The 66785-nt window shown below is 48.7% G+C and overlaps 1 protein-coding gene across 1 annotated transcript; it reads right to left on the reverse strand.

The window, feature by feature from the left end:
* Window positions 1–3046: 3046 nt before the first annotated feature.
* CNPY1 (canopy FGF signaling regulator 1) lies at window positions 3047–59620 on the reverse strand. The gene is made up of 6 exons (XM_084784418.1): window positions 59451–59620; window positions 58460–58578; window positions 43594–43706; window positions 11273–11476; window positions 9407–9503; window positions 3047–5657 (listed from the first exon to the last, which is right to left on the reverse strand). The coding sequence occupies exons 2-6, from the start codon at window positions 58560–58562 to the stop codon at window positions 5620–5622; spliced, it is 555 nt and encodes a 184-aa protein (XP_084640544.1). The 5' UTR covers window positions 58563–58578; window positions 59451–59620; the 3' UTR covers window positions 3047–5619.
* Between the last annotated feature and the right edge of the window lie 7165 nt (window positions 59621–66785).

Raw genomic sequence — 66785 nt, forward strand, 5'->3', positions numbered from 1 at the left:
AGCTGGGTCTACAGAGCGAGTCTAGGACAGCCAAGGCTGTTACACAGAGAAACCCTGTCTTGAAAAAATTTTTTTAAAAAAGGAGGTGTTAGGACAAACAGTACATTTCATATTCTTGGATGATGGACATCTGAGGTCCATGTGGGGATAGTGAAATGAAGAGAGGGAGAGGCAGCTTTTCTGAATCAATCACCCACCACCCAGGTCCCAAGGTTAGCTGTCCTCCACCATAGGATGCTGAACTCCTTCACCTCTGGCGTCTTCAGGGCAGGTTACACCCACAATTTTGGGAAGAAGTCTTTCTCCAGATGTGGCATAGTAAAGCTTGAATTTACAGTTCAGCCTAGGAGAGGCGCCAGAGTTGTGTGCTGGGCATTTGAGGTGTAAATCGATGAAAGTAATGGAAGAGGCCTGGCGCTCCCCCACCCCCACCCCTACCCCTGCTCATCACTCACCCCCTCAGATAAGGCTTTGTCTGAGCCACACTGTTCCCTTGGGACCCTTATTGACTGAGCAGGATAGCCCCTGCTCAAGGACACAGGCTGCTCAAAGGGGCCAAGGGTTGCTGTGGGAATCCAGATGGCCCAGACAGTAAAAAAGCTGACCTCACTCCCTGTCCACTGTCCCTGGCTCTGTCTCTGTGCAGTGGGCAGGGCTGTGACAGATCTCTGGGTTTCCCAGCTTGCTGCCCTGACTAGAGCTGCTCACTATAGGAGAAAATGTCCTTGTCTGGGAGTCGATCAACAGGAACTATAAGGAGAGACAGGGAACGGAGATGTGCCTGATGTGAGACTCACTCATTGGAAGAAGAGCAATACGCAGAAACAGTGTGATCCTGTGTTCAGCCACTCAGTCCATGCTCCCCCGTCCCACCCATCACTCCCTCTCTGCGCCCCCTGGGGGGGGGAACCTCTCACACCTCTCTGCTGTGTCCATGTTGGACAGCTAGGTATCAGGATCACTCGTCCCTTTCATCCAGCCCAATGCTGCCCATCTGAGGAAGGACGTTTTGATCTCACTAGTGGGTACCCACAAGAAGCTTGAGGCTCCCAGTTGGCTAAGAGAGATGTGCCACTGCCCTGTGATCAGGTGTGGCTTTAACCCTAGGACAGGCCAGGTATGGGTTCCCAGGCTAGGACTCATCACCCACCAGGGGAATGGTGGCACTAACTGGCCATCTCTTTTGCCCATCATTTTCGAGTGTCGCTTTAAAAGTACATGGTCACATTAATCTTAGGATATCCCTAGGTAACTGGGGCAGTCGAAGCTTCTGCTTTTATTCTGATTATCTGATATTCTGTGTGGGACTGCATTTGTATCAGAGTTCCCCATCTTAATAGGCCTTTTGTTAAAGAGGACCAGATAGTCTGTTTCTTACTGTTGTGCTTTCTCTCACAACCCACGGGTACAGGAGCTCTTCCCCAATGTCCCATGGTGAAGAACAACAGAGCTATAAAGATGACTCCCACCAGATTGGTGATTGAAATCTGTTACTGCGGGTGTCACTTTGGGATTACAGTCTCCCTTTATCAGGTGATTTCAGACAATGCGCTGTGGAGAAATTCCCACTCTGAAGGCTGCTGAGGCAAACCCCTCGCAGAAAATGCCAGGAGTACATTGTGCTGCTTGAAGTGCCAGCCCTGCTATCATGACGTTTAAAGTTAGCACCAAGAGTTTTACTTTTGCCTCATAGATCTGAGTCCCAGCCATGCTCAATTGGCTGACACTGGACTTGGGGGTGGGGGTGGGGGGCAGGTGTGGAACACTCATCCCTCAGATGTGGGGAGGATACACCCCAGAGCTCTTTCACTCCCCCCAGAGTCAGTGGTTGGAGGGAGCAAGCCCATCTCCTCAGTCACTCCCTCTTCTGGCCAGCCTTCCACTTTGTGCTGTTTGGAGTGTGCAACAGGCCTGACTGGATGGGTGTTCTAGTCCTGTGTTCCATGATCCTGGCACAGCACTTTTGTTTTTCAGCAAGGTAATATTTGAAAATGTTTTGTAGTTTCCTTACTGTCGTGAGATGGGATCATTTCTGTTATAATCTGAAGTATTTTTCTCCTTCGGAAATGGTCCTGAAGACAATTCTTCAAGATGAGAAGTGTAGGAAGGCTGTGTTTTCTGACAGGAGTTACATTTCCAGATGCCAACTGCCAGGATCCTTCCAGAGTCATCAAAGCTCCAACTGTATTTCCCATGTCCCAGTTTTATTTACTTCTCTGTGTGTTTTAATCTTTGTATCTAAGTTTCTGTCTATATATGTATTTATCTCCCCATCTGCTTACCAAGCCATCTATCCACTTACCCACCTACCTACCAATCCATCCATCCATCTATCTGCTTACTTATCCACTAACCCATCTATCCATCCACCTACCCACCCACCTACCATCCATTTACCTACCCATCCACCCATCCATCCATCCGTCCGTCCATCCATCCATCCATCCATCCGTCCGTCCGTCCATCCATCCACTTACCCACCCTCCTATCCACCCATCCATTTATCTACTTACCCACCCACTGACCCAACATCCATCCACCCACCCACCTACCCATCTATCTACCTACCCACCCACTGACCCACCATACACCTACCCACCCACCCACCCATCCATTCATCCATCCATCCATCCATCTACCAAGTATCTATCCACCACCCATCCTTCCACGCACTTCTGAACTTTCTCAGATAATCAGAAGGGGAGTGACTTCCCTTCCTTCTGAGGCAAACCTCCTGCTAGAGATGAAGAAGCAACAGGAGTAGGTCAGCCAACATTACACAAACACCACCACCTTTCCCCCAGGGCAGATGGTGACAAAGCACACTGGTAACCCCTGCTCCACAAATGACCAGCATAGGGCAGCAAGTACGTCAGTGGGACAATACCATTTCCTGCATCTTTTCCTAGGTGATTCTCAGGCCATATTTCAGTTTCATTTATTACAATTGATCTTTTCTAGTTACCTTGCTCTAAAAGCAAATAAATGTATAACGAGAATCACATTGCAGGCAGGAAGTCTTAACAAAAACTCACAGGTCTCCTACGAGTATATTTTTATTGCAATAATTTAATGTTCTTCACTGTATCTAGGTACCAAACAGTGCCCCAGGTTACTGATTGGCCTTTAACATTTCTAGTTATGATTAGCTCACAAGTTTGTACCAAGTTTAAGAGCAGATCACAAAAGCATGCCCAAAACTGACTTTTCCACAATATTCTACCATAATCTGAATTTTAAGAGTGATACACAGTTTAAACTTTTTTTTTTGTTACATTTAGCTATGCACATAAGAATAAACACAGTGTAAGCCGAGAAACTCCTTTGGCTTTGGCTATGCCGTAGGGCTTGTCTAAGTAAGCGTTGATGTTTCCTGTTGGGACTTTGGCTCAGTTCTACTCTGTGCTCCTAGTGAAATGGGTTCAGCAGTCTTGGCTTGCTCTTAGCAAACAGAAACCTGCAGAAAAATGATAAGCATCTTGTCTTGGCCAGTTTGGTTTGTGGGTTGTGAGGATACAGGCTCTGGCGAGGATTCCATGGAAACCCTAACACACCTCACGGGGCCTTGTCTCCTCTTCCTGCCTTTTATCACCAACCCTGTCTTCCCAGGAATTTTAATAGTATCATTATTATTTGTTTTTGGCCTCCATCTAGGTTGATTTTTATTAACTCTAAAAAATTTTCGTCCTGCAGCCTGAGTGTTTTCTTTTGCTTTTAGCAGTGAGTGGTCCTCCCTGGCTTCTCATCTTGCCTTGTACTTGGTGTCATCTTAAAGGCAGAAAGAATGGCCAGCCAGCACAGCTTCTCTCTCCGACTACTACATCCCAGCAAAGCAGGCACTTCACAGGAAGCAGGCAGAGAGACCTGGGGCTCTGGGTAATTCTCAATCAAACCAAGGTTTAGTCAGCAACTCAGTGAGCTACAGGCATTCATACGACCTCAACAAGGTTGATATGGAAAAGAATTACAAAAATATGTAAGTCATGAGATATCAAAACCATTGTAAGATCTAAGGCCCTATTTGGCGAAAAATCCAAGAAAACCTGGAAACACGAGTGTCTGACTATGCATCTGCATGAAGGCCCTAGCAGGTGAAAAGCGGCCTGGCAAAGGGAGGCTCTCTTAGCATCACAGCCTTATTCCCATAAAGGCAACTTTTAAGAAATGCACCATAGTGTGCATTTACTGAGAAAGACCAAGTAAGAACACACTAAGAAGACTTCCTGTCTCAAAAGCCAAGTTAATCTTACAGGTCACTGAAATGAGATGAGGGACAAGGGTCCCGCTTCCGTTTTTGTGACATCTTCCACTGTAGCTCAGACTATGCTTTTTCTTCCATGCTGGGAAGCAACATCTCCTGTCCTGGCATCTCTTCTTCCTAAGGGTTACAGAGGACCTATAGCACAGCCAGCCACAGACACACTGCGCAAGCACATGCTTTCTCAGATTCCTACATAAACAATGACATTAGGACTTAAGACTAAGGGGAAGGAAAAAAAATAGAAATCTCTTCTCTTTATTTTGGTAAATGTTTGCAAATATAAGGATTATTCTGCCTGAGGAGCCCAGTGAATGACTTAAATAGTGTCATTTCTGGATGGTTTTATAAACAACCGTTTTAGCTCTTCTGATGCAGGTTTCACTGACAATGATGAAAATTTCTTTAATTAAACAGGTGTAACCTGTACCCGCACACGCTGAATAATTAAAGTTCAATTCCACTAAATGCAAATTTAGCAGAGACAATGAGAGCACCCAGGAGTGGCTGTTATCACGTTTTGTTACAGTAAGTGTGGAAAAAGGTAAATTTCCCTCCACATCCAAAAATAAATACATAAATAAAAGTCCTGTGGAAGAGTGACAAATCAGCCTATAAGGAAATCTACATACTATGATCAGTGAGGGGAAAACAAACCAAGAGAGATTCAAGCAAGACAGAAAACGTGTTCAGCGCTGTATCATTTGAGGCCCGTGGTGCGATAACCTTTGGAGCCATCTGAACTCAGAGCGTGGTCAGCAGCCCGATGAGGTGGCCATTCACCGGGAGAAGCACCCAGGTCCCTTCTATCTATCCTACTGAATCCTAGGGATAAAGTTCTGAAATCTGTTTCCAGATCTGTAAGTCCCATTCCTGATTTAGAGGGGTGGCTTTGCAAGCACCACACAGAACCTTCCAGAATAACCAACCCATGGCATTAGCTGCAACTGAATGCCTTGAATTGGAGCCAATAGAATAGCTGAGAAGTCAAACTGAGTTCTTCCCAAACTACAAGCCATGTACAGATGTGTCAGACACATTTGCTATGAAACCCTCTACCCACTCTTAAATCCCTACTGACTTAGAGAAATGGTTTCACCCTTTTCCCGCCACCAAAGTTAATGCTCTATTGTCAAGCCAGCTTCCACCCAAACATGCCAAGGGGTGTTCAGTCATATAAACTGCTCTTCACCTAAAAGAAGACGTGGGGTTTGTCACGATGCCAAACAAGAGATTTTCAAACCAATATCACGCATGAGACATGTACAGCAGACCGGAGATGAACTTCCTTATCATGGGGGGGTCACGCAATGTGGAGGCACACAGTGACCTTTGGGGCTGTGACTCCACCCTTCTCACTCCTAGGGCTCAGGATGGTTGATAGGAGTGCCGCAGAGATCTGGAGAAAGAGCAAGAACAACGTCACTAACAAGTAAATCCCAGGGCACTGAGATGTTCTCTCTCCACAGAAGGCCCAGGCTGGCGGCAGCTACGTTAAAGATTTTGTTGCAGAAAAAAAAAAAAAATTTAAATACACAGAAAAGTAGGAAGGGATATCCTGCCCTGGGTCCCGAGCCAAGCTTCTAGAACAAAGCTGGCCAACCCTACTGTTCTCATCTCATCTTCCAGTCTTTTTGGACCAAGCATCATTTGTGGCACCTCCACAGGATTGGGAGCATCCAAGCAAGGTGTCTCAGGGCGGGAAGGGATGAGGATGCTGGCCTGCAACTCGGGAGGCAGTAGCCATTTTTATTTTCATTGCCTTGCCTTTTGAAAGCAAAAATAGCAGTCCTATTTAGGAAGACCATGGACTATTCTAACTACATAATGTATTTGGAGTGGGCTGGCCTATGAGAGTAAGGAACTTTAATGTGTTAGAATGTAAGTCTCTGCTCTTGGGTTGAGAAGTCAGACAAAACTGAAGGTTCTTATTTACTCAAATGCCGGGTAGCCATCTCTAGACACTTGTTATCTTACACCATGAGTTCTGTTAAGATGTTTCTAAGTGTTGTGATTGATTGGATATTAGCACAGAGTGGTCAACATAAAATATCTTTATTTATGTTTCCACTTAGACCCTTACCACTCCAGGGCACCAGTGTAGCCACTCACTCACAGCCCACAGCGTGTGCCCTCTGCCCTGCATGGACACACGTGTACTTTGAGTCACATTCTATATTATATCATGGTTTTACTCCTCTCGATTTCAAGATATCAAAGTGACCCTGTGGAGATGCAGGAGATCCCACAGAAGATACGATTGGGAAAACCTGGTGTACTGACGCTCCCCACCCACCCATTTTTCTTTTGTCTATGAAAATAAAAGACATGTGAGAAATAAGCCCAGCTCCCCTGCCTTCCGCCATGAGCTCAGCGGTAGCCCTTCTATCCAGAGCAGGACACCACAGTGGCACCCAAAGATCCAGGCAACACCCCCATCCATCAGATGACACCCCAAAACATAGCATATTCTCTGCCCCACTTTTGCCTGTGTGTGAGGATGCACGGCTGAGCCTTGACGTGTTGGAGAGTCAGGCTGTGTCCTCATCAGCTCTGCTACAAAGAAAGGAGACAATCTAGACAAAGCAGGAAAAAAAGAGCAAAACTCATATACACAGTGTGGATGTTAGATAAGGAAAGTATGCTTCCAGAGATTTCCAGAAAATCTCTAGTTCTAGAAACATCTATTTTCTAAGTAATTATTTATCTCTCTGTGAGCAAGGACAATCACTTCCCCAGATCTCAGGATGGCAGCTTACATGTGATGTACTCCCCGCTCCCCCTTCTCCCCCCAGACACATACAGGACACAGTCCTACAACATGGTTTACATTGCTGAGATAAGGCTTCAGCAAAGCTGTCATCTACCCTAAGACACACTGAATCTCTGAAATACAGCTGGCACCCTGCTTTGGTAGAAAGACCACTGTACTGTGTTGTAGATGGCACTCAAGGCATCAGGATTTTTTTCTGTGACGTGGAAGAGTCCCCGTTCATGTCATGGGTGTCTGAAGCCATGCCATGTGTTAAATCACAGCACTAAGTCGCTACTCTTCCATTCACTAGAATTTATTTGTTTTTCTTGAGACATGCAGCCCAGGTTAGCTGTGTACACATGTTTGTGTGTGTGTGTTTGTGTGCGCGCGCGCACGCACAAGCACATACACACACGTATACCTGCATGCACCAGATGTCAGGTAATTGTACATTAACCAATAACTACTTCATAAATACACATTACATATAAGATGCTATCTTGAGAATGGGAAAACACCTATTGCTTTTAGGGAGACAAATTCTTATTTAGAGAATAGACACTTCTAGAACTAGAGATTTGGCTGGCAGCCTGGCATTTTTATCATCGGGTGTTATTTTAACTTTTTCTGGCAATAATTTATATTAGTCTGAAAAAGCGTTCTACCTTGCTCTCGCGGTGCTAGCCTGCTTCAATGGCAGGGCTAAGGGAGCTCAGTCCCTGTTAAACACTGATTTGCCCCAGTGTTTTGATTAGATATAAACTGCGGTATCCCTCGCAAGCTTCGTGAAGGAGCACAGCCTGAGAGCGCGCTATGCACCATGCGGCCATGGCAGAGTCTTTGACTCTGCATAACCCAGATGCTGGTAGGAAGAGATGAAAAGCAATCGAACGCAGGGTCGTCCAGTGTGTCCTTGTGCACATTAGCAGCTCTGCACACTTCTTAGGCTTATTCTCCAGGCTCATATTTTCATTTTTATTTCCAGCTATGCCTACATAGAAAATGAGGAGAGGGTACTACCACTAATGCAGCTGAGTCATCACTGAGCCTGGGAGCAGTCCTGCCCCAGAACCTAATCCAGAGGCGGTGACTCCCACAGACAGTGGCTAATGTCCCCTCAGGTCTCTTCTGGAATGCCTTTCTGGTGTTCATCACTGGTGATGATGGCTGGTTCAGATGTTTACAAGGAAAACTAGCGGGCAGATTTCAGACCCTGCCTATCATACGTGTCTGAATATCTAATGCAGGCCTATCCTAGCCAAGCTGAAATGCCTTAAAAAGCCTGTCTTTGGGAAGTATGGCTGTAATTATATATCTATATAAAACCATCTCAGGCTACCAGACAATTCTCTATCATTTTACTGATTTTTTTTTACAAGCTCCCACTGGGATGGAATTTTAAATATAAAGCAAGCTCATTGTCTACTCAGAGTGAGAAACTCTGAACTTTCTTGTTGGTGGGTACGTGGCCCTCTTATCTAGAAACTTTCAACGACATCAACACTTAGCTACAAGCACCCAGGAATATTCCTTTAAGGGTTTTGGTACCATATGTGGTATATAGCGGTGGTGTGTACATAGAAACTCTGCTGAATTCACCCTCAAGCTTCTGCATGGCTTACAGAGCACTACACTGGGATCAAACCATTGTCTTCATATAAACTCGCTCATTTTCTTCCTAAGGACATATGAGAAACCCTGCTCAGCCGACTCACCTCGCTCTTATCCCTGTATAAACATGTGTCAGAGGTACGCTCAAGCAGACTGAGGAGGGACTAGCTAGCGGTCCCAGGCTGCGCCTTGGCCTACAGTAGATACCACTCTGCTCAGTTTTCCTCCTAGCTTCTAAGTGGGCACACATGTGTCTAAACGTGTAAAGCGAATATTAGTTAAACAGCTTAAAACTGGACAGAAAAAAATTGAGATATAGATACTTAGGGGAAAGAACCTGGAAAAAAAATAACCCCAACCTAAACAAGAAAAACTTTAATGTGTTTTCTTTCAAAAATAAAAATCTCACCTTCTGTCATTAGGACAAATACTTAAGCTATAAAAAGGACACCCCTTCCTGGGCCAGGATAGAAAAATCTGTGGCTTTAAAAATTGAAGCCAATGGCTTAGGGGTCACCCAACTCTGAAAAGCAGTGGGTTTCATAACAACTACAGTGAAATCTGAATTATTTGAGGGGGTAAAAAAAAACCCCAGAGAAGGAAAGTCAGCAGGGAAGGCTGTGGCCTAGGCTTCTGGAGCTCTGCTCTCTGGCACATCGTGTCTCCCCAGAAGCCTGTGCTGGAGCCAGGAGGCAGCCAGGCGCCACTGCAGACGAGCTATGCAAGGCTGAGGGAGACCGGGTGAGCGAGGCTGCGAGCACGTGTTACATCAGACACAGTACCTGATTTTTCACTGCACAGCATGTCAGCTAGATGGTGTGCCTCCTGGGCGATAAGTGCGAATATCTCATCCTCATACTTTTCAATGATGGCCTCGCACTGCAGAAACACAACAGCAACACGTGTGAGCAGAGCCACGTTGGAGAGGGAAGCCCCTTATTAGCTGCAGACTTAGTGACATTTTAGTAGTTCAACACAGGAAAGCTTGTAAGCAAGGACGTCCGTTCTCCTTGCCGCCTTTGCCTTGGTACATCACTGCACAAGAGAAACCCTCCTCCCTGAACGCTAATGGTAGCGGTTTCCTGAGACTTAACTAAATGATTACTCTGTTGCAAGACCTCAGAGGAGGAGGAGGAGGGGGATGAAGAGGAGGAGGAAGAGGAAGAGGAAGAGGAAGAGGAAGAGGAGGAGAAAGGAAAATGTCTGGCTGTGGTTGTTTCTCCAAGTCTGGAGTGCAGCAGGCAGGAAGTCACTGAGAGCTCCCCTTTCCCATTTCCTGCAGCATTTTAAGGACCACTTCTCCTGGAAATGCTCAAACCAGTTCCCTTCCAATTTAACATAATAATTCACTCTGTGGTCTGAATCTTTGAAAAGATGGAGGCTCCTCAGCCCTTGTAGCGATAGCCTCCTGTCAGGCTTGGGGGCTGCTGAGTGCTGTGAGGGCCTTGCAGGTCACTAGGGAAGTTTCTCTGAAGACCCTTGAGAAATCTAGCTCAAATCTCGAGTTTGCAAACAAAGCAAACAAAAATAAATAAAAATAAAGCAAGCTGACACTTCAGGCAGGAGAAAGCACAAACTTGCCACAAGATCTGAAAGAGTTAAATTCTGTCTGGAGTGAGTCTCTCCCATCAAGAACTACCAGGTGACCTTTTTTTTTTTTTTTTTTTTTTTTCATTTTTAATTTTTGGAACTGTGGGGTTACTTACTGATGGCCATCCACTGGAGACTGGTAAACCATCTCTGAGTTCATTAAGCAAGACTCTAAGATTTTAAAATGGCATTTTAAAATATTTAAATTCCACTATAATGTGTTTATTTAAAACCTGTGAAAGACAAACACGTTCACAACACCACCCAGGTTCCATGGGGTTTTAGCTCTGAATCATTGCCCTCACTTTTTAATTAAAATGAAATCTCCAAATGTCAGCTTCAGCCCCATGTTGGGGCTGCAGCACGCCTGACATTTTGGCCACCATGTGAACTTAATACATTTTGTAAGCAGGCCTGCCCATCACTGTCTGATTCAACAGCGTTAGGGGAAGTGCAATGCAGTGTATTTTTGCAGGCACACCCTAGTAAACCAGAGGCCAACTTTTCTGTAAAATTAGCCTTAGCCCTTGACCCCAAGCCTTGGTGTAGCCTAGTCTCAGCTACAAAACTTGAACTAACCCCAGGAAAACACTCTCCTGTTGGGGTGGGAGAGAGGATTTGGGGTGACTGCTCCAGCATTTTGCTATAATAATTACTTGAAAACGACTCTATGGCCTCCAGCTCAACTTCACTCCGGACACCACAACCCCGGCTACCTGAGGGGAAAATGCGAGACCCAAGCTGAGGTCTCGTTACCCCACACCAGCAGAATGCCCTGATAAGCAACGTACAAATGGTGTCCACATCACCAGGACAGGGGGCACTGGGCACCTTCCATAAACCTCCCTTCAGCCTCCTCCCCACTGATCACTGAAGCGTGCTGCCATCCCTGAGATGCCAACCGAGGCACTAAGTGTTCAGTTACGACTAAATAGTGGGACAGCACAGGACACCAGGGCATATGAATGTGCCAGGTTGCTCACTGGCTCATCAACACCTCAAGAGTAGCCCCAGGCAGAAAAAAAGAGACCCCAACAGGCTCTTAGAAGGGGGCTTACCGCGAATTTCAAAGGTTTGTAGGCATCGGAATAAAAGAAGAACTTTTTATATTCTTTGTATATTTTCTCTCCCTTTCTCGGAGCGTATCTCCTGAAATACTTCTGCTTGGTCACTGGGTCGTCCTCCAGCTGGTAATCGTTCATTCGCACACACACTTTATCCAAAAGGTCGATGAGAAACGCCTCGGACTGGGCCAAGGGAACCTACAAGAAGAACAGAACCAGCCAGGACACTTGCCCACCCCCACAAGGGTCCAGCGAGTGCGGGGAAGGACGGCTTCCCAGTGGAAGCAGCTGCAGCGCTCTTTATGCAGCTTAAAGCAAGCTTAAGTTCTAGCGAGAAAATAACATGCTTGACAGTGGACAGTAAGAAATGGACAAATCTAGAAACTGCACTTGTAGATGTCATTTTAAAAAGTTGTTGAGTAGAGGCTGAAGCACAGAAAATGGGAGGGAGAGGGGGGCGTTGAGAGCGCGTCAGTTCTGCCCAGTCCGCGTCGCACTGCCCCCCCTCGCCTTTCGGACATCTTGCGGAGGCTATGAGAGGTCCACGCCGAGGTGGTCGTGGGCAGCGGGGTCCGGGGCGCCCCTCACTGGCTCTGGTTTGCTCTGGGAACAGCTGGCGCGCGTCCCGGGCGCCCCTCTCCCTCCGGACCTGCCGGGGCGCGGTGGGCTCCGTGCCACCACCTCCGCCCCGGGCGCGGGTCAAAGAGCACCCTGCGCCCTTGGAAACCGAGACAAAACCTCGTGCGGCGTCTAGACGGGTCAAGGTGCAGGAGGCCGGGTCCCCGCGGCTCCTTCCGGAAGGGGCGTGGAGCCGCCAAGGGCGCCCGGCCGGGCCCGGGACTTTGCGCGCTTTCTCTCTTTCCACCCTCTGCTGATCAAAGAAGGAAGTTTGCATGACAACTGCGCTGAAAGGGGCTGCATGACAAATGAACTCGGTTTCTGCAGTGTTGATATATCCAACCCTCTTTGTCCCCTTTCACACGCAGTGTGAACCCTTCCGGTGCCAACGACTGCGCGACATTCACTGGCGCGCTCAGGGCGCACAAAGGGTCCCGGCGCTTCCCCGCCATCTGGCCGCAAAGCCGATCCGCAATTAACATGAAAGCGCGGGCGGCGGGGCCCGCGAGGAACACCCCCAGATCGCTGCCTCCCCCAGCGTCCACCAGAAACTGATCCTAGGCACTCACTTTATGCAGAGCGCATGAACCCAGCGCAAGGACCGCGCCCGGTCACACCCCGCACCTGCTGTGGCCCAGGTGAACCTCAAGCCACTGGGAACTCTCAAGGCCCTGGCTTCGCTAGAGCAATTAAGTAAATACGTCTACGAACTAGTATGAGGACAGTCCACAGCAGGTGTTAAGGTCTTTTTTCCAAATTCACCAAATTAAAAAAATATATCTATCTACAATGGAAAAAAAAAACAACGAAGATTCCACAAGGGCACCTCCAAATACAAAAGACTTTTTGTTTATGCTTTTCAAGCTTTAAAAGTTGAGAGAGAGAGAGAGAGAGAGAGAGAGAGAGAGAGAGAGAGAGAGAGAGAAATTTACAGGTTTATTGACACAACTGAAAATCGGATAGCTGATGGACACTCCGGAGAACTTGGAGGGGTCACTACGAAAGGTTCCCGATAGCAAAGGCGAATTTTTACGTTAGTGGCTCAAAGCTGGCCTTTTACACAACAACGGCTCGCGTTTTCAGGGGTGTCCCTGTGTTGAGCATCTTTCTTTAACTGATAACATATAAATGCCAGCTTCTAGTTGTCCACAAGCTGGATTTTAAGTCACAGCAGAGTGGGCTCTTTCATTAAAATAAAACAAAACAAAAAAATCTAATAGCAACTAGGAATTAACTCTCTCTCCTTCCCTCTCCCATGAGAAAGGCAGACTCTATGCGTGGGGGTGGAGGAGGGCCTTGGGGGGGGGGCCCAGGGTGGGGAAGACGGGCCTGGGAAGCCCAGTCCTGTTTCCAGGCCAAGAACGTCCTCACACGCTAAGCTTTTCTAGTTGTCTCCCTAGACTGTTCTGTTTTTCTTCCCTTTTCAAATTGACCTAATACTCTGAGCTGTGTGTAGAAGATTGCTGAGTCTTGTAAGTTTGGGGCAGGATCATGAAAGCCCTCTACTTTAAAAGACACTTTTGAAATCTTTTACTTTAATTTTTTTTCCCTGGGTTGCACTTTTTGAAAACAATCCTCCACTTAAAAACCATCAGTGGAACGTGAGTTGTTTTAAAAAGTATAACCTCACACCTTTGGATATAGAGCCGTGTGCACAAATAGGGTGTGTGTGTGTGTGTGTGTGTGTGTGTGTGTGTGTGTGTGTGTATTTTAAGTCTGAAGATTGACAGCTTTTGAATAGCATTAGCTAGCTAGCCTTTTGCAGGAGTCTTTAAAACCAGGTGCAGTAGCTGGCTGAAGGCTTACAAGATACTATAAACGTCTCCCGAAAAGGAAAAGGAGCCCTCCCAACGTGATGGTGATGAGGTCATTTTACAGAAGTCTGCAGTTTTTGACCTTAAAATCCCCAAGCACCAGATATTGGAAAAATATTTTTAAAAGATGTTTCTCATCACAGATTTTTACACGTGTACTAAAATCTGCATTGTTATGATTGGACTCAGCTGAATCACCTTTGGTATATTTAAAGAACGTTCATAGAATAACTGACCGCTCCCCGCCCCCGCCTAAATTGTTCGGATTCTAGGAGTGCAGTAAGTACTGAGACAAGCGGAATAAGAACCAAGTCTTTCTTTATACACAGTGAAGGTTTTGAATGGGACTTGTCAATAATGCGACTCCCTTTGTGATCTTCCGGGAATCTCGCCTCCGCCGTGCAAGGACTGTCTCAGAGATACTGGCCTCATTAAAATATGAATGGAAAGGGCCCGCTGTCACTACCGCTGTGTCAGCGGCTCAGGCTTCGTCAACAGTTTTCTTGCTGTTTTATAGGGACTCCTCTAGCATGGTAGGAATGTGAAAGTGATCTGGGATCTTTTCCTCAATATCCTGGCATAAAGACACCTCCCAACTTTGAAGCCTCCCCCCCCACACACACACACCTCTGAATCACATCCGGGATGGGCACTGCTTTACCACCACCACCACCACCACCACCACCTTAGGCTTTTCCTGACCACTAGCAAGGGAAAGGAGGTGAGAGGTACCCAGACCACAATTTTGAAACAGAAGGAAAGTAGCCAGAAGTTCTGGTTTGGATTTGTCCAGGAGCCTGCAACTAGAGAGTTCGTTACAGACCGCTATGACTACACTTTAATAACAGCCAATTACAGCATGCTCCATGTTTTTTTCATTACTGTGTCTCTGTTAATCTTGTAGCAAATTTCTTGCTTGATAGCTATCACAACCAGGCAGGAATACAATTATGTCACAGCACAATGGACGTGGGGTGGCTAGCTGTGATGCACCCCTCTTTTCCATCACAGCCTGACAGTCGCCAATAAACTTCATTCATCTTCATGGCTGTTTTGTAGTTTTCCTTCAGACACGAAGGTGGCACTTAACCTGCTTAGTGGCTGATAATTTCATATTGTTGCACAGATTTTCCTTTCCTGAGGGTTGGTTACTGTAGCACTTAAAATTGCAAATGTTGGGGCCAGAGAGATGGCTCAGCTGTTAAAGGCTAGGCTCACAACCAAAAATATAAAAATTGCAAATGTTAGATCCAGCTTTACTGCTAATTTTCCATCTGTAAAGAGAGGAATAACCACCGATATTGGTTAAAAGCCATTATTTAGATTTTAAAAGTTACAGCTCTTCACCTTAGGCTTGGATTCAGAAACTCTTGTAGGATGATGAAACATAATTAGCTTTTATGTTAATTGACTGCTATGAGTTTGTTGTATGATACTCCTTCATATAATATGCAAATTGCATCAAATGTTTGGCTTTATTAGACAATATGATTGCAAATCTAAAGGAATTCATTTTGATGAGAAATAATAAAAGTTGATGGATTTCCAGTGTTATGCATATCAGGAAAAAGAACTGTCACTTCTGAACCCAACTAATAAGAGAGACTTTTTTCTGGTAGCCCGTGTTTAAAAGCAGCTGGAACATCACAAAATTCCCATCACTGGTATTTCAAGATTCCACAAAGTCCCTGTTACACAGGTAGGTCTGTGGGCTACAGGCCTGGCAGTTGCTACAGTAGCCTTCTCTTCAAAAAACCATTTCTTGAAAAACAAAACAAAACAAAAAAAATCATTTCTTACCATCTGAACGATGGAACAAACCATTCTGATCTGAAAGCTGGTTTTTCAAGTGTTTTCTCTCCTTACCGTTAGAATACGAGGGCATTTACCAGTAACATGTACTCTCAAGGAGTTAAAAAATAGTAGCCAAGTGAGAACCCTGTTATTTAGGGGAACACAGACACACAGACACACAGACACACACACACACACACACACACACACACACACACATGAGTTTCCAATCATATTTTTTATTCTGGAGGTTAACAGTGACAGAAGAGAATAAAAAGGAATATGATAGTGTGGGCCAGCATTATTGATCACTGAATGAGGGTGGGGTCATCTAACTCAACTTGATTTCCTAAGTTAAAAAATAAAATATATATCCTTTTTTTTGTTTTGTTTTGTTTTGTTTTGTTTTTTGTTTTTGTTTTTCTGTGTAGCCTTGACTGTCCTGGACTTTGTAGACTAGGCTGGCCTTGAACTCATAGCAATCCACCTGTCTCTGCCTCTTAAATGCTAGGTTTAAAGACATGTGCCACCACCGCCCGGCTAAAAATATGTGTCTTTTTCTCATTATTAAATATTAAATTGGCACTGCTGTCAGGTTCTCATTTTTAAAAAAATACTCTGCCATTTTTTAAAACCCATTAAGTTTTGAACATTTAGGTACAATGAAGCACACAGCTACCCATATGAGAACAGGGCCACTTCCTAACCTCTGTGAAGTCCTGTCAGCAAAGACCCAGGCAGTCTCATGACGTGATTGGCCAGTGCTGGGAATTCTGCCGCTTCAGATGTCCCTGATAGGGAAGAGCTGGGCCAGCGGAAAGACAAGACCATTTATTTAAGGCTGAGCAAAGCTGGAGACTAGCCTGGGCTACACAGGTAAGTTTGTGGGCAGCCTGAGCTACAGTCCTTGTGTCAAAAGGTCAAATTTTAAATCAAAATTAAAAAAGAATTTGTTTATTCATTCACCAAATAATTACTGAGCCTTATCTGCACTATAGACCAATGCATTTCTCAAATACAAACTTTTAAAAAATGTTATTGTTTTATTTTATGTATATGTGTGTATGCGTGTCTATATACCACATGTGTGCCTGCAGAGGGCAAAATCACGAGCTGTTATGTGGATCCTGGAAAATGAACCGAATCCTCTGAAAGAGCAGCCAGTGCACTTGATTGCTGAGCCATCCCTTCCACCCCAAATACAGAGTTCCCTAAAAACTTTGTGATTCTGAATTAACATTGAAATAAACATTTTTAACTAGACTATGCTCCCAGTGGACATCAGATGGTGATGTGTGGCCACGTCTATGGACTGCGGTGGCTGCCCAACTCTCTGAGGAGCCAGCTCTGCCAAAGATGGTCCAGTGTAGAAAGTGGGCAGAGGCACAGCGGGGAGGCTACCACGGCCTTGCTTGACTTTGTCTTTTGCGCGCCATAGACACATGTCGAGGGAGTGATGAAATAGCCTGGGAAAGCTTGGGAAGTCTGTCTAAAGGGAAGAAGGTCTGGGACTTAAGTGATGACTTAAGGTGTGTCATGTCCACAGAGGGCAAGCACATGGACACATGTATGTCCACCTCCATAGGCATGCTCTCACATACACATGTAGACATGCTACACACCAATATACATGTGCTCACACACATCCAACATCACATTCTCACATATTTATGTGCACACACACACACACACACACACACACACACACACACACACAGAACAGAGAGATTATACAGAGAACACCAGCTGGCCTCTTAGCTGACAATAAACCTGAAGGCGCTGTGTAGCTGGCTTCTGGGTGGGGCTAGCAACAACCGCAAACAGAAATGCCTACTGTGTTTTGGACCCTCATGAGACTACTGGACTCTTTCAAAAGAGAGAGTCCCTAATCACCTGACCTCCACACCCCCATCCTGGTCTCAAGCCCCCAGTTCAGGACTGTGTTCTGTGACTGAGTGGCTATCATCTCCTGGCCCCAGCTGAGCCTGAGGACACCTTGAAGGGTTGGCACAGGGTCTTTATAACCCTCATTGGTGTGTTGCTGTGCCACTCACCTCCCTGTGCGAGGGACCTGGGGACAGCACAGCTTCTGAGCTTCAGGCCACTCTATCTATCTATTTATCTATCTATCTATCTATCTACCTATCTATCTATCTATCTATCTTTATTTTTAAAGACTCTGTCTGTGTAGCCTGGCTGCATCAGCCTCCTAAGTGTTTCTGTTACAGTTGTATGCACTGTACCTGGCTAAGACAGCTTTCCTTAAAAACACTTTCCAATACAAAGAGTAACACTTCCATTTTATTATTTAAAAAAAAAAATAAGAAAAATAAGATTTATACCTACACCAGACCTCAGGGGGGGCACTTCTAGAATTACCTGTGACCTAAACCTCAGCCATGGCTGTCTGAGAGTTCCCCTGCTCAGCCCACAGTGTGGCCGGCCATGCCTGCCTCAGAAGAGCCTCCCGTAGGAGGATGGCCTGGCAGTTCCCTCTGTCCTGGCAGCACTCCTAAGCTGCTGTGGCCCCTTGCTTTCTGGATCCGGCCCAGTGTCCTGGCACTCTGGTATGCAACCAACTTCAGCAGCATCTGTTTCTTGTCATGCCCACATGAAAGGGTAGGGTGGCGCATGCGCTGAGTGGGCCGAATGGTGCGCTCCCAAATTCATGCCCCCAAGACCTGAGAGCACATCTAGAAATAGGCTTTTTGAAGAGGGAATATATTTGGGGGTGACCCTTCTCCACAGTGCAGGCATCTTTTCTTACAAGACCTACGGAGCTAGGTGTGGTGGCTCACACCTTTAATCGCAGGCACTCGGCTGGCAGAAGCAGGCAGTTCTTTATGAGTTGGAAGCCAGCCTGGTCTATATAGTGAGCTTCAGGCCACCCAAGGCTACATAGTGAGACCCTGTCTCAAAAGATAAAATAAAGAGGAGATTTGGACATGAATATACAAAGGGATGACACGGAGAGAAGCTAGCATCCATAAGCCAGAGAGACTACAGAGGTGCTAGCCCCATGGTACCCTCAACTCTGACTTCGGCCTCATGAAAACTGATTAGGGTATGATCTGTGGGGCTTTGTTATGGGGACTTTGCATACACACAGAGATTCTGAAGGCCCAGCTCCCACTTTGGCAGAGGTTAAGAGCACTAGCTGCTCTTCCAGAGGTCCTGAGTTCAATTCCCAGGACCCATATGGTGGCTCACAACCATCTATAATGTGATCTGGTGTCTTCTAAAGGCGTGCAGGCATGCACACAGGCAGAATAATAAATAACTCATTTTTTGTGTATGTGTATGTTTGCATGTGTGTATACACAAGCACATGGGTACCCACGGAAGACAAAGGTGGGGGTGGATGCTCTGGAACTGGGGCTGCCCACCCAACATTGTGTAACAATGTGGATAACAATGCTTTTAACTACTGAGCCATCTCTTCAGCCCCTGATGTGACTTGAAAAAAAAATTTATGTGCCATTTAGCACCAGGACAGAGAGGTCCTGACTCCAAGCCTTGTCTTTTGGACACATGAAGAAAAGATGCCTCAGTTTTTAGACTCAAATCATCCAGAACAGCCCTTATGGCGTGCCAGAAGCCCTACTGTTTCATGCTGTTCTACTCAGGTGAGCTACCATAGCAACAGGGAGGTGGCCAAAGCCAAGAACAAAGAGCTTAGGGTGGCAAGATGGCCAAAGTACTTGCAATGCAGACCTGAAAGCCTCTCAGTCTCATGGTAAAGAGAGAAAAGTGACTCTTGAAAGCTGTACACTATGGCACACATGTGCCCTCACACACTCTCTCTCTCTCTCTCTCTCTCTCTCTCTCTCTCTCTCTCTCTCTCTCTCTCTCACACACACACACACACACACACACACACACACCACGTACAGGTACACGTATATACAACAATAATAATCAATTTAAAATGTTTAGAATTTGGGTGTAGCTGGTGGAAGAGCACTTGCTTGGATGAACCAGGGCCTGAATTCCACCCTCAAAAGGGCAAAAACAAACACACTGGAGATCGTTCACTTATGAAAACAAAAAACAGAGGAAGGAGAGGGGTCTTAGGTCAACTCCAGCAACTATTGTGTGTGGCATGGTTTGTGTCGCTACAGAGCTGGCCATTCTTCAGCACCTTTGGATCTGTCTTCACTCGACTCTTTCCTCCTGCAAGAGTCTGGGTTTCTTCAGCAGCTCAGAGGATGCGCTGCCCTGGGATGAGAAGCCCACGTGACCGTGTCTCCTACTGTCCTTGGGAAAGACTTCTCAGTAGAGTTGGTCTTTCCAGACTTCAGTGGATACATGGGTCTGAGGTTTAACATTACGCTGTCAAGTTTCCTCCCAGCTCAGAAATTAGTTGCAGAAATACCAGGTCAGGGGCTGGAGAGATGGCTCAGGGATTAAGAGCACTGTCTGCTCTTCCAGAGGTCCTGAGTTCAATTCCCAGCAACCTCATGGTGGCTCACAACCATCTGTAATGAGATCAGGTGCCCTCTTCTGGCATGCAGGCATACACCCAGGCAGAACACTGTATATGTAATAAATAAATAAGTCTTTTTTTTTTTTTTTGGTTTTTTGAGGCAGGGTTTTTCTGTGTACCCTTGACTATCCTGGACTCACTTTGTAGCCCAGGCTGGTCTCGAACTCACAGCAATCTGCCTACCTCTGCCTCCCGAGTGCTGGGATTACAAGTGTGTGCCACCACGCCCGGTTTTAAATAAGTCTTTCTAAAAAAGAGAGAAAGATAAACAACAATGGCAAACATTATTTAATGGGGACAGGATGGATTTACCGATACAGTGGCCTTTTGTTGGAGACACTGACATAGATTGGTTTGTGCCCTGTAGGTTTTCTCTTGTTTTGTTTTTAAGACAGAGTGTCATGATGTAGCCTTTGCTGGCCTGGAACTGACGATGTAGACCAGGTTGGCCTTGAATTCGTAGAGACTTGGCTTCCTCTGTCTCCTGAGGTCAAAGATGTGTGCCAGCTGACTCCTTATGCTTCACACTCATCCTATCCAAACCAGAGGAGGTGGTTCCTAGAATCATAAGAGAGCCGAGAGAACACAAACAACCTATGCCCCAGATCCCACATGCTAACACCACCCTTTCCTCTCCGGAACTGAACCTGTGTGGGCGTGACCTGGGATTTCTTTTCTTTCTTTCTTTCTTTTCTTTTCTTTTCTTTTCTTTTTTTTTTTAAGATTTATTTATTATGTGTTCAGTATTCTGCCTGCATGTACACTGGCACGCCAGAAGATGGCACAGATCTCATTCTAGATGGCTCTGAGCCACCATGTGGTTGCTGGGAATTGAACTCAGGACCTTTGGTGGAGCAATCGGGGTCCTTTTTTTTTTTTTTTAAGATTTATTTATTATGTATTCAATGTACTGCCTGCATATGTGCCTGCTGGCCAGGAGAGGGTGCCAGATCTCCATAAAGATCGTTGTGAACCCCCTTGTGGTTGCTGGGAATTGAACTCAGTGCTCTTAACCCCTGAGGCATCTCTCCAGCCCATGTTGTTTATCTCTTTTGGGGGCATTAATAATTGCATATCACATAGTCAGTATGTTCGCCACCCAAGAATTTAATAAAACATGAGTGTTTGCTGCAGCAATGGAACTCAGACACGAAGGGAAAGAGCCTCTGAAAACATTAGCATCCTGAGGAACCAAACTGTTCCTTCCAAGGCTCCACCCTGCATCCCACACAGGAGCCAGATGCTCCTGTCATCCCACAGTCTGCACACGTCTTAGCAGAGCACTCTGTAAGATTCATAGATCATTGGCTCGGGAGATGGCTCACTCAGTGGGGGAAAGGTGCTTGTCACTAAGCCTAAGGACCTGAGTTCAATCCTCCGGACCCACAGTGTGGAAGGAGAAAAGAAGCCAGGAGCAACAAGCCAGTAAGCAGCATTCCTCTACAGTTTCTGCTTCATTCAGCTCCTGCCCTGGGTTCCTGTTCTGAGCTCTCTCAGTGATGAACTGTGATGTATAACTGTAGGCTGAAATAAAGCCTTTTCTGCCGGCATTGCTTTGGGGCATGTGTTTTATCACAGCAATAGAAACCAAAGATAGTCTTATTTCTTAGCACTGCATTTTGACAAATGCAATCTCCCTGCCAGCTCAGACTCCAGGTAACTTACTCTGTGTGAGAGAACTCTTGGTTGCAGGTGGAATCATGGCGATTGTAAAGGTCAAGTGCACTGGATGAACCTCCGTCAGGAGCTGTGCTAGGGATGGTGGAGACAAAGACAGTGGCACATCCTACTGACAAAACCTGGTTCTCTTAGTATTCCTCTTGGGAAACTGTACAGTGCCAGGGACCAAAGAATGAAGGGGGAGATATAGTTTGGTTAGAGAACCATTTAATGGGCCTGACGTTCCTACTGTGAGCAGGATAGGTATGGGGTCAGACAGGAGTCATGGCGGTGGGCCTATCCCTGGAACTACGGCCTGGGAATGAAGTCACATGCACAGCACGTGCCCTTGAGGGTGGCCTTCTCTGCTGTGAGGTCCTGGCCACAGATTGCCTATGGACAGTCCTGAACTAAGAGCAGACTTTTTTTTCTTTTGTTGTTGTTGTTGTTGTTGTTGTTGTTGTTTTGTTTTTTGAGACCTGGCTTTTCTGTGTAGTCCTGGCTATCCTGGAACTCACTCTGTAGACCATGCTGGCCTTGAACTCAGAGATCTGCCTGCCTCTGGCTGGGATTAAAGGCGTGGGCCACTACTGCCTGCCAAAAGCAGCTCTTTGTATTCATGAAGAGTAGAAAAGGTTACATTGTGCTATGGAAGAGGGTACTTTTAGAGTGGGAAAGGATTCGAAGCTTACATTTCAGCATCTAAAGGTTCTTTTTTTTTTTTTTTTTTGTGGAACTGGGGACTAAACCCTATGCTGGACAAGCTCTCCAGTCCATGTAAGTGCAGCTCTGTTCACTTCTGTACTGTCTGAAACTAAGAGGAGCAGTGGGGTGCATCTTGGAGGCGGTGACACCCTTAGTCGTTACAGGTAATACTCCACACACACTGCTCTGATGCTGTGCTCCTCTTCAGAATGGTCCTGCACCAGGCATACCACAGCCGTGGCCCCTGTGTAATTCCACCCTCTCTTTCCACTGCATTCTTCTCTCTCCTCTTGAAACCATATAGAACTGCCCTCCTAGAAGGCACGTGTACACACACACACACACCTGAGAGCAACAGGTTGCTTATCTAGGCATGGCCTATGGAATCTTTTCTGTGAAGCCACGGGCATAGACCTTTGCACACTACATGTGATATGGGCCATAAAACCAGAGGCATGTGTGGAGCTTTGGGTATGATGATGCCCTATTGGTTACCACTCCACTGGGCAGGCCCTCGAGACCCTCAATGGTCTTAGTCCACTCGGCTCCCGCTGCCAAGGTCCCCTGACTGTCCTGGGGGAAGATGGGGGCAGTAGGACCAGGTGCCTCTGAAGGTCTCCATCCTAATCATTCGCTTATTTTCTTCACAGAGGGGACCAGGCTCTGGGAACAGATTTCTAGTCTACACATTGAAGCCAGGCCAACCAGATGCCAAGGGCCCTCCCTGAGCATCAAGGCCACAGTGCAGAGCACCTCTTTAGATTTGGCAAAGGGTACCAGGTACCTCTGTGGAGTGTTCCCTCTGAGCATCTGTACTGCCCTGCACCCTCCCTTGCCTGTTCACACAGCAAAGCCAGTCCCAGACATCTCTGGGTGCCTGTCCTATGGCCACAGCTCTAGAACAGCATGCTGGACTCATTCTTCTTCCAAAATAATCTGTACCCTTGATTTCCTGCAAACAGGAAGACTCAAAGTCAGAGCACACCTGTTCTAGCTGCTCATATGCCAGGGTGTGGAGGTGCCCATTGGGCCACACAGCTCCTTTTGTCCCTCGGGAGAGACGGGAATCCCTTAAATGTTTCTCCATTATCCTCCATTCTTCACCCGATTTGCGGATCCACGCAATTCTTATTCAGTGGATAAGGAGCAATTAACAGGACTAGGGATTTATTAAGGATAAGTCATGCCAGACGGTTTTGACAGCTTGTTTTGAGTGTGACAGAATTACCAAATCCAAGGTTAGATGCATTATGTATTTAGACTTTAGTGCAATGTCTAATGGCAGGCTTGAGGAAGTATTCCCGCCAAATGGCAGGAGACAGTAATGTACCAGACACAGACTCAAAGGTCAGCGATAAAGGACACACGACATGCAGCAACACTTCCAGACAGGTCAGGAATGGTAGGGAAGGGAGTGGCATTTCATGAGGAGCCATCAAGGTCAATGTTAAGGTCCGTTCCTATAGGGACATCATCCGGAGTGAGGGCAAGGGTATGCTGCTGGCCAGTAGGGGTGGTGGGAAACCCAATCCCCAGCCCTCAGAAGACAGTGCTCTCCCTAGAGCTAGTTAACCACAGCGATGGAGTTGGGTTCATCCCCACCCACCTCCCTCCCACCCAAGAATATCTTACAAGGAGGTCCAATGGGAGATGAGCTCACTCGGTCCCATGGAACGAGTGTAGTGTCTGGGGTGCCCAGTTTTTTCTGTCCGATGGTAGAGTTGTGTCCACAAAGCATATACTCAGGTCCTGATGTTCATACTCAGTCTCACAGGTATGGTTAAGCTGAGGTCCTGTGTTAAGGTGGGCTCTGAACCAATGTGATTGGTGCCTTTATAGCTAAAGGGGAGACACGTGGACACATGATGCCACAGGTATGTGAGCCCAGGGATGGGCTAAGTTGTTACATTTCCTGGGTAAAGACCCTATTGAGTAGGGAAACAGCTCCAGAGACTGTGAGATGCTGGGCTGTGCAATGTTGGACTGTGAGATGCTGGGGTGGAAGACACTGGGCTGTGAGATGATAGGCTGGAAGATGCTGGGCTGTGAGATGCTGGGGTGGAAGATGCTGGGCTGTGAGATGCTGGGCTGTGAGATACTGGGCTGGAAGACACTGGGCTGTGAGAAGGTGGGCTGGAAGATGCTGGGCTGTGAGATGCTGGGCTATGAGATGCTGGCTGTGAGATGCTGGGCTGGAAGACACTGGTCTGTGAGATGCTGGGTTGGAAGATGCTAGGCTTTCCTTCCTTTTGAGTCCTTAGGAGAGCCACTGTGCCATTCTCAGGTCTAAACTGCTTATGTCATTCTCCTTTGCTGTGCAGCCCTAAAGGACAGCCAGCCGGCTGTGCACAGCCCCACACACCTCCTCCATACCCTCCCAGACAGTGACAGGGAAAAGGTTTCTTCTCTTGGGGGGGGGGGAAGGGCGGCTGGAAGAGAAGGTTTAAGTCAGCCATGCTGAGCCCCAGCAGGGCAGCCGTTCACACATGCAGGGCTCAATCACAGCTTTTGTTTGTATTTATAAATGAGGGGCACGCATCGCCAACGTTTGGCTAGTTATCCCTAATTCTGTGCTAAGCTACGGTAATGGTTCATTCTCTCTCGCTGCTTTGTGCCTGCTGATCGTTATTATTTTTATCTGTTCAGGAGTATTGAATCATCTGTCTTCTCCCCCTCCCCGAGGGCAACAGAGCATCCCGTCTTTCTACATGCGCAAGCAGCAATGTCGGGTTTTGTTTCTTAACTGGAGTCTTTGCTTAATGAGCACGTTGGGTCTCTACTGTATCATACACACTGTTACCAGTTTTTTTAAGTTCAGGCTACTGGCCTGATCCCAGTAAAGCAGCATGTGGGTGGATGTGCAGAGGATGCTGGTGGCCCTAAGGGCTTTCTTGGACCTGCCCTCTGACCAGCAGGTCTCACTGTGCGGCAGAATCTTTCTCAGGGACAACAGGACACCCACCAGACCACTCCACCGCACCTCGCCCATGGAATGGCAGCTACCGTCTCCCAGGCAGCTCTCTCTTTACGCTGGACATCACCAGCTCAGCTCTCACAGCACAGACTAACAAGCTGGCCGGTGGGCTGGTGAGCGGCCCCTCTCTTTCCCCTGACTTTCTGTTGCTTTCCTAGACTTCACGACAGAGCTAGAGAGGTAGGTCAGAGGTTGAGAGCACTGGCTGCTCTTACAGAGGACTTGCACAGGGCAGTTCACAACTTCTGTAAATCCAGCTCCAGGGGACCTGATACCCTCTTCTCGTCTCTTGGGGCACCAGGGACACACATGGTGCATAGACATACAAGCAGGTAAAACACCCATACGAGTAAAATAAAAACCGAGCACTAAAACCCAGGCTTCACAACACAGTGGAAGTAGCTAGTCCTAAAGGACCTTCTGCAGCGATAAAGAAGTAACAGAGCCGTGTTAGCGATTTCTTCCTTCAGTGATCTGTCTGACAGAACTAGGGGTGCACTATGAGAAACTACTGTGGTGCAAGAGAGTACAAGAATGCACCTACAAATCGGCTTAGTGGGGCGGACAGACAGCTCAGCAGTTAAGAACACTTCTGGCTTCGGGAGGCCTGGCTCAGCTGTGCAGTGCTCACCCGGCACATGGGAAGGTCTGTGTTCAATCTCCAGCAGCACATAAACAGAGCACGGTGCTCACAGCTCTAATCTAGCACTCCTGAGGTGGAAGCAGGGGGATCAGGAATTCAGGATTTGAGGCCACCTTGGGCTCCACGAGATGCCTTCTTAAAAAAAAAAAAACCACCACGAACAACAACAACAAGACAAGCTGAAGCTTCAGGATAGAGAAGAACTGCATCTTGAAAATAACCAGAATGACAAATATGAAAATACGCACAACATAGGAAGAAATGCACAATTTCCCGCTCTCCTAGAAACTTGTCTTTTAAAGGTGACAGACACTGGGCTGGAGAGATGGCTCAACAGTCAAGAGCACTGGCTGCTCTCCCAGAGGATCTTGGTTTGGTTCCCAGCATCCACATGGCAAGCATTTGTCACTCCCGTCCTAGGGAATCCTCTTCTGGACTCCCTGGGTACTATGTATACAGACATACATGCAAGCAAAACATTCACATATAGAAAGTCAATAATTTGGTTGGTTGGTTGGTTGGTTAGCTTTTTGTTTTTCAAGGTTTTTCTGTGTTGTCCTGGCTGTCTTAGAACTCACTCACACTGTAGACCAGTCAGGCTGGCCTTGAACTCACAGAGACCCACTTGTTTCTGCCTCCTAAGTGCTGGAATTAAAGGTGTGCGCTGCCGCCACCACCACCACCACCACCACCACCACCACCATCACTACCACTGCCACCTGCCTAACTATTTTGTTTTTAAAGTGTCAGACACATAGCTTTCCAGGGCAGTTAGGGAGCAAGGCTTACTTAGGAAATGGCACTGACCCAGAGGCTTGCTGTTTACTAGGAAGAGAGCACTGGACTTGAGACTCATGGTTCATTGTATTTAAAAAAATACGTTCAATACAGACACTTCGGAAAAGCATAGAAGAGAAGCAGGGGACCATGGGTACAAAACTCAGAAGCATTTGCATGACAAAGGCAGGCCCCAAATGCACTGTGAAAATGGAGGAGTCTGTGGCAGAGCAGCCCAGCTATAAGTGTATCACAGCCCAAGAAGCATGTTAACAGTGTGTCGTGGGACACAGAGGTACTGTCCCTATAGATGCTTTAAAGCAATATAGTATAAACCACAAGCTGATGGGAAAATGGGAGAAGCTACAAATAAGCAAACAGTGCAGGATCGCCAGACAAAAGAGACTGCTCGCTGCCAGACTGGGAAGGGAAATTAAAACAGGAGTGAAAGGACATTTCTTGCTCTTAACATGTCACCAAAAGAGAGGACGAGTGGAATTTTTTCCATAATGGGCAAAAATAAAATAAGGCAGATTTTTTCCTACACTGCCCGTTGGATTACAAAATGCTGAGGCCTTGGGGAGGTTATCCAGGGACACAGATGGAAGTAAAAATGTGTATAACCCATATTGTTTGACTCTAAATCACTGAAGAATCTAGAACCTATTCTATATAAATCAAGGCTGTAAAATGCTTGCTACCAAGTGCAAGGTCCTAGATCAGCCCAAGCACTAAAAAAATAGGAGGAAAATTAAAATTACATTAGCAACACACAGGATCTTGAATCCAGGAGGTTTGCTGTAATGGTGCTGTATGGAAGAAGCTGGAAGGTCCCAGAATGTTTACCTGAGCTACTGGGATGCATTATAAATGCATTCACAGACCTCTACTGCTGTGGAAGGTGGCCTGTGTGTGCTTACTGGGTGAGATGCCTCATTGCCTGCACCGCCACGCCTGACACTGTGACACTCACCAAACTGGGAGCACTAGTTTCCCTCAATCTCCCCTGGAAGTCATAAGTCCAAGGTCAAGGTTTAGATGGAGCTGTGCCCACAAACGACAGTGTCCCCTCTGGGATATCCTCTTATCATTTCAGGGTCCTCCCTAAGACACACTCACCTCTAGATATAGTCACGGAGGTAGATTTTTGTCATATGAATTTAGGGTGACACAATTAGGCCTGTCCCAAGAGGAAAGAATGCATGCTTAACAATAAGCTTATTTAACATTTTTACATTCTTCAGTAGAGAAAAACTATATATTATTATCTTACTACAGTTAAAAATGACCAAAGTCTAGGAGCACTAAACATCTGCCTGAATTCGTGTGTTTTCTTGATACTGGAGACAGTTGGGAGGGTGCTCATTTCTGGGATGGAGACAGTTCACAGAATTTTTCCATGTATAGTCAGCTCCCCTCTTTAATAGAGGAATACTCCAAGACCCTGACCAGATGCCTCAAACCACAGATAGTGTCAAAACCTGGGTTTTTTCCTACATGTACATACATATGAAGAAAATTAGGTCAGGTGTGATGACTCAGCTGACAAAAGCAATTGCATCAAGTCTGATAACCTGAGTTCAGTTCCCATGACCCACATGGTGAAGGGAGAGCACCAACTCCTACAAATTGTAGTATGGCCTTTTTACACACACACACACACACACACACACACACACACACACACACACACACACACACACACACACACACACACACTTCTAAATTTAATTTTTTTATCACATAAGTATAAATTAACAACTGAAAATTATCGCTCCTATTCCATATACTCCCCATAGAAAAATCACCAAATAGAAAAATGCAAAGAGGAGTCAGAAGGGGGCGCTGTGTCACATATCTGGAATCCCACTGACTACCCAGCCCAGGCTTACGGAAGGAGCAATCTCCAAAAACCAAATGGCCTGGGCAGAGTGGCACCGTGTGGTTCGCACAGTCTCAAGCCTCAGGAGGTTGAGGGAGAGTACTGCTACAGCTCAAGACAGCTTGGGTTTCATAGTATACTCAAGGCTAGATTGGGCTACACAGCAGGATCCCGCCGCAAAAATCAAAACAAGGGGTGGAGGGACAGGAGTTAAGCAGAAACTTGGCACATAAAAGCCCATTGTTGCTCACAGAAATTTCAAAACCTCTAGAACTTAAAAGATTGTTTTGAAGACAGCTCCTCATAATTTTGACTCTACAGAGATGTCTTACTTAGGGTCTCTGTTGCTGTGGTAAAACACCATGACCAAAAGCAAGTTTACTTCATCTTACAGCCTGTGGCTTATCACCCAGGGAAGTCAGGACAGGGACCCGGAGGCAGGAACTGATGATGCAGAGGCTGTGGAGGAGCACAGTTCAAGGCTTGCTCCTGATTCGACCAGCCTGCTCTCTGTAGAACCCAGGGTCATCAGCCCAGGAGTGACACCACCCACAGTGGGCCCTCCCTCATCCAATCATCAATAAAGAAAAAGCTCCCCAGGCTTGCCTATAGGCCAACTTGGTAGCAGCATATTCTTAACTGAGGCTCCTTCTTCCCAAATGACTTCTATGTCAAATTGACATAAAACCAGGCAACGTAGTACTCTAAAGTCAAATAATTAAAATCCAGTCAAAATGACTTGCTAACTATCAATGTTTGAAAATAGAAACATTTTGAATATTCCTCAAATAATAAATCCGAGGCATGAAACTCAGTATTGACAGTATACCACAAAACACTTCTCCCTGAATTATTTTCTAGAATTTTTCATCTATAATTTTTGGGCCGCAGTCTGATCGTAGGAAATGGAAACTTTTTGTGATTGAAAGTGTCTATTCCATCTGTGGTAAATATTACAACATACAATCTTGTCATTTTAAAATGTCAGTAAAGAAATACTCAAAAATCCAAAATAGAGCCAACTTTAATCCCATTGCTGGAAGGCACAGATAGGCAGATCCCTGAGTTTGAGGCCAGCCTGATCTACAGAGTGAGTTCCTAGACAGCCAGAGCTACACAGAGAAATCCTGTCTTGAAAAACCAAAAATACACGAATGAATAGAAAAGAACATTTAAAAAGGGGCCGTTAGACAGAGAACACACCCTGGACATTCCTTTAGAGATAATTCGGGATCTCCTGCCTGAAGCTGGACCTCTGCTTATGGGGGGGCCCAGGAGCTGTGCTGGCCAGTTCCCATCACTGGAAAAATACTGAGATACACTTATGAGGAGCTGGGTATGGTGGTGCATGACTTTAACTCCAGCGTGTGGGAGCAAGGTAGGGTATTCTTTGTGAGTTCAAGACCAGCACGGACTATATAGGGAGCTTCCAGGTCACCCAAGGCTACACAGTATGACTGTCTCAAGAAAAATCACAAATAAACTTACAAGGGAGACATTTTATTTTAGCAGCTCATGGTTTTGGAGATTTCAATCCATGTCCAGTTAGTGTCACTGCTTCAGGGCCTGCGGGGAGACAGTACTTCCAGGTGTGTGTGTGTGTGTGTGTGTGTGTGTGTGTACATAGTAAAGGAAACTGATCACCTTGTGGCCACCAGGAAGCAAAGACAGGAAAATGCTGAGTTCCAATCTCCCTTTAAGACCCCTTAATGCCCTACCTTCCTCCTCCTAGGCCCCCACCCTCCAATGGTTCCGTTACTGCCCAACAATGCTATAGGCTGAGGACCAGCCACAATACACAGCTTTGTGGGACCCATGTCCCTGCCACAGTGGAGACCAGCTATCTAGATATGGCCTTGGCCACGTCCAGCAGGAGTGGACCCTTCCTTGAAGCATGAGGTCACTTGAGACTACTGTGCCCAGGGGCCAGCGCATCATTGGTCCTCAGCAGCTGTCTGAAACACTAGGGATGACCCTAGGTGAGCATTTCCATGGAGAAGGGAGCAGGAAACTTCCCGTAGTGCCTGAACGCAGATGGTTCCAGCGTGGCTGTGGTCCTTCCTCGGGTATCTTTGGAAAGTTTGGAAGGAAGGGCATGAGGAAGGCCCAAGGAGCCTAATTATTTTTTCACTTTCTTAAACAATGGGCAAGAGACTATGTCCCTATTTGATACAAATTAATAAATCTCTTCTTTGGAGCCTTAATCACACCACTTTCCTTTAATTGCTTTAAATGTGTTTTATTGGACTTACTCCCCATAGTTCTGACAGCTTCTCTCACCCATATCACTTTTCTTTCCTGGTGCCACAGTAGGCCACACTGTGGGAGAATCGAAAAAAGAGCCTATCTGATGTCACAGGATGAAGCCACACTGGAGTCACTTCTCAGTTCAGCTAGAGGGATGGGCAGCTCTAGTCTGGTGTCAAAGGTCACCACACCACACACTCCCAACCACGAGGTCCATCCCACCCTCCCAGGCTACAAAATGCCACAGTCTTCACCTCCACAGACTACCATGAGGTGCAGTTTTTATTTTTTGAAGCCATCTTGCCTTTAAAAACTTTTCCTCTTTTTATCAAAGACCTGACTGTAGCCAGATGTTCCACTTCTGGGTGCTAATCTTAGCACGAGACCACAGAGATCAGAGAGGTCAGAGCAATGGGATCCTGATCCTGCCAATTTTTTTTTCCAAGATCGAGTTTTTGTTTGTCTGTCTGTTTGTTTTGTATAACAGTCCTGGCCATCCTGGAACTCGGTTTGTAGAACGAGGCTGGCCGTGAACTCACAGAGATCTGCCCGAGTGCTGGGATTAAAGGTATGCACCATCACCCCCTTGCCAAAAAAAAAAATTCTTCTTGGAAATACTTGAAAGTGCATTTGCGCTCCCTCGTTTCTCATGGTGTAGGCAGGCAGCTTGACCGCAGAGGACCAGCACCTCACAGGCTCACTCCTGGGTCTCACGGATGTTTTTAGCTATCTTTGTTTCCCCAGGAAACTGCCACCAGTAAGGAGAATTCACACTGGGTAAATATGTTCCTTCTTAGTTCTGAAGGCCAGAAATCCAGAAATCCAAAAGCGAAGTGTCAGCAAGCTGTGCTTTCTCTCCAGAGCTCCCGGGGAAGGTCCACTCTTATCTCTCCCAGCTTTGGCTTTCATTAGTGATCTCTGGTGTGTAGACGTGGTGCTCCACCCTCGGCCTCTGTCTCCCGTTCATGCCCTCCCAAGGGTCTGTTTCATCTTCTTACAATGTCATTTTCATGAATGGCAAAGGTTGGAACGGTAGTAGTTGGAGGGCCCCACCTGATGCCAGCTTCATTATACGTGTGTCTGTCCTTTCTTCATTCCCTTGTCACCCCAACCAGGGTTCTGGAATGCCGAAGCAGCTAGGACTGCACCTGTGGCTGTGCCTGCTGGACTACCCAGGGTGCACTGGGCCCAGTGGTCCTCTAGCCAGCACGTCGGAGTCTGTGCTGGAGGCTACCTTGTGCGTCACATGTCACTGAACAGCCTCTTCCTACCTGATAGCAGCCGGTTCACCCTCGCGCCAGCAGTGGAAAAGAAACCCATTGCCAGCCACTGACTTAAGGCGGCCTGGAAATGTGTTTCCTGGCTCTGCAGACCAGAGGCTTAGATCACAAGGTGAGGGTCTCCTTACCTAGGACTCCACGCAGTTTGTCCATGCTAAATTTTGTGGACTGAATTTTGACCCAGAACCAGTGTGCCCGTCTGCCAAGCTGCTGGGTCCACTCCGGGGGATTTCATCCTGCACTTCAGCAGTCTCTGCAGGCATTAGTGCTGGCCTGGAGGGACTGTTCAGACTTTCTTCTCTGTTAACAAACTTGAATCGTCCTTTACTCTGTCTCTGTCTTTGTCTGTCTCTCTGTGTCTCTGTCTCTCTCTGTCTCTGTCTCTGTCTCTGTCTCTGTCTCTGTCTCTCTCTCTCTCTCTCTCTCTCTCTCTCTCTCTCACACACACACACACACACACACACACACACACACGTGCATACCACAACATGTGTGTGTGAAGGTCAGAGGACAAAGCGAAGGAATTAGTTCTTACCTCTCACCTTTATGAGGGTTCCAGGAACTGACCTCGGGTGGGTCATCAGGCTTGATGGCAAACCTTTACCCACTGGGCCATTTTACCAGCCATGGACAAACCTTCTAAAAGGGAAAAGGCTGGGTTCATTCTATGCATAAACGCTGGATAATCAACCTTCCTATTTTTTTTTTCTAATTGTTAAAACGAAATTTCAAAGGATTGGGTCTATATTTGCCACAAGGTTTTGTCACTTAATAGTAACCTAAGTCCCAGGACTTCTTCACCTTCAATTTTGTAATCTAAACAATAACCAATTAGACTAATATTCATTGAAATTTGGGAGGACAAGCCAGACAAATGACTCAGAAGCTTAAAAGAAATGAATTCAGGCTGGTAAGATGTCTCGGCAGGTAAAGGCACATGCCAGCAAGCCCTGGGCAACCAGAGTCCCATCCCTAGAAATGCTGGGGCCTGACTTCCACAAGCCCCACCCCCACCCCCACCCCCAGCCCCACCACACATCACTAAGGTCCTGAGCCCTTCCACCCAGGGCATGCTGGGTGAGGAGAGAGCTCTCTCCGCTGGTCTGATTTCCTTCCCCCTCCTCCCGCTTGCTCTAAGCCCAGGGTGTCAGCACATCCCCCCCCCACAGAAGGGGGTATAGGGCAGGGCAGCGCCGGCATTGAGCCGGGATAATTCCTTATTTGTGCTTCTGCTTCCTGAGAGCTGCTCAGTTGACCCTTTGGAAGCTCTGGCCTCTTTCAGACAGCGAACAGGAAATCCCTCCAGGAATGTCAGACCCTAGAGGGCAGGGCTCCACTGGGGGCGGCGGGTGTGTGTGTGTGTGTGTGTGTGTGTGTGTGTGTGTGTGTGTGTGTGTGTGTAGAGCATTCTTTGGCCTCATCACCAAGGTTAGGCCCTGTGACCATCACATCCCAGAATGCTCAAAAGCAATAGCAAAAACCTGGCCAAGGACAGACTTCGTGGTGTGGTTGGTCCTAGCCCCCACGTGGGTCCCAATTAGTGTGAGATCCAGGCCGACCTGGACTCCAGAAGGACCAAGGAGTGTGCACAGTGGAGTATCTCATCAAAGCGGTAAACAGGAGTCAGCTCTCTTCGACATCTGGAGATGGGCTCTACAGAGTTTAGAGGGCGTCTGAAACTCAGAAAGTTCTATTTCAGTGAGGCCCCTGCGGGGACCTCTAGGGTTTTTAAAAACAGGGTCTCTCTATGTAGCCCTGGCTGTCCTAGAATTCCCTCTGCAGACCAGGCTGGCCTTGAACTCATAGAGATCTGCCTGCCTCTGTGTCCCAAGTGCTGGGATTAAAAGCCTGTACCGTAATCATACACAGCTCAAGGCTTTTTAAATGATTTAAAAAAATTTTTTTTAAATTATGTGTATGTGGTTGTGGTGGTGGGGTGTGCACATGGCTGCAGGTGCCCACAGAAGTCAGAAGAGGATGTCAGGTTTCTAGGAGCTGCTGTTACAGAGAGTTGTAAGCCACCTGACATGGGTGCAACTCGGATCCTCTATAAGAGCAGCAGACACGCTTAACCACTGAGCCATTTCTCTGGCCCTCTCTCTCTAGGTCCTGCCTTTAAGCCACTCTTCCCTCTCCTCAGATAGAGCAGCTCATGTGACATCAATTGTCCCTCTCCATGGCTCCTCATCTTGTTTTCTGAGACAGTTGTCTCACTGGACCCGGAGCTCATGGGTTTGCCTGGCTGGCAGCAAGCCCTAGGGATCCTCTCTGCCTCCCCAGTTCCAGCTTACAGGCACCACAGCCATACAAAGCTTTCTGTGGTGCTGAGGACCTCTTGTGTGTGTACAGCGAGCGAGCGCTTGACGCGCTTGACCCTCGGGGCAGCTCTGCAGCTCCAGGACTCAGTCTCATTTTACGATGCCTTCTGCTCCCTTCTCGGAAGTCTTCTGAAAAAATTAGCAAGTCTATCCGAACAGCTTGAATTATAAACGCCATACCACATTTAGGAGATCATTGCACACTCTGGTGGAGTGCAGTCTGCAGCAGGCTGGCTCCCCTGGCTGGGAATCAGCTCCCCACATCTTCAGAGAAAGAGAAACCAATCCCCTCTCCTTTACTCCTCATTGTCAACACCCCGGTATTCAAACAGGCACCGCTCAGGTTCTTACTAACAAGGAAACGCTATGAGGTCTCTAAAGAACGTCTGTATCAGGTCCAATAGCCAAGGGAAAGTGGCACAGGGCGGCCTTGTCAGGCACCCCTGAGAAGTGTGTGCCTTCTGTGACAGGTGACTCAGAAGCTTGGTCTCCAGGAGGCTTCCCCTGCCTGCTGCAGCCATCCTGCAAACTCAGGAAGTTCCACACAGGAAGCCTGGGGCAGAGGATGCAGGCCAAGGAAAGAGCCAGGTACCCCACAGGGCCTGACATTTTTAGCAGGCCAACAAATGAGGCTGCCTGAGTCTTGGAGTGTGCCATTCGCGAGCAGGGGTAGGGTTGGGCCATTTTCAGGATGGAGCAGAGTTATCGTATGAGCTCAAGGGGAGAGGTCTGCAAAAGCAGATGATACAGAGCAGGGAAAGGAGCATCTTGGAATAGAGAGCAGTATCTGGGATTAGGGAGTTTTCTTAGAGGAGCTCGCAATTACCTGTTTCTGCCGGCGGCAGGGCCCCACCTCACTTCAAATGGCCAAACTTTAGGATCTGGCTGCGCCTGCACTGTCTCACTGTCCAGGAGAAGGATTAAGAGAATCTCTTTCCCTTTTAATTCAAAGCCCCTCCCCATACCCGTGGGGGGAAAGGCACAAAAGTTAAATTCCCTTGGTTTGGGGTAGGGGGAGGAAGAAGAGGAGCAGGAGGAGGAGTTTGTTAACCCTTTGAGATGGTCAAGGAGGATGAGAGGCCCTGGGGGAAAGATCCACCTGCTGGCTCTTCCTGGAATAGCACAAGTCCCCCAGGACTGTGCTGTGGGACACCATCCTGGGTGTCCTGTCCAGTAAGCAGGAAAAGGGACTCGTCATTCTTTCTGAGCTCTCGGATCCCAAGCGCTCCCTAATCAATCAAGGTGTCACCATTGTAGCCAAGACAGAGTGTCACAGTGATGCTCAGAGCTATCTCTGCCTGTGTTTGTGATGGCCACACATATTCACTTGTGTTCATGCACACATACACATGTGCACACACATGTACACATGCATGCACATACATATAATTGAGCATGCACACCCAGACACACATAAGTGCATATATAGATGGGGACAACTCACTGCCTGGAACACTTGCTCTCACCAGTTCTGGTTCTCACCATGGCCTGCCTGGCGACTTCACACTTGCTAGCAAGAAGCTGATCAGGAAGGGAGTCTGGCTGCTGTGACACTAAGCCTGTTCCCTCTCAGTGTGCAGTCCAACTGCACTGATCTTGACACAGGCTTAATGTCAGGGCTTAGGCACTTTGGAGGCCACCTCTTTTGGATCACAAGGGATTGGCATGGAGACATGCAGGCGACAGGAGTCTAGGACCAGGTGTGGAAGGTGACAGATACCCTGCAGTTAATATGTGTGCGGGACAGATGTGCAGGGCTGTAGGCACAGTGTGAGCAAGCACTGGGTGCTCCTAAGCCACAGAGGTCAGCTGAGAGAGGGAAGCTGCAGGGCATGGCCTCTGCCTCTTCTGGTATTCTCTGGATGTGGATTCTGCCAGGGGTGTGGGAGGATGAGGAAGTCTGGGGCACCCTGAGCTGATGAGGTGCCTGGGATTGGAGGTGAACCCCCTGTGTGGGTATCACAGGGGGTCGGTACTGGTGCCGAATGGTCAATGAGTGATTCCTGTCAGCTCTTACCCACCACTCTGCTGAACATCCGGGCCACCGCAGTGGATTAGAAGAGACTTGCCTGGGCTACTTCTATTCCTGGTACGATTGCATCGGAGGAGAGGGGACTGGTCAGAGGATCATCTCCTAGAGGTGAGGAACTAGAGCCTGTAGCCACCATAGACAAGCCCCAAATGAAAACTCTATCTCTTGCATGGGTGGACACTCGAGGTAGTGATAGAGTCTCTCCAAAGAAGCTAAGTAACAGCACCACTGTGAGGGCAACTCCACTGTCTCCCTGCGTCTGCCTTTTCTTCCTGCCAATTGATGTCCATTTTTGTTCCTGAGGTTAATGAATATGGAGGTGACATTTGCACTCTCCTGACTTCAGGTGGAACACAGAGTCCTGCTGAGACTCAAGTGCAGCCACTCGAACTGCCCACCTGCGTCTCTGCTTTCCTGTGCTGTGCGCACTGGCTGCCTCTGACTCCTGGAGCAGCCTCCCACACTAGGCCTCCTGTGTGCAAAGAGGACAGTTGGGCAATGAGGAGATAGGCAGGCTTTTAGTTGAGTTTTGGGTTGTTTCTGGTTTTGTTGTTGTTGTTGTTTTGTTTTGTTTTGATTTTTTGTTTTTGTAGATCCGGTGACCAAAGAATAGCTCCAAGGCAAAGATCCTGAGCCTAAGCTTACTACCCTGGCTAGGGACGGCTGCTACCTCCTGACCCACCTTCCCTATGGACAGTAACAGAGCCTTCAAGGGCCTAGTGTGCTGGGTGAAGTGCCCCATTCCTGCACTCCTGTCCCCTTCTGCTTATAGGGTGCTGTATTTGCACTAGAACCTGTCTGAGCAGCCATTAGGGTAGAACTGCCTGGCTGAGATCTGAGTTTGGTCTTTGGGACATACATGGTAGAAAGAAAGAACAGAATCCTACAAGTTGTCCTCTGGCTTGCACATATATGCTGTGTGCATTCACTCTTGTTCTTGCTAAAAAAAAAAAAAGCAAAAACAGTTTAAAAATTAAATGTTTTCTATATAAGCCAAGCCAAGGAAACAGCATTACAAGTACATCAAGTGCAACATTGTCAATAGATTCTTTTTAAAGTTTGTGTACAGCCCAAGTTTATAGTCTTGGAGAACAAGGGTATTCATCCATCCATCCACCCATCCATCCATCCATCCATCCATCCATCCATCCACCTATCCATCCATCTATCCATCCATCCATTCATCCATCCATTCATCCATCCATCCATCCATCCATCCATCCATCCACCTATTCATCCCATCCATTCACCAGTCCATCTATTCATTCATCCATTTATCTATCTATCTATCTATCTATCTATCCATCTGTCCACTCATCCACCCACCTATCCATCCATACACCACCTATCTATCTATACATCTATACATCCACTTAGCTATCTATCTATCCATTTATCTACCATCCAACCATCTGTCTATCTATCCACTGATGCTTGCCCACTATGAGGTGAGTAGGATGTGCAGAGTCAGGGAAAGGGATGGACTGTCTATTATTCCTGGCTACAAAGAATCTCGCTCATGTGCCGTGCCAGGTGGCTGAGAAGTGTGGTCATCTTGACTCAGAAGAACAAGTTCTTAACCAGCTAGAGTCATGGAAAGGAAAAGATATCCCGATGGCCAGGAAGGCCCCACCCTCTGTTTTCTCCATAAGACTCTTCATAGACCAAGGACAACCGTTGCTCCCCGGCCTCTGTTTCCCTGAGCTCCACACTTGCAGGGAGTGATAACAGCATGGGCACTTTCCAGACCAGCACCCCAACCTTGGTTTAGGTTAAGGTGTCTCTGAGAGGGTCATAGCAGACTACACACCCATGGGTGCTGGTTGGTCTAGGTGTAGAAGCGGGGCTTTCTTGGCTAAGGGGGGGGGGAGGGAATGAGAGTACAAAGTGGGGAATGATTTTCCACTATCCTAAAAGGAGGAGAATGAGATACTGTCCCTTTTGCCATAACGCTGATGTCCACCAAACTGTCTACCTTCTCCCCAGGGAACCCTAAGTCCCCTCCAGAGGCCTGCCGTGGCCTTCTGCAGCATGGCATTGACACTGGTCTTGTGATGATATCTGGAAACCAGAGTTCAGATCCCAGTGACTGGTAGGAATTCTTCATGTCATCTACAGTCCCCAGTCTGGGTATCAACTCATGGAGATGCTGAGCTCATCGCCAAGGATACAGCCGCTGGAGCCTGGGCACCCTTTATGTGGGTGTCCAATTTGGGCCGTGGCCGCCAGAGCCTCTGCACTCTGAGAAGCTTGGCGTTTTCTGCGTAGGAGGCCAGGAATGAACGTGACATTATTCAATTAGTAGTCTTCTCAAACAAGTGTCCTCAGGCTACTCTCGCATGCTGGGAACAGCCACCTGCCATGGTGGCTTTTAGGTTTTTAGGCATGGCCTACTTTTTATATTAACACTATATAACTTTTCTAGATGCTTTCTGGCATTTATGTTTTCTTATAAACATCTCACTAAGCTGATTTTTAAGGCTCACTGACAGCTGCTAGAGTTCCTGATGGACTGAAATCCCTATTTGCCTCCCGGATGGCTGAGACAATGACCCTTCACCCTATTTTGTTATCGGGAAGGATCCTAAGTGCAGTATATGCTTTATATGCACAGCTCTAGGATACCTGAGGGTCTTGGTGTTGCACAGTATATCACAGAATAGGTGCTGTGCCAGCAGCAAATGGCATTGAGGCTGCTTCTCAGCAAACCAATAAATGCCAGTTTGCCAAAACCAAGTCCCTAACCAATGACCCCTGATTCAATCTTCTGTCTGTAAAAACAGCCAGTTCAAGTGGGTCGCCTACCTCCCAGCTAACATGAGTGGCCGGACTTGACAAGATGCTAATCCCTGTGCCACTGGCACTGGCTGGTGGCACTTGCCTATTCAAATACCCACTTACAGGGAGTATGTGGCCTGGTTTTCTCAGAGCAGAGGAAGCCTCCAGACTAAATCAGACAACACACTTGCCAGCCCGACAGACAACTAGCATAGAGAATCACAGACTATAGCCAGTGACTGAGCTTAGGACTCCAATATGCAAAAATAAGTGGGAGCCCTCACCTGGGGACACCATCCCTGACACCACACCTCCAAGGTGACTCTAACTGCTGAAGTACCTGGTCTGCACAGCAAATTCCAGAGGTGGCTTTAGAACACACCGGGGACCCTAGGGAGGTCCCCCACGGAGGCAGCTCCTCGGGCTGCTCTCTCACCTGTCACCAGCCTTCAGTGCTGAGAGACTGCTCCCTGACGCCGCCAGCTCCTGCCACTCTTTGCAGGTGAACAGATATGATACACCATAAAACAGCATCAAGCCCAAGTTTGCCCCTGTGAGCACAAACTCTTCCTAAAAACAAAACAAAAGATGCTGGGTATGGCGGTGCTCCCTTTGGCTATAGGTGACTTCCTTTACAAACAAAACAAGCGCTCTTTCTATTCCAGTCCCAGGTGCTGCAGAAGCCTTGGATTACCACCGTGCAGACATGGCCAAGTCCAAGAACCACACCACACACAACCAGTCCCACAAATGGCATACAAGTGGCACCGAGAAGCCCCGGTCACAAGGATATGGATCTCTTAAGGGGTTTGACCCCAAGTTCCTGAGGAATGTGCGCTTTGCCAAGAAGCGCAAGAAAGGCCTGAAGAAGATACAGGCAAACAATAAAAAGGCAATGTGTACATGCAGAGGCCATTAAGGCCCTTGTGAAGCCTAAGGCCGTTAAGCCCAAAATGCCAAAGGGACCCAGCTGCAAACTTAGGTGGCTTGCTTTCATCGATCATCCCAAGCTTGGGAAGAAGATTCAAAGCTACATGGCCAAGGGTCAAGGGTCATAGGCTCTGCCAACCAAAGCCCAAGGTTCAAACCAAGGCAGACGCCACAGATCCAGCTAAGGCCCCAGGCTTCAGCCCCAGCTCAGGCTCCCAAAGGTGCCCAGGCCCTGTGAAGGCCCCATAGAAAAGGCTTCTGCTAATGTGAAGACAGATGGACCTGTGTGACACACCTACCTACACACTATTTACAGATGACCAGTGTCCTATGCTGTTTTTACAAATAAACCCAAGGCAAGCTCTGTTAAAAACAAACAAACAAACAACCTCCACAAAACAAAACAAACAAACAAAAACCCAAGCAAGTGAAGCAGAGTTCTTTGGATGAGAAGAGTATTTCTGACCAAGCCAGCAGTCAGTGCATGAGAACTGAGGCAAACGAAACTGAGCAAGTGCCTCCATCCTCTCCTTTACAGATGTCAGGCGGCTGGGAGGTGGTGCCAAAGGGCATTCAAAGGAGACTTGTTTTCCATAACTCCATCCTGCCTGCCTACTCAGGAAGAAGGTGCTGAGCTGTCCAGGAAGAGTCTGGCTTTGAGCCTCTCTTCTTAGGACACTTGATTTACCAGGTGAAACCATTCTTGGATAAGCACTCATCCTAAGAGATAGTGTCCAACAGCGTGGGTAGGGGAGATGGGGGGGGGGGTGAGATGGGGGGGTGAGATGGGGGGGGGTGACAGAATGGTGCAGGTGAAGGCCCTGTATCTTCCCAGTACTTTATCAGGTCTATTCGCCACTAGGAAGCCTCTGGGCCACCAAAGTCTTACCAGGAGCTCTAAGAACACCGCCCCCCCCAACTTTGGCAGCATTCCCCACCCTCATCTAGGGTCTTAGAGATGTGATGGCTCCGACTAGTGGCTTCCTGTTGCCTATGGCAGCCCTTACTCAAGAGTATGTGGTGCCCAGAAAGAAAGGACAGGACAGGGGCTAAGAGCAGCCAGCTAAGACCCAGAGAGGGACAAGATGCGGGGGGGGGGGGGGAGAGGGGGGTGGGGGGGGTGGGGGGGGGAGGGGAGCGGGGGCGGGGGTGCAAATCAAAGGCTGGGAAGACAGCAGAACGAAGGAGACCTAGAGGGCTGTGATGCCTGTGGTTGGCTGTGGCCTTTGGGTCCTGATGACTGAAAGAGCTTACCCACGCAGTCTGGCTGCCATTTGACTGGAGACTCAGGAAGAGTCTTGAAGTGGGTAGGTTTCTCTGAGGTCCACAAATGATGCCAGTGTGGGGGAAAAGTTTGTGCCAGAGAGGTAGAGTGTTGAGGGTGCTGGAGAGGTACTTGAGAGAGGGAAAGTGCTATGTGAGAAAGGTGCCTGAGGGAACAAGGAGGTGGGGCTGCCTAGCCGAGTAACCAAGCACCTTCTTTGGTTTTCTGAGTCTAATGCTGAGCTGTAGGGAAGGCCATAGGGGGGAGGGGGTTTCTATCTGCACCACTGACAAGGCTATGTGGCCTAGATCTGGTCCAAGCTAGGTAGGCTCAGCATGAGCTGCTGGCTCCTCTGTGGCACACTGTGCAAACTCTGTGGTTAAGCTTTGGCCAGGTAGCTTGGGACTGAAGCAAACCCCTGTTGGGGCTCTGAGTCACAGAGAAGGCTTGCTAAGTGGAAGAGATGGGAAGCCCTCTAGTCAGTTTCTTCTGACGCTGGTGGAATTCTCCTAAGGTTGGTGCTGTGGGGAAATCACTCCACTGTGAGGTAGCCAGAGGCAGAAAACTGACCATCTGGTTCCCAAATGATAGTTCTCTCAGCCACGCTGTGCAGGGAGGGGCCCCCAAGGAAGTCCCTGTGCTGGGGCTATAGCCTTGAGCTTGGCTGACATCTAAAGTTCCATGATACATGTGGTACAGTGGCCACTCTGAAGTTACTTTGTATCCTGGCAAATCAGAAAAAACAAAAAACAAAAAAACCCCAAAAAACTCTTTGGACTAAGCTTTCCAAGGTATGTCAAGCAGGAGAAGGGAGTGATAAATTTAACACCTTTTGGGGAGAATAGACCCCAGGAAGGTGTAGAATTCATACACGGCCAGTCCTTGGCTACAGTGCTGTAGGATGGTGCAGGAGGCTGAGGAGGAAGATGCTCAGATCACATTATCCAACTCCCGAGCAGCTGTGTGCTGGCTCTGCCACAGTTGTCAGTATCACAGGCTCTTAGGTCTTCTGCAAGGGGTGTTAGGTCATTGCCAGGATTAGAAATTGCTTAATGGCTCCCAACAAAGAGCCACTGGTTTCCTCCTGACTCTCACCCCACCCCTAGTCCTGTACCCTTTCTTTGCCCTTCCATGGGACAGTATTTGCTTCCTTGACTTTTCCTCTGTTGCCCCAATTACTCCAAGAAAAAGAGTCCTTCTCCTGACCGAAGTGCTGTAAATGATGGATCAGTTAGCCCTCAGTCAGGTGGCTAAAAATTGCTTTTAAAGCAATACTGCCAGCATGTGAACACACACACACACACACACATACACACACACACACACACACACACACACACACACACACACACACACACAAAACCCCTTTCTTGCCCATCCCTCTCAGCATGGGGACACCATGTCAGGGAGGGGGTGATGTGTAGATAAATTCCTTCCGTGTTTGTTTTTAACATGGGGCAAGACAGCAAGAGTCCAGTTCCTGTGGCTGTTCAGCTTTGCACAGGCTGGGCACCATAGGGGACAGCCTTTCTAAGTCCCTGTGTTCCCTATCTGTACTTGGAAAGAATGGTGTCTCCTAAAATGTCTGACCTCCCCTCTGCTGGCCCATCTGCCCTTGCAGCACCTGCCACTGTGGACCCCTGGACCAAGCCCCCTTTGAGTTGAAGGAGACCCCTTGTTTCCCCTGAGCCACGAGCCAGTCTTTCCCGAGAAGAACTTGCATTCTGCTCCTGTTTCATTCTGTAGAATCCGGAAGGAGGAGGGGCCCCCCATCCCCAGTACCCACATAGCCTTTGAGCATCTGCCCTGTCACCTCCCTGGGCCCCCTGCTGGTCTTGTCTAAGAACCATGGTCTCGCTATTTTTTTATTCTGATGAACAACAGGGCCGAAATGTCTTCCAACTTGACAAAACACAAAATTTAGGTGCTGAGAGAGATACTTCAATTTCAAGCTTAAAGATTACTTTGGTCCCTCAGGACTCAGAAGCAATTTAGAGCTGACACCCTGAACAAGAGCAAGGTTGGAAGATTAAGACCAACTGCTGTTTGGATAAATGGTTGGTAATTGCCCATATCCGCAATTATATACTGGCACATAATTCCTTTTCCGCTACCTTTTTCCTCTCCTGTGTCCCGTCAGGCCTGATGCGGTAGGAGCCCACCTTGGTTTTCTTCTGTCGAGCCTTGGTGATGTCATACTCCACCTCGTCCATCAGGGCCCTGCATGCTGAACAAGACAGATGGTGTGGTCAGGGGAGAGGAGCGGGGTGGGTGAAGGAAGTGTCCGCTGCACCGCTGGGCATGGAGTTCCTGCAAACACAGATGTGTGTGGACATCCAGGACAGAGGATCCCGGCTCTGTGGTACCCAAAGATAGATGGGCCAAGACCTGGAACCTTTATCTCCCTTTGTATACTGGTCTTTTTCCTTTCCTTAAAAAAAATGTTTCTATTTTGTGTGCATACGTTTGTGTCTGTGCCTGCTTGGTGTGCAGGAATGCCAGAATAGGGCGTTGTACTGTGTGAGCTGCCAAGTGCTGGGAACCAAACCCAGAGCCTCTTCAGCATTCCATTCTTGCCTTCTGTCTGCTGCCGCTGACAAACGAAATCCTGACTAAGGTGAAACAAAGAGATTTTTTTCCCCCTCAAGGTGTGAATTTAGGAAGCCCATCCTCATAACAGCTGGAACTGAGAGCAGCAAGCGCTTTTAACCACCGGGCCACCTCTCTAGCTCCTCCGTGTTGCTGTTTTTTAAGCCCAAGTTTCCCCTTGCACGTAGATGGCAGTGCTGTAACTGATAGAAGCTGCTGGTGCTGCCAGCTTATCAGATATCCCAGAAACCCCTGTGGTGGCTTTGCTTTGGCCTAAGTAGCCACCTGAAGTGTTGTCCAAGGTTTCCTCCTGCTCTTAAAAGTGTATCTCTTTGAACTCTGAAACACTTCTTAAGGTGTTTTCCAGGTGATCTACCCACCTAAAACCAGTCTCCTTTCCTCTAAGATACTCACTATCTTTCTTGAGAAAGCTGCACTGTTACTGTTATAAAGAAAGCCTTTGGTGCCCCCAAACCATTGGCTGTCCTGGATGCTGATTTTGGATTCCGTGTCTCTACCTATGAGAAGGGCAGAGACTGTGTGTGTGTGTGTGTGTGTGTGTGTGTGTGTGTGTGTGTGTGTGTGTGTGTAGGGGGGACAGGCGGGTAATGAAGAAACTTGGCAGCAGAAACCCAAGTCTCAAGCAATCCCTGCAGACTTAGCTGGTGAGTGACCCAGAAGCTGTCTCATTCCACCATGGATCCCACCCCAGAGCCTCCTTGCTGGGGCAGAGTAAGTTCATATGGCCAGAACCAGCCTTTGGCACTGGGGATCTGACCCTGGGTTGGATGCTCTTCTGCTTGTGCACTAGAATATAGCAGCTAGTGGCACCGGCTGCTACAATGAGGCAAAGATGGGCTGTGCATGGTGGTGACTGGGGCCAGCCTGTTTGGTGCTTTCCAGTCATTTGCTAGGTAGATGTTGCTATGGTTCTATAGTGGTATAGATACTGCCCTGTGGCTAATGCTGGAGCCTCCATCTGTGCGGGCCTCTCTGGGAGGGAGAGCAGTACCTGCTGCCCATGCACACCCAGCTAAGTAACTCTGAGTTGCCCTCAGCCACAGATTTGGAACATTAGTGTCATGTGACCCCCAACTACCATTTTGAGCCCGCTGATGACTGCCAGGTCAGAAGGAGAGCTTGCCAGTCATTATTAACATTACTAGGCCAGTGTATAGCCATACCACCCAGTCTCACCTCAGGAGCTAAGTAGGGTTGGGCCTGGCTAGTACTCGGATGGTGAATCCAGTGCATGCAGCCTGAGGCCTCCAGTGGAATAGCTGGGGGTCCTCCTCAGCCATGGTCCATGGGGGTAGAAAGCTTTTTTGGCTATAGTCACAGGTGTAGCTGGCCATGATTCAGTTGGCACTGTGCTAACATGACCTGCGAGGCTGACGGCTGCCCTGGGCTATCATCACATTCCTCAAGTCATGGAACGCAAGCATCCCTCCCATTGTTGCATGTTGGCACTAAAGCTGTTTGTTCTGGAAGCTTCCAGAAGGACCAGTTCACCCTTGATCTACTATTTGAGTAAGGATGCTGGCTGGCTAAGGCTGGTCTTGGGCAGTCAGGAACAGGACACAATAAGATGTCCAATGAGGAACTGTGGGTCCAGTGCCTCCCAGTGGGCTTCTGGACCCTTCTTCCTGACCAGCTGGGAAGAGAAGGCATTGGGGGTGGGGTGGGGTAATGAGAGAGCAGGGGAAAGCAGGAACTGAAGAGCAAGGATAAGGGATGGCTTTGCACTTCCTTGTCCCTCCTGGGATGGCCTGTGGTAGCGTCTCTCCAGGAAGCCTCAGATCATGGCCACCCTCCCTGGAGTGGACTATAAGCTGGCAAGTCAGGACAGGAATCCTGGCTGTTGGGGTCACAGGAACAAACAGTGGTGTCATCCACTGTGGAGTGCAAGGCTGTCACTGGCACATGTTCCCCTTCCCAGCCTATCATGTTTCTCTTCTCCTCTCCCTGAAACTAAATGTGGGGCTCTTCCTATATGTGGCATACTCACTGACCCCAGCCTGGGGGCATCTCAGGATCTCAAGGCAACCTAATAAGAAGCCCAGAGGTTCAGCCAGCCTGGGGAAGTGGCATTGCAGACACTACCCAGAAGGGTACAGCCATTGTTGGGGGGGAGCTTCTCAGGGCCAAGAGGACATCATTAGCTTCTGGAGGGGACAGGAGGAATGGGAGGGGTACCTCCAGCACTGCCATGACATTCCTGACCTCCCCAAGGAGGAACAGCTCTTTGAGAAAAGTTCATTTTAAATTTCTGCCCCAGGTCACAGAACATGTTAAAGGAGAGTCACATCAGCGACCTGGGCTCCATATTTCAAGTCCAGCATTAATTTAAATGTTAATCTGAAATCTTCACGTAAGCCACTGGAGTTTAGAGTTTATTAGAGCAGACGGCAGGGGTGGAGCCTCATGGGGGCACTGGCGGGTCACATTGCCTGCCAGAGGGCAAGCCCCCCCCTTCCCAGCTGGGTCTCCCAATTCCTTTCATGCTGCAATTCCTCCTCTCCCCCTGCCTCCCTCTTTCTCTCTCAGAGGAAGATTTGAAAATGGGGACAGGAAATTCAGGTGACCTCAGGTAATGGGCCATCTCCAGACATCTACTAAAGTAGACCTCATGCATCACTTCCCAAAGCCAGCATGACACACTGCCTGGGCTGGACACACGACAGGGGAAATTATACAGTAAGAACAGGCAGGCGTTGCCACTCGGGGGCTGCATGCTCTTTAGTGCTGTAGCTTTCCAGGGGCAAAGGTATCTGATGCTTGACTTTGAGGTACAAAGAAGTCACTGAGCACATATTACAGGCCCGCCGTCTGGCAGGAGTGCACATCTGCCTGGGATACCAGTGAGCTCAATCCCAGAAGAGAAGCCATATGGCGAGAGGCATCCAAGGACACCACTGGTACCCAGTGACATCTAGCCAATCTAGGGATAGGACCCATGCAACTTTCTACAGCCCTCCAGGACTATAGCGTGGGGTCGGGGTGGCTACTAACCTTTGCATGATCAATTAGTTTTAAATTGCTATGTAACACCCTAACGGGCAGGTGTACTGCAGCCCCCATTCCTTTGCAGACATTTAAAAGAGTCATGGTCTAGCCTCAGGTCACCTCTGTGCTAAAAGACACCTGAGCACCTTCACTTAGGCTGGCTGAAACTGCTTGCTTCTCACTGGGTTGAGGATCACAGCTCAGAATGCTCACATGGGGGTGGGGGACTCCGAGACTCAACGTGAGAAAGGCCGCCTTCACTCCTTCATTTATGGGCTCACGGGTAGCGGGGCTCTGACTTTCAGGAAGGATGGGTGGGTGGCACAGGTCAGAAAGCAGGACCCACACAGACTCAGGCTCTCTTCTACCCAGAGGTATTGAGGTGTTTCCTTTGGCAGACTGGGTCTAGCTGCACCTGTGACCTGCCTTGGTATACACGGTGGAGTGGTACTGTGCAAAGTCATAGGGGCCAAGAACCCCACCCCAAAATCTCTCTGAGCCCTCTTAGAGGGCTCTGGCGGTGTGTAAGGAGTCATGCTGGTCAGCTCCCAGTGAAAGGCTGCATAAGAGTGAAAGCAAGTGAGAGCCGTGCAGGGCCACCTCCTATGCTGCACACCTTGGGTGTGACACTGCAGGGCAGACTGTGGAAGGGAGTTGGTGGCTGATGTCACATAAGACAGGTGGGTGGGTACTGGTGCAGAACAGGAGACGGCCCTAAGAAGCCAGAGAGACCTCAGAAGCAGGCATTGCTGGCTAGCAGAAGAATCAGGGAAACTGTATACACAAACACCATGATAGAAAAGGGCAAGCCAAGATGGACGGACGAGGAAAAAATAAAAAATAAAAGCAAAAGCAGGAAGCCAAATCCTTGGAGAGAAAGGGGCACTGTGTGCTATTTGCTGAGGTGGCAGGGCAGGTGGGGCAGAAGGAAATGTGTCTTCATTCTGAGCCAAGAGAGACTAGCCTTCTGGTCTTAGTGACACTTGAGATTTGCATGTTGCCCAGGTCATTTAAGGCACAGTCAGGAAGACGGAGGAAGGGATGGGGTGTGTCCAGTGAGTAAGTGATGGGCTACTGCAACAGTCCAGGCGGGATAGGGATGCAGCTTCAATTACAACCATGGCAAAAACGCTAAGAGGTCAGTGAATTTGAGAGCACACTGGGAGGTGTAAAGCAAGAGCACTGGTGGTAACATGGACGCACAGGGCAGCGCAGCACACTGGCCGCCTCCCACTGCTGCCCGCTTTCTTCTGTTAGTAAACACTGCTCTCATCTAGTTGTTAGCCTCCAACTGCATCCCGGCTGGTGACTGGTGTGGGCTGAGTGCTTGTCACATCCGCGGAGATGTTCTTCAAAGAGAGGGCATCTGGAAGCTCTCCTCTTTACAAAGCAGAGACCTGTAGGAACGCCTCAGAGCCAGGGTAGCACAGGGAGAAGGAAGAATCTGGGGTTCTGGTGACTTGGCTGAGACCTTCGAAGGAGCCCGACTTCATGGGCACCATTCAATCTATGCCCTGCTATTGAAGCCATTTTGTTCAGTATGATGCTACTTGCTTCTGAAGCCTGTCGCCTTCGGTGGTATGGTAGTGTGCTAGCACTGTTGTAAATGTTACAGACTGGGCTTGGCAACAGAAGAGTTGCCAGTTCCAGAGGTGGACAGTGAGATGAAGGTGCCGTGGGGGACAGGACAGTTCCTTCTAAGACTTCTAAGACTTCTCTTCTCAGTGGCCTGCCAATAGTGTGTCTCCACATGTGTCCATCCATGGCCATCCCTGTGCGCATGTGTGTCTACTCACTTTATTGGGAACCAGCCTTATTGGGTAAGGCCCACCCCACAGGTCTTGCTTACTTTAACCTTGTATTTAAAGGGCCTGTCTCCCAAAGCAGCCATGTTGATAGTTACAGTCTTAGCATATGAATGGATGCCAAGAAGCAACAAGAAGGAAAACTGCCTTCTATATAGTAAAGAACCCCATAAGATGGCCATTCCCAGTTGGCTGCCTCAGCCCCTCCCTGCTGTCCACACCTTGGCAATGCTCTTGGCTTTCCCTGCAGGGTACTGGGTGTCTTCCATCATTCCAGGCCTCAGACTCCCAGACCCCTGCATCTGGGTCTCCCAAGCATGTCTCTCCTTGTCATTTTAAAGGAATGTGTTTCATCTCTGAAGGCCTGCTGCTTTGGCCATCCTGTGGCCTGGCCTCACCTTGTCTCCTGCATGGAAGCAGTCAGGATGTCTGGCTGAGGCAGGCTGTGACCCACCTTTCAGTGCTAGGGAAGGCCTGGCCCATTCTCCAAAGCTCTCGACGGCTCATTAGCTGAACAAGATCAGGGCTCAGCTAGCAGGTATGTGTCTAGCCAGAGAGCAGCATTCCACTCTGTGAGGGTCGGGCATTGGGCAGAGATTCAGGAGGCAGCAGGTTGGGATGGAGGGGGGCGGGTGATTTGCAAAGATGAGGCTCCACCAGCTGGTGTGGACAAAACTGAAGCCCGGGGCTCCTGTAAGTAGCAGCAGGCCTTGCATCCCCCATCCCATCACCACGGCAACCCGGCTGAGGGAGGGGCTCCCCACTGAGTTTTAACCCAAATTATATTTTCCAGGTCTAAAATCAGAGCCACTGTAAGGGAAGAACACATTTTCACAACTTCAAGATGCCTTGGCTGAGAGACAAAGATGAGGGATGGATGCTGGGAAGGACAAAAAACCTACTGAGTACTGCTTTAAAATGGACCAACTGTACAGAGCCAGAATGCTTCTCCCTCCTGCTCCTGGGAAGATGTGAGATTGGTGTTAGGGTGTCGCGGTTACTTTGAAAGAATTGTCTAGTCTCATTGTCATAATGTTTACTACCAGCCACAGCCATCTTTGATGTTCAAGCTGATGGCCTTGTGTGCCTAAGGACACAGAGAACTGTGATTAGAAAATGCTGATTGCTTTTGTAGACATTTGAATAGACACATGGTGGGAAGACATTGAGTGCTAACATCAAATAAAAGCAGCTGCAGGCAGCCTTCAGGTAGCTGGAAATGCATGGAGCCCAGCCAGATACCACCACTCAGACCTTGCTTCCATACTCTTTCTATTTAGTCAAGTCTTAGTCTGAGAGACTCTACTCCACATTTCCTGGATACCGAGTCTCTTCCATAACATATTCGATTACCTTAAGAAAAGTCTGGACCTGGACGTGGCAGCACATGCATGTGATCCCACGCTCAAGTGGGCCATGTGGGACTGTACTTAAAAAAAAAAAAAGCAATGGGAAAGAAGGGAGGGAGGGAAGGAGGGGAAAGGAGAGAATAGAAAAAGCAACAGGCTGTGTATTGCTTTGCTGTTTCACAAGACACAGGCAGGTGCTTCGGTGTAATAACATCTCATCTCATGGGTCCTGTGGGTCTGTGTCAGTGACAAGAAACCATTATGTGATTAGAGGTGCTCTAGGGAGGCTACACCCTGACACTCCTTGGGAAGCTGGAGGCCACATGCAGCGGCAACAGCAGCTACTGGCCTTGGATGTTCTCTGTGGGTGCTGAGTCCTGTGGTCTGTGCCCCACTCTGTAAGGGTCAAAGAATTAGGAGTTAGCCAAGCTCCCTAATCTGCCCCTCACCTTCCTTGAGCCCCCTCTGAGCCATGTGAGTAGTGGCTGGTGAGCAGGGAACGGGCCGGTGGAGCATTTCCAGGTATAGCTACAAAAGTGGTCTTAAGACCAGATTCTCTCCTGAGACCCCTTTGAGACTCCAACCGCAGCCACATTTTCAGAGAAAATGCAACGCAGGCATGGTGGTGCACGCCTATAATCCCAGCACTCAGGAGGTTGAAACAGGAGGATCACTATGAGTTGGAGGGCACCCTGGGCTACACAGTGATGTCAAAGCTAGCCTGAAATACATAGCAAGAACTTGGAAGGCTTCCGTCACTGTGGCAGCGCCTGCAGTGGAGACAAAGGCCCAAGCACAGAGGCTGCCTGCCTCTCCAAGCCAGGGTGACTTGTTGTCCCAAGACATTTCTGCCAATGCCCCTCCCCCCTTCATACCCCTAGGAGAAGTGTCTAGTCTTCTACTTGCTGGCCACCAAAGCTTTAAGTGACACACTGCCAGCTCCTCCTTCCCACCCTGGGGCTGTGGAGATGAGATAAAATAGTGGTTCCTGGCTGAGCCTCAGTGGGAGCTGTCCATGGTGACTTTTCCTGCCTCAGCTGACTGGTGTGATGGGAGAAGGGACCTTTCCTGCTTCAGTTTGCTGCCTTCACCAGAGCTTCCCATGAAAGCAGCACCCCCTCTTCAATCCCTGTCAGCTGTTTATGCTGCAGGGAAAGGCTTCTCTGGCATGGACTCTGGAAAATTTGTACTTTGTAAACTTTATAACCCCTCAAGGAAAAAAGTGGCCAGACCCCTGCCTGAGAAAGCTCCAGGAGCCCAGCTCCTTCCCCAGACCTCTGGAACTGTCTTCTCCAGTCCCTCAGCAGGACTCATCCCAGATTATGATAATTTGAGGTGAAAAGTCTGTATAAAAACACACCCATCCACAAGCAGGAGAACCAACCAATCCCTGAACAGGAAAGCCCAACAATCCCTGAGCTCCTCAAACTCAGGACTTGAAATCCCACCAATCCTCACTCTGCCCTAGAAACCCCTACCCTAGAAAGCTCCACTCCTTAAGAAATCCTATATAAAGGCTGCATCTGCCCAGTTCCCTGCTTACCTTCTCCCAGGAGCAGAGGCAGCCACTCCTGGATTTGTCCTTCCTTTCCTGGATTCATCCCTCCAATAAATTTCTTTTAAGAGACTTACTGCCTGGTGTGACTCATCAGAAGCAGCAATGAAGAAGAAAAGCAGGAAAGGAGCAGCAGATCTTAGGCTCCTACGCTCCTCAGCTCATCAGGGGTTAGGGTAACCCTCCCTTGGGAGCTACAGTGGCTGGAGGAGTGGGGCTCAGGTTCCTAAGCTCCTCAGCTCATCCGGGGTTAGGGTAACCCTCCTCTAGGAGCTTCAGCGTCTCTGCAGAGGAGGCTTCCTCTCAGAGTTGTGTGGTTTCTGGCCTCCTGTGTCTCAGGATACCACTGGGACACTGTCCCACCTCAGAGTTGTGTGGATCCTGTCTCACAATATCCCTCCCTCTGAGTACCAGAAAGGTCAATGCGAGCAACTTCAGAGCTTGTCTCAAAAAAGTAAGACAAAATAGTTTAGTTGTAGCAAGCATCTGAAGAGCACAGTTCATGTGAGTTCTGAGAAAGTGATAGAGAACCCACTCAGGCCAGCTCTGTCTGTTGTCCTATGGGCCAGCCACGTCCATTGCTGGATACCACCATAACCGAACCCCTGTAGTTCCATCCAAAGGCCGTGGACCTACCCCAGCAGGCTCAGAACCCTGTCCTGCCCAGGAAGAGGAATGGTGTCTCAATAAAGTCAGTTCCAAGGCACATTCCAAAGACGAGCCTGGCTCCCGGGCCTGCAGAGCTCAGCCTGGGCAGTGTGCAGTGAGGCAGCCAATTGGTGCTGACTCCTCAGACGGACAGACTTCCTCCTGGGCAAACACTTGCCACCACTCTAATGCTTCAGCTCGAACAGGGACCCTGGACATCTCTGTCATCACAAGCAAGGCTGGTGAGCACCTGGGCCTCAGCTTTCCATTGGCTCCTGCCAAAAAACACTGAAGAGCCCCCCAACCCCCGCCAGTCTACCAGCCACAGGCACTGAGGTCAGCCATGGCAGAAGCCAATCTCCATCTAACCCAGAGACCCTATAGCCAGCTCCAAATCCTCAGATATGGAGAAGGAAATTAGTTCAACTCAGACTCTATCATTTGAGAAGGATTAAGGGGTAACTTTGTAGGAGAAAGTATGTCATGGCAGGGGGCGGGGCATTCTCTGCTTCATGCTTGAGGGTCAAGGTGAGAGCTCTCAGCTCGCTGCTCCAGCTGCCACAGTTGCCTGCTGTCCCTCCTCCTCGTTATGATGGTGATGGACTCTTTGTGACTCTGGAACTGCAAGCCAAAAAGACCTTCCTTCTAAGTTGCCTTGGTCATTACGATAAAAAGCACCTAACACACAATGGGAACCCAAAGGGGCTCAATGAGGCTATGAACAGTAGAAAATTTGGGTAGGTATGGGGTGAAGCCACCCCATAGAAAATGCCCAGAAGCTAGATGAGCTTAAAGACTCCACAGAGATGCTGTCCAGGCTGGCTGCTAAGGAAGGGGAGGATGAGAGGAGCCCAGGGACATAAGGGTTGTCTTGCCAGTACCCCAGTGAAGTCAGAGACCCATGTCTCTCACTGGAAGATGGGCTACGGCACAAGGACCCATGCCTCTGCGTCATTGTGAGTAGGTCTTAGCTCAGGTTTCCAAAAGTCACCCTCCTCCAGCGAACACTATCCATTCCCTAATTCAGAATGAACTTGTTACAGTGTTTTTAGTGTAATGAAAACATTAGCTCTAGTCTCAGAGGAGCAGTTGTCACTAAATCAATAGCCTGTGCTGTCCGTTCTGTTGAGGGCTGATGGGCTGAGAGGTCTGTAAGCGACGTGGGGCAGAAGTGCTGTCCAAGAGTGACTGGTGAGACACAGAAAGCTGCTGTCTTGCAAGGGCACAGCTCAGGTGTCCTCAGGAAAGCAGGACTGACCTCTGCAATGACCTGCTGGGCTGCGTGTCTGCACTGTGAGCCCTGGGGAGGCGAGTGAGAAGTTAATCCACAGAGCTATAGGATGGGCTGCCGACAGTGTGCAGGAAGGACTCTGGGGCTATCCAGGAAGGGCCATCTCCACAGCAGCCAATGTGCCCGCCAAGAATGGGTTTTCATTATTCTAATACGTTCAAACTATCAAACCACCCAGAGTCCACAATTCTTTCTTGGTTTCTTCTTTCCTTCCTTTTTCCTCCCTTTCTTCCCCTTTCTAATTTTTTTAAGAGAAAGAGAGAGAGAGGGGGGGGGGGAGAACATACATGTACAAAGGCGTGCATGTGGAGATCAGAACACAGCTTTCAGGAGTCTGTGTCTTCCTCCTTATTGAGGTAGGGTCTCTCTTGTCCTTTCTGCTACCTCCGTCTTGCCATAGAAGAGCTGGAATTACAAACCCACACTATTGTATCCAGCTTTTTTTACATGAGTTCCAGGGGTTAAATTCAGGCCATCAGGCTGAACTTTAACCTGTTGAGTCATCTTCCTGGGCCCTGATCTAACTCTGAGAAGGGACTGATCATTAAGAGAAAGGGCCTGTCCCCAAGAAGACAAGCACAAGAGTTCAATACAACAGTGATTCCGGGCCATTTGTCATCATAAGATGCACCACATGTACATGTACATGGGTGTGTACATGTATCCACACACACAATCACCATGACCCCATTATCCTTCCTTCTCTCCTACCTAGTGTTGGAGGATTGGAAGATATTAGGGTAAATAAGGGTTGGAAGGGAGGTAGAGGCCTAAGAAACTCGAATAAAATAGAGTCCGAAAATATGCACTACACATATACATATACATACATGTACAACCCACAAGGCCCAAAGTCATGCATGCACACACAACCACCATGACCCAACAACACACATCCATACACCCACAACAACCATAACCCAATGATACACATACATAATACATTCACACATATATAGTCACCATGACCCAAAGACACTTTATGCCTGCATACACATAAACAACCCACATGATCCAAAGACATACACATTTATACACCTACAACCCATTTGGCCCAAACACACACATACATGTATACATACACACACAGAATCCATATGGCTCAAACACACACACACATATGCATGTACACAAACATACATACATACACACACATTGTACACACCCACTCTGATAACTGGTCTAAGAGAGGCATCTGTGATGGAACCAAGTTTTCCACAGATAAGGACAGGGCACAGAGAAGATGGGTCAGAGCTTGGCAGGGCAGTGTCTGGGTGAGCTCAGGCTCCACAGAAATGGATAGGTGAAGCTACACCAGAGTGAGACACAGACTGAGGGAGCAGAACAAGACAGAACACAGGCAAGTCTAAGCACAGGACACCGGCTATCTGATAGCAGGTGAAAAGTCCACGGAGAGTGTCAGCAGAGTCCGCGTACAAAGTTCACAGAGAAATCACTGCATTTCTGCTTACATGAGGTTAGGAGAAAACACAGCAGGGAAGGCCAGCTGGAAGTAAGCTCAACATCCTCTGTGTTTCAGGGCAGCACAGTGACTCTGTGTGACACATGACATTTATGTGCCCATGTTGTGCAGTGTACAAGGAATGACCTTGATGTGAACTGTAGCTGATGATGTGTCAGTAAGAGTCACTCTTTGTAGCAAATGAACCATGTGGGCGATGCTGGGGGGTGATGGGGTGCTGTGGAATGATGGTGGGGGATGTGGGAGATGGGGTGCTGTGGAGATGGTGGGAGGATGTGAGGTGATGGAAAGGCTGTGGGGTGATGGTGGGGGATGTGGAGGTGATGGTGGTGGGGTGCAGGGGGATGGTTGGGGGCTGTGGGGTGGTAGGGGGATGTGGAGGTGATGGTGGTGAGGTGTAGGGGGATGGTTGGGGGCTGTGGGGTGATGGTGGGGGATGTGGAGGTGATGGTGGCGGGGTGCAGGGGGATGGTTGGGAGGCTGTGGGGTGGTAGGGGGATGTGGAGGTGATGGTGGTGGGGTGCAGGGGGATGGTTGGGAGGCTGTAGGGTGGTAGGGAGATGTGGAGGTGATGGTGGCGGGGTGCAGGGGGATGGTTGGGAGGCTGTAGGGTGGTAGGGGGGATGTGGGATGTGATGGTGATGATGGGAAGGCAGCAGTAACAAAACTCCAAACAAAACGCCCTGGACACAGTGGAAACACATTCTAGAGGTCAGAGGTCAGAAGTCATTCAGGCTTGGGGGTGGTTCCACACTTTCCCACAGATGGCTTTCACCTCTGAGTCCAATGCAGCTGCTCCAACTAGACTGGATCAGAAAGGAGGGAACCACAGGGCTGTCATCTCACTGGCCATATGGCAAAGTAAGGGCAAGGAGTGGAGGGAAGTTTCAAAATAGCAGAGGGTCACATGTCCTGAACAGCAGGGGTCTGGGTGGAGCCAGTTACCAAAGGCAAGAATAGTTTCCTTTTTGTGTGAGTGTCCTGTCTCCAAAAGGGAAAGTGGCTTGCCAGGACATTTGTTTCTCTACTCTCTCCCCCAAGCCCTTAGAGATGCTTCACCCCAGAACTCAACTAAGCAGTAGAGATGCAAGCCAGCAGGAACCAGAACTCAGGCATGGAGCCAGCAGGAAACGTGACCCTGCTCTGCCACTGCAGGACACAGGAAGGGCACACTCAGGCCTCACCGGGTGAGTGGGATGATGATTCCACAGGCTGAGATCCCGGAACAAAGATGCGGGGTGAGTGAGAGGCGAGCTTTGAGTGAAGAGAGTGTGTGCATGGAGCAACTGAGGAGCACTATTGGCAGATGCAGTGCCAGTGCAGCAGGGCTGGGCAGCTACCTACCACAGTCAAATTAAGCACCTCTACTTGTTCTTATGAAAAAAGGTTTATTGGAACAGAGGCCGACTCAAGTGTTACAGGTTTTCTATTCTATTTACTCTCTCTCTCTCTCTCTCTCTTTCTTGAGGGGTGCACATGTACCATTGGAGGGGTACACATGTACTATTGGAGGGGTACACATGCATGGAGAGTAGGAATTACATTTCTCCTTCCACTATGTGGGTCTTGGAGATTGAACCCAAGTTATTGAGCTTAGTAACCCACACATAAAAATGTATACAGTGCATGCGCATGCACATGAGCTGAGAGAGAGAGAGAGAGAGAGCCCACAGGACTCTGAGCCCAACCCTGTGCTGGATGTGTTCAGAACTCATTAGAACCTCAAAATGCACAAAGTGTCCCCAAGACATGTCTAAAATCCACACCGAGGCTCTGAAATTCTATTGTACATTGTAGATAGCACAAGGTGGGATGAGCGGAAGCAACAGGGTTTTTTTTCCATACCCCCTGTTCCCCCCTGTTCATGCCTCATCTTGCCAGCCCCAAGGGTCCACGTTCTCTGTGCCAGCTGCTCCTGGCACAACCTCTCGCCCTCTGTAAGATCTGGAAACTGGAGCTCCAGGCTTCCTCAGGCAGCCACCTTTACAGGAATACTCCCTCTCGGGCAGCTGGTCCTCAGCCTGCCCCCCCCACCTCCTCCCTCCCCCCCCCCCCACCTTCCCTCCCATGGGGCACCAGCCAGTCCCCTGGGCTGGGCCTCCTATTTGCATAAAAGCAGAAGCCTCATGAAATCAAGAGTAAAGAAACACATCCAATGTGGGGTCTGTGCACAGGAAGACCTGTGGGAGGTAGTGGGATCTCCGCTTCAACTCTGATGGCCTCCGCTCAGTGGTGGGCTGCTGTGACGGGAGGGGGAGGCTCAGCTGAGACAGAATGAGAGGATGGCTCTGGAGAAGAGTGCAACCCACGCTCCTCCTCCTTACCACCCTTCAGCACTTCACCTCAACCTCATCCCACCCCACACCCGATCTAGCGCCCACTGGAGAGATGGTTCTCAACCTGTGGGTCACGACCCCTTTGCCAAACTATTTCAAAGGGTATTTAATGATGATTCGTAAAAGTAGCAAAATTACAGTTGTGAAGTAGCAATGAAAATAATTTTCTGGTTGTGGGGTGGGGGTGTCACCACGGCACGAGGAGCTGTATTAAAGGGTAGCGGTGTTGGGAAAGTTGAGAACCACTAAGATGGACAGTCCTCTTAGACTCTGCTCCTCTCTTAACCCTATACTCAGCCCCCCCCCCCCCCCCGTGCCCACTTGGTGCTTTTGCAGCTGTCACAGTCATGGTCCCAGAGCCAGCACCATACAGGGGAACAGCTTTAATGTCTCAGAAAGGGACAGCCTGACCAAGCTGCCCCAAACCCAAGTGTCCAGTGGTTATGTTTTTTGTGAAGACTGCAGATGCTCAGAGGCAGACAGACAGCAGAGAGTCCTACTCATGACTCAAGAGTTTATGAAACCAAGGCCAACCAGACACATCTGGCTGTGCCTCTGTCCTCAAGTTTCCCTCTCCTCTGCACATGGCAGATGGGTACCTGCCTCTGCCTCCAGTCACACTGGGCCTCCAGCCTACCCTAGACAAGGCTGGCAGAGGCAAAGGACCCTTCAGGTCCACATAGAAGCCAAATCAAAACAGCCAAACAGCCAGAACAGCGATGAGCAAGCTCAGCATCCCAAGATGGGGCCAGCAGCCACATAGCAGGAACCCCAGAGGGCTTCTCTTGAGTAGCCAGGGCACAGAAGTGATGAGGAAAGGAAATTGTCCAGTGGCTTGCTTCCCACAGAGTAGGAACAGGCAGTGTCCTCCAGAAGCCTGGGGGTTGAGACACCTCCCCCATACACCCCAGCACTCACCTCCACAACGCACGTTGGGTTCTTCGGAGTCATGAGCCATTGTGGGCCACAGCAGCAGGGCAGGCAGGACCAGCAAAGCCATGGGCAGCAAAGCGAGTCCCATGTCTCTACGAAGATGCCTGCAGCAGCCACAGGTGCAAGAGCAGGAGAAGGGCACATAAAGGTCTCTTAGCAGCATCAGTTTAAGGAGATCTGTGCTCCGCCCTTCCCACAGGCCTTGCACCTGGCTGGCCCACAGGTGCACTGCAGCTGCCTCCTGTTGGTTACCGGTCCCTGCCCACCCACTTTCATCTGGGTCACAGCCCTTGTGCTGGCCCCACCCCTGCGCTTGATGCTAGTCCCTACTCACTTCCCTGCTCCCAGCAAGTGCTGCACCCAGCCCAGACTCTCTGCTCCCCTAGATCTTTATTTTAACCCTTCAGTTGCCCCTCCCCTCCCCATCTTGGCCTTCGCTCAATGGTACATCATCCTTCAATTGCCCAACCTTGTCCATCTGAGGTGCCAACCTGAAGCCTAAGGCCCACTTTGCTGAGCTCTGGGTTCCAAGAACAAAGGAAGCATGAAAATCCTTACTCTGTAGGTGAGGTCATGGCCCCTTTGGGCTTCCAGCTGCTCTGGAAAACTGGGGGTCTCCATGGAGTGTGAGAGACTCTGCAGTACCTACTACAGCAGCAGGCTTTCTTGCTGAAGAGATCTGCGCTCCGCCCTTCCCACAGGCCTTGCACCTGGCTGGCCCACAGGTGCACTGCAATCTAAGCAATCTAAGCAATCAGCCACCTTTCTCCACCCTGTCCACTGTCCTCCCTCCCTTCCCCTAACCCTCCTCCACAACTGTCCTCCCACCCCTCTTCCCTGCAGCCTCCGTCAGCTTCTTCTCCTGTTGCTCTGGTCCTCACTCCAGTAGCTCCTGACAGAGGCTGATAAACTAATGTCTTGATAGACTCATTCAGGCATGTGGCTAGGGGGATGGAGTTCACGATAGGATGCTCACCTTTCATGCAAGAAGCCCTGGGTTCAATCCCCAGCACTGCAGGCACTGGGCGTGGTGGTGTACACCTGCAACCCAGCACTCAGAAGGTCCAAAACTCAAGATCATCCTCAATTACATGTGAGATCCTATCTCAAAAACAACAACAACCCCACTCCCCAAAATACCCAGGCAGCAAGCGTGAACCAACACAGCTTCTCCCTAGATCCTGGGGACCAGGGACCAGGCCAGTGTGGGTAAAGCAGAGCTCACTGGAGACTTCCCTCGGTGCCTGTAGCCCCTCCCCTCCCCCACTGAGACTCTCCCAGCCGGGAGACTCTGCTTTTGCTTTCAGGGCAGCTTCATGGGTCTAATGCTCCAGGCTCAAAGAAGGAGCATAGGCCACGCTCCTCGAATTCTGTGTCCTGGGCTTCCACTGTGTGCCTGGCTAGGGTCACCTGTGCAGCTGGCCACTAATTCTCCTCCAACTCACAGATGAAACCGAGCCACGGGGAACTTTGTACACACAGTTTTACTTTGTACGGTGGCAGAGCTTCGTTTTTAACCGCGGTGGCCCTCTGCCAGCCGCTTTGCTGCCAGAGGCTACCAGTGGATACAAGGAGAAGGTATTGCATTAAATTAGGGAAGACTGACCCCTTCTTGCTTCCTTTCTGAAAAGTAGACTTGATGGCTGGAATTCCTTCAGGCATCTTTGACCGTGGGAGTCTCGAGAATTTGGAGGTCTTACCTCTAATGACATCATAGAGCTTTTGTTCCAGCCAGTGACTCAGATTTGGACCTTCTCTTAGTAGAAAAAAAAAAATTGCTTTCTACCTGGCTTGAGCCATTGTCGTTTCAGGTGTTAGCAGAAGCTGAATGAATTCCCCGCTGAAAAGGCAGACTGGTGATTATGTCCCCTCTTACAGGGTCCACAGCTGCTGTGATAACCCTGAGTTTCCCCTGGGAAGAAGGCTGGAGGCTATGTGAAGAGCCAGACAGTTAGGAGAGCAGGCTACGGAGCACCAGGGGACATGACCCCCAGGAGAACAAATGGGCTTGTAGCAGGCTGACTGACAGCGTGCTAGCCAGGAGCCTTCCAGGCCTATTCACCTTCAGCTGGGTCCTATGGGCGTCTCTGGATTTCTAACAAGAAGCCAATTTCCTTCTCACTCACAGAGCCCACCACGTACCTGGTTGTCTTTGGGTCACTGTTGCTGATGAAACACTATCACCAAAAGCAAGTGGAGAGGAAAGGCTTCATTCTGGCGTACACTTCCACATTGTAGTCCATCACTGAAGGAAGTCAGAACAGGTGCTCAAACAGGGCCGGAACCTGGAGGCAGGAGTGCTGCTTACTGGCTCACTCAGTCGGCTTTCTTACAGACCCCAGGACCACCAGCCCAGGGATGGCCCCACCCACATGGACTGGGCCTTTCCACATCAATCACTAACTAAGAAAATGCCGGACAGTCAGATCTTCTGGAGGCATTTCCTCAGTTGAGGTTCCCTTCTTTCAGATAGCTCTAGCTGTGTCAAACTGACACTGATCCATGCTGGAAAGTTGGATTCCAGGCTCTGTACCCATCTAGGCCCTGGCAGGCCCTCCTCAGTGCCAGGCATCCAAGGCTGTAGCCTCTGCAGCTTCTGGATCTACACAGGTGCATGAGGAGGAGGAGAAGGAGAAGGAGCAGGAGGAAGAGGAGGAACAGGAAGAACAGGAGGAGCAAGAGGAGGAGGAACAGGAGGAGGAGGAACAGGAACAGGAGATGGAAGGGCAAGAGGAGGAGGAGCAAGAGGAGGAGGAGGAGCAAGAGGAGGAGGAAGAGCAAGAGGAGGAGGAGGAGCAAGAGGAGGAGGAGGATCAGGATCAGGTGGAGGAGGATGGGATGTGGTGACAATGATAATGCTGATAGTCCTGACTGCGATGTGACAATGAAAGAGTAAGGGAGATGATGATGATGATGATGCAGCCTGACCTTCCCATGGACCAGCTCCTGTTCTCCATGTGCTAATAAAAGCACTTCTCAAAAGCCAGCCTTGGGTCCCAAGGAAGAAAGTCATATCCCCAAAAAGGGATTAGTCAACAAGGGCACTGATGGGGATGTGCCTTAAGTCAGATGGATTCAGAAAAAAAAAAAAAATATATATATATATATATATATATTCGTGTGTGTGTGTGTACATATATATGCACACATGTACACACATAGCTGTTTGTGCAGCTATAAAGGTAAATATATCTCTCCATGGCTGCAGAGATGGCTCAGTGAGTAAAGCTGGTCGCTGTCAAGCCTAATGACATGAATTTGAGCCCAGACCCACATGACAAAAAGAGAGAGTCAACTCCTATCAGTTGTTCTCTGACCTGGATAGGCACACCCAAAAATACATACATGCACACATAAATAAATGAATGCATGAATAAATAATGTATTAGAAATTCTCCAAATGCTTCAGGACTCAAAAGAGATTAGGATGTAACTGAGAACTCTAAATGAGAAGTGTGCGCCCACAGAGTCTTAAATTCGGGTGCACTGACTGTGTGTGTAAAAGGCTGTAAAAGGCATTTTTAAAATTCTGACAAATACTGTTGTGACCCTAAAAGTGTTCTCTAAAATGAGCTATACTCAACAAAATAAAATCTAGCAACTAAAGATTAGAATAAAAAAAAAAATCAGCAACATTACAAATTGGGGGTGGGGCCGAAGAGGACCATTTAGTTGGTTGGTTGGTGTGCTTTGTTTTTGTTTTTGTTTATGTTCCTAGCACCACATGGCACCTGGAAACTGCCTATAACTCCAGTTCCAGGGCACTGGATGCTGTGGTAGTTTGAATAAAAATGGCCTCTATACTTTCATATATTTGAATGGTTAGTCACCAGAGAGTGGCACTATTTGAAAGGATTAGAAGCATTAAGAGGTGTGGCCTTGTTGGAGGGAGTAGGCTTTGAGGCTTCAAAAGTTTATGCCAAGCCCACAGTCAGTCAGTCTGTCTGTCTGTCTGTCTGTCTGTCTGTCTGTCTGTCTCTCTCTCTCTCTCTCTCTCTCTCTCTCTCTCTCTCTCTCTCTCCAGATCAAGATGTAGAACTCTCAGCTGCTTCTCCAGCACCCTATCTGCCTGTTTGCCTCCAACTTTGCCCACCATGCTAATGAACTAATCTCTAAAATTGTAAGGAAGCCCCCAATTAAAATATTTTCTTTTAAAAGGGTTACCTTGTACGTGGTATTTCTTCACAACAAGAGAACAGTGACTAAGACAGATTCCTTCTTCTGGCCTCGCCAGACACCAGGCACATGTATGGTGTACATACATACATACATACATACTGTGGGCAGAACAACCACATACATAAATAAAATCAATTTTTAAAAAGAAAAGCTGGAACTAAAACATGCAAACACAATAAGATGCCAGGGTGGAAGTGAGCACAGGGCGTGTGGTGTGGAGCACAGTATGGGTTCCTATATGGGCCATATCCAAAAGACTGCTTGTAACACAAATGCACTTAAGGGGCCGCCCACTGGTTTTGCTTCCAAGGATGTGGGCCTCATACACTTATGCAGTTTCTGTGTGGCTGTTCATCGCAGGCTGTGCCAGCCAAACGCAAAACAATTTATACCAGTAGCAGACAAGTGAGACTGTTAAACAGCAAACTGCTATGTGCAGAGAAAAAGGTGTCCGTCTGTGTGCTTCAAGACAGTCTCACAACCACCTGTAACTCGAGCTCCAACGGATCCGGTGCTGGCCTCACAGGCACAGCACTCTTGCACAGTGCACAGACACACATGCATGTCAATAATTTAAATTAAAGATAAACCTTTTTCTTGGAAAAAACTGAAATGGCTTTGTGTAGATCTGTATGCTGCCCTCCAGGTAGAGTAAACGTCTTCTGAAGGGTGTGGAGGTCCCCATCGGCCTCCTTTTTGTTGGAACAACCTAGAAGCACTTGCCTATTGAGAAACTTGGCCTTGGTCCTTGGTCCTTAGTCCCAGGTGGATGCTCTCAAGTGACAGGGCCATCTTCCTTACTGGAGGTAGCTGACACCAGTGTCCTAAGCCACAGTCCAGTCTCAGCAATACAGAGTTCAGGCAGGCTCTTGGCTTGCCCTTTACCCTACAGACTGTCTTGGGGCCTCTCCCTTGGCCAGTTCTGAAAAGCTAGATGTCACCAACCGCACTGATGTGTCCTGAGGGGACATGGCTTGACCCCATGGTTAGGAGACACACAAGCTCTCACAAGCCTCACCCTGTGTGTCTCTTCAAGCAGCTGCATGTCATTTGTGTCCCTTATTATAGAAATGAAAACGGAAGTACAGTCTCAGCTTCTATAACTTATGCAGTGAATTATCAAAGCTCAGAGGCCATAGGAGCCTCTAGACCGGTGGCCAGTTGGTCAGGAATGCAAGGAATCCAGGGACCACACAGAGATGGCACCCAGGGCGTGTCAGTCTTGTTGACCCCTTCCCTTAAGCCTGTGGAGTGTGGTGCTACCTTGTGGTGCTCAGTGTTGAGGTGGAATCACACAATGCTGACTGCTATCAGATTGGGAACCAGTAATTTCTGGAGTATTTCACCTGTTTACAGACCCACAAGAAAGCCGAAGCTGAAAAAGGGTCTTTTGTACTTCAAGAGGCACAGATGGGTTAGTAACGAGCCCACTGTTTTGAACCCACAGCCGATCCTGTCAGCACACATTTAAGCTGTGATAAACTTCACCCAGACTTCTTCACTAGGGACCCGTGCTAGCGCACTTTCCTTTACTAGGGACCCCTGCCGGCGCACTTTCTTTTTCTGTTTATTTGTTTGATTTTTGCCAACTAGTCTTGAGCCCAAAGATCTCTGGCTTTGAAGCCAGGGGCATCCCAGTGTCTCCCGGAAGCGCAGGCAGCGTAGGCCTCCTCTAGTGGAGGAAGCTCTTTCCTTCCCTTTACAGCCCTGGGCACTTGTGGTTTAGGAGGTAGTGCCCACTTGCCCCTGCTGCCCACCTCCTCACTAACCTTCCGGCTTACCGAGGCTTTTCTTCTCGTCCTGCATCTCCTCTGGGCTTTTCAACTGCACAAAACAGGAAAAGAGGGGTTTTTTTTGTTTTGTTTTGTTTTTGTTTTTTAAAGCCCTCATCAGGTTGATCTGTCTGGAGGGCATAGGAAATCAGAGCATTTTAAAGCCAGAAAGAGTTCAAGAGGCCCCTGCGCAAGCACGCAGGGTGAAGGGGCTCAGGGCAATTTGTGGGAAAAGGTGCATGGGTCTCAGCTGCGTTTCAAGATCACTGTGGTTAACCGCAGGGAGTGTAAGGCAGCCGGTCACCTGCTGCAACGGGAACTAAAGCTGTCCTTTAGGGAGTGGGAGTGTGCCATGACCGCTCACCCATCAAGGTTGGCCAGCAGCCAGGCGAGTAAGTTGGAGCTGCTCTCAGCTCTCTACTTTATGCAGCACCTTCCAAGGCTGCAGTGACCATGGCTCCGGAGTGAGTGTGCTACTGCTCACCCAGCCGCCTCAGTCAGCGCGGGTGCTGCCTATTGGTATGCTGTGGTTTCAATGTGAACCGTCTCCTACAGGCTCAGGTGTTTGAACAGTTTGTCCCTTGGCTGCTGGCACTGTTCGAACAGATTGTGTGATTTTTAGAAAGTGGAGGCAATCTAGAGGAAGTGGGTCATTAGGGGCGGGCCTTGAGGCTTCATAGCCTGGCCCTACTTCCTGTTTAATCTTGGCTTCCTGAATGTAGATGGAATGTGGCCAGCCAGCCTCCTGCTCCCGCTACAATTCCCCTGCCATGACATTGCATTGTGAGCCAAAAATAAATCTCCTCTCATCTAAACTGCTCTTGTCAGTTTTTGTTTTCTGTTTTGTTTTGGTTTTTGGTTTTGGCTTTTTGCGACAGGGTTTCTCTGTGCAACCCTGGCTATCCTGGACTCACTTTTTAGACCAGGCTGATCTTGAACTTACAGAGATCTGTCTGCCTCTGTCTCAGGAGGGCTGGGATTAAAGGCATGCGTGCCCAGCTTGTCCGGGTATTTTTAAATCATAGAACAGCAAAGTGACTGAGGCAGGGTGTCAATCTGGGGAATGGCTTGCCCTCTAGACTCAGTTTCCTAATTTGTAAAGGGGATTTTCATGGTTCAGTGTCAACACATCCACAGCTGGTGAAACATTCTTTGTGTTTCCAGAAGAGATCAGCCTCCCAGCTTCTGCCTGAGGAAGAGCCTGCTGTGCCCGATGCTGCTGCTTAGCAGCATCCTGTGGCAATATGGCCGACGACAGTTCACTTGCGTTCTGGGTATCTCAGCTGGAACACTGCTTCTCCTGACCTTAGGTGTCAGAATCTCAAGGTCTCTGACCTTAGGATGGCTGTGCCAGTGCTTCAGGTTATCCATTTTTCAGCATCTGACTGAGAGTCACAGCTAGCCACACAGCCAGCTTTCTCTCCCACCCTCCTCCCTGTCCCATCCACTTCCCTCCTCCCCCTCCCCTTCCCTCCTCCCCCTCCCACCCCCTCCTCCTCCCCCTCACCTACCACCTCTCCTTTCTTTTTCCTCTTTAAAAATTTATTCTTCTCAGCTAGGCAGTATTAGCACAAGCCTTTAATCCCAACACTTGGGAGCAAGTGGATCTTTGTGAGTTCGAGGCCAGCCTGGTCCACAAGGAGTTCTTGGACAGCCAGGGCTACACAAAGACATCCTGTCTTTCTTCTCTTACATATTACATCCCAACTACAATTTCCCCTCCCTCCCCTTCCCCTACTTTCTCCCTCCTACCTCCCTCCCCTCTCCCCCCATATCCACCCACCCTCTGCCTCCCTTCTGAAAGGAGCGGGCCTCCCAGGGACATCAACCCAACTCAGCATAACAAGCTTCAGTAAGCCCAGGCTGGACAAGGCAGCTTAGTAAGAGGACTAAGGTCCCAAAGCAAGCAAGAGGCAGCGACAGCCCCTGCTCCCACTGTTAGGAGTTCCACAAGAACATCAAGCCACACAACCATAATATATATATGCAGAGGGGCTAGGTCAGACTCATACAGGCTCTCTGATCCCTGGGAAACCCCATGAGTCCTGGTCAGTTGATTCTGTGGGCCATGTGTCCTTGACCCCTCTGCAGAGCAAGTTCTCATAACAGCCCCCCCACCCCCCGCATTTGCCTGCATCTGTCTATATCCACATCCAAGGTTATAAGCAAATGTACATTATGTGCACCAACATCTATTGTACTTTACATTCATGCTCATATCTACGTCTATATCCTTACCTATGTCCGTCTTTACATCCGTGTCCATGTTACATCTACAGTCATGTCCATTTCTACATCTATAGCCACATCCACATCCATCTTCACCTACATCTGTCTTAGTCACTGCTCTAGTGCTGTGC

The sequence above is a fragment of the Acomys minous genome (genome assembly GCF_964271855.1).
Source record: "Acomys minous genome assembly, chromosome: 6".
NCBI classification, from domain to species: Eukaryota; Metazoa; Chordata; class Mammalia; order Rodentia; family Muridae; genus Acomys; species Acomys minous.

Coding starts and splice junctions, on each gene's coding strand:
- CNPY1 (XM_084784418.1), bottom strand. CDS start 58,562: ATGGGACTCGCTTTGCTGCCCATGGCTTTGCTGGTCCTGCCTGCCCTG. Junction 43,707..58,459: donor ACCCAACGTGCGTTGTGGAG/GTGAGTGCTGGG, acceptor TGTCTTGTTCAG/CATGCAGGGCCCTGATGGAC. Junction 11,477..43,593: donor GGACACAGGAGAGGAAAAAG/GTAGCGGAAAAG, acceptor TTCTTCTTGTAG/GTTCCCTTGGCCCAGTCCGA.